This window comes from Triticum dicoccoides, chromosome 4A (assembly GCF_002162155.2).
Source record: "Triticum dicoccoides isolate Atlit2015 ecotype Zavitan chromosome 4A, WEW_v2.0, whole genome shotgun sequence".
NCBI lineage: Eukaryota > Viridiplantae > Streptophyta > Magnoliopsida > Poales > Poaceae > Triticum > Triticum dicoccoides.
In genome coordinates this window covers 538588085-538660173 of record NC_041386.1, presented here as the reverse complement: position 1 = coordinate 538660173, position 72089 = coordinate 538588085, and the positions used below count along the sequence as shown (strand labels likewise).

Sequence of the window (72089 nt, the reverse complement as noted above, 5' to 3'; positions counted from 1 at the left end):
ATTCGTTTTAACGAACAGTTTTTGTCTTTTCGCCGCAGTTAGCGAATGTTCGTTCGTTAGCCTGTTCGTCCGTTTTTCTTTTTCTCGGATTTTCCGCGGTTATTTCTGATCCCGATTTCCGATCTGTTTTTCGTTTTAGTATAACTTTTTGCTCGTTTATCGGAATCAGGCGATTCAAGCGCCTAGAGTTTCGTCTCGAAACCCTCTTTCCGTTTAACCAACTCAAACAAGTTTTTGCTTCTGTAAAATTTGACTTAGGTCCAGATTAGTAAACGAAGCCTGTTTCTTTCAACGTTTGACTTTCCTTGTTTCATTCGATTTGTTTCTTTTTGCAAACCGGAGTTCTTAAGTTGAACTTTATGGTTAAATCTCTTATTTGAGTTTTACCTGTGCATTAGATGAGTGCTTATTGTGTGCTTGTTTGTTTGCGATAGAGTACCCGGAGTGCGCCGCTTGCTACTTCGAATCTCTAGGTTTCACGGATCATCAGCAAGGCAAGTAACACTTTGATCATACCTCTTACTACCCAGTTTTATTGGATTAGATACATCCTCAAACAATTGCATGGTTAGGATCTGCGTTAAATTGTGGGTTTGGGAAGTAGATGAGGTAGTACCTATTCACCTGTTTATTATCAAACCCTGGGAGTTACTTCTACGTTATGCTTATATTGCTATGCTATGGTCGTAGACGTGGTTTGGGTTTGAGTGTATTCATGACAGATGTGAGATTCTTTAATTAATGGTTAACTTAAGGTGGCAACTCTAATACACATCTGGGTGGATTGAGGCACCTGGGTATTCCAGCGATTGCCTGTTTTTCTTTATGGACCGCCACCTAGGCTCAAAGGGATCATGAGATTATTCATACTAGAAACTTCCATGTGCAGCCACAAGCTACTATGGGCTCTAGCATAGTTGATTAAGTCATGCGAACTCTTACAGTGGTAGACTAGCAGATGTAGGGGAAAGTAGGTGTAACGGTCTACCCGATCGTAAGGTGCTAGCGCTTCTAAAAAACTATGTCTCGATCATCCATTTCTCAAACACCATGTAGTGCGAGAATCCCAACAGAGGAGATCGAGTCTTGTGGGGAAAAGTACGCAAACCTCTGCAGAGTGTATAAACTAATCATGGTTAGCCGTGTCCCCGGTTATGGACAACTTGAGTATCTAGTACTTGGATTATCATGTGAATCTCTTCATGTGACTTTAATTTATTTTGTTGGGTTTTAATGATGATGTTTAATTGGGATTGAGAGGGTGTATACGCTCTCAATGTTTAACAACCACCATGATAGTTAAATAAAATTTATTCCTTTGCAGTAGGGAAAAACTGGCTTTACGCAAAACTGTAAGCATAGAGCTTTCCACCAGCCATATATGCATGTAGTATAGCCTATTCTGTTCACTACTCTCTATGTGTTACATTGCCAGCATATTCCATGTGATGACCCGTTTTCGGGCTGCAACGTTCATGTTGCAGGCTTTTCAGACGACGAATAAGGAGCCTTAGGTCGTGGTTCTATACTTAGTGATGTCGTTGGAGTTGATGGGATCACTTATCTTCCAAGCCTTCCGCTGTTATCGTTATTAGATGGCCTTAAGCCATATTATTTGGAATAAGTTCTCTTTTGAGACATTCGATGTAATAAGTGTGTGATTGCTACTCTGTTATAAATCCTTCAAGTACTGTGCGTGTCAACATTACTGATCCAGGGATGACACTAAAGCACAGAGATCAGACTGTTTGAGGTCTGGTCGCTACAAAGATGGTATCAGAGCACACGCTCACTGTAGGACACGACCACTAAGATAAAGGCCTAGATCACTACTCTCTTCTCATTTCTGACTCCTCATCTTTTCTACTCTTTTAGGATGGCAGATGCAAGGAACAAGTTCACGCAACCGGATGAAGATACACCCTTTGTACGCCACCTGAAGGAAGTCACTAAGTACCTGAACATCGGAGTACCAAGCTTCACTGGGACCTACAACGCTACTTTACCCGAGGAGGAGCACTGGATGATTCAAGTTCAAGTTCCCGGAAGGACGTTCATGCTAGTCACCGAGCCCATAGAGTTTTCCTTTGATGCACCAACCTGGAGTCTAAGAAAGAGCACGGCAACCCACATTACCATGGGACGTATTGGAGAAGTTTACCGCAATGATCTCAAGGATACTATCTATTAGATTTGTGGGCGCCGAGATGAGCAATGGGATATGATCAGCATCAGGAAGCATAGATCAATCACAACTTTTATCCAAGAGTTAAATTAGCACATTCGACGTCAGGAGAACCAGATGTGCGCAGGCATGATAGATCTGAAGACGGCAATGACAAGAATCACGGAGCTGGAGGAAGAACTCAAAGCTACACGTGAAGATTATATGGAGGAAATCAAAGTATTAGTGGAGAAGAATGATGACCTGACTAGGAAGCTAGGAGTTTTCATGGGAGATCCCGCGCCAGGAGGAGAAGATGATGATTCCACTTGCCCGAAGAACTACATCATCATCGACGACACCGACTCGGACCCAGATGACAGCGATGATGACTATGTTGATGAAGCTGGAGCGGATATCATGGAGTCTTCATCGGAGCAGTTTTTCTAGTAGACCACCATAACAGTAGTAGTATTCCACCATATATATAGCATAGTCCAAGCACTTTTATAACGATAGTTCTATACCGATTGTATGCACTTGTTTGAATTGAATTAAGTGATTTTGTTTGCATTTGCCTCATGTGCATATGGGTAGTGTTTTCTCTCTAGACCTCAATCTATTCTATATTCTCATCTTTTCTAAACCCTCAGATGCCTCCGAGACGTGACAATGGATTTGTTTTTCCACCGGAGCTCACTCAGTTGATCCAACAGCAGAATGCATTAATGCAGTTGCTAGTCTAGAATCAGAATCAGGGGAACAACAACAACAACAACAACCCACCACCACCTGTTGATCACTTAACCCATTTCCTTAGACCGAATCCGCCGGTGTTCTCCAGTAGCACTGAGCCGATAGTGGCAGATGATTGGCTCCGCAAGAGAAGGAAGGAATTGACCACATCAGGATGCACAGATGCGGAAAAGGTGCGTTTTGCCGCACATCAGCTTGAAGGACCCGCAGCATCATGGTGGGAGAATTTCACAGCCACTTATCCTATCGACACTGTCACATGGGATCAGTTTTAGCAGGCTTTCCGTACTGCCCATGTTTCAGCAGGAGCTATGGCCATGAAGAAGCGTGAGTTTCGCAACTTGCGCCAAGGAGGACGGATAGTTGGCCAATATGTGGATGACTTTAGTAAGTTAGCACGTTATGCCCCGGATGACGTTGCTACGGATGCAGCTAAGCAGGAGAAAATTTCTGGAAGGACTGAATGATGAGTTGAGCATGTAGTTGATGGTAGCAACTTTCAACAACTACCAGGAGTTGGTAGATCGTGCTCTTATGATTGAAGGGGAGCAGCAACAGATTGAGAACCGCAAGAGGAAGTATGGACAAGGGAAATACAATTCATGAGCTCAGCAGAAGCCCCGTTTTACCCCGAAATCGAGAGGACATTTTCAGCATACCCATGGAGGAGGGAGTTCGCATAATCATAATGGCCCCAAGAATGGTAATGGGAATGGGGGAAGCAACGGCTAGAACCGTACCAACCCATCAACCCCAGCCAAGAGAGACCTAAGCCAAGTCACTTGTTATAAGTGTCAGAAGACTAGACATTATGCCAATGAATGTCCTGAAGCCCAGAATGGAAATGGCAATGGAAGCTCAGGGAAGAAACCAAACCCTTTCAATGGGGGACAGGTGAACCACGTTAACGTGGAAGAGGTTGAAGCCCAGCCAGATGCAGTAATAGGTAATTTTTTGGTTAAGTCATTTACTGCAATCGTTCCTTTTGATACTGGGGCATCGCATTCATACATATCAAGGGGATTTGTGGATAAGTATAAACTGCCCACCAAGGTTCTTAGAACACCTATGTTAGTAAGCTCACCAGGAGCGGAGTATATGGCCAGTAGAGGATGTTTTCAAGTGCCATTGAGTATAGGTAGACATGTGTTTCCCTCGGATTTAATCATTTTGGAATCGTAAGGTTTGTATGTAATTCTAGGTATGGATTGGCTATCAATGTATGGAGGAAACATTGATTGCGCCAGTAAGTCAATTTTTCTTACCACCCCAGAGGGAAGAAGGATCAAGTATGTATCATGGCATGTGCCGAATAGGACTCAAGTAAATTCCTTAACAGGAGTTGTGCAGGAGGAAGTACTGGTGGTAAAGGATTTTCCGGATGTATTTCCAGAAGAGTTGCCAGGCATGCCACCGGATAGAGACATTGAGTTTTTGATTGAGCTTTTGCCAGGCACAGGGCCAATATCTAAGAGATCGTACTGAATGCGTGCAAAGGATTTGGAGGAGAATAAGAAGCAGATTAAGGAGTTACTGGATAAGGGTTATATTCGCCCAAGTTAGTCACCTTGGGGATCACCAGTACTTCTAGTGGAAAAGAAGGATGGATCATTAAGGATGGTTGTTGATTATCGAGGATTGAATGAAATAACGATCAATAATAAGTACCCACTGCCAATGATTAATTATTTGTTTGACCAATTACAAGGAGTTAAGGTATTTTCCAAGATTGATCTGCGATCAGGATACCACCAGTTGAAGATTCGAGAGCAGGACATACCTAAGACAGCTTTTACCACAAGGTACGGGCTGTATGAGTATACTGTTATGTCATTTGGTCTGACTAACACACCTGCCTATTTTATGAACATGATGAACAAAGTGTTTATGGAGTTTTTGGATAAGTTCGTCATAGTATTCATTGATGATATTCTGGTTTACTCGAAGAATGAACAAGAACATAAAGAACATTTGCGTTTGGTACTTGCTAAGCTCAGAGAACATCAGTTATACGCCAAATTCAGCAAATGTGAGTTTTGGTTGAAGGAAGTTGGATTCCTCGGACATGTTATATCCGGAGAAGGAATAGCAGTAGATCCCACCAAGGTTGTCACTGTGACAAATTGGGAAGCCCCAACAACAGTCGGAGAGATCCGGAGTTTTCTTGGACTCGCAGGATACTATCGAAGATTCATTGAAAATTTCTCGAAGATTTAAAAACCTATGACGGAGTTGTTGAAGAAGGGTACCAAGTTCAAATTGACTAAGGAATGTGAGGCCAGTTTCCAGGAGTTGAAGAAACGTTTGGTTACCTCGCCAGTGTTGATTCTGCCAGATTAGCGCAAGGATTATGAGGTATATTGCGACGCTTCACGTCGAGGACTTGGAGCAGTGCTTATGCAGGAGGGTAGAGTTGTTTCATATGCCTCACGACAGCTTAAGCCCCATGAGTTGAATTATGCTACTCACGACTTGGAGTTAGCAGCCGTAGTGCACGCCTTGAAGACATGGAGACATTTTCTCATCGGAAACCATTGTGAGGTGTACACGGATCACAAGAGTTTGAAGTACATCTTCATGCAGAAGGAGTTGAATCTCAGGCAAAGGACATGGTTGGAGCTCATCAAGGATTATGATATGAGATTGCATTATCATCCCGGAAAGGCTAACATAGTAGCTGACGCATTGAGCCGCAAGAGCCATGTCAACACACTAATGTCCGGAGAGTTACCAAAAGAATTAGCCAAGGATCTTCGTGAGCAATGTTTGGAGATAGTTCCGAGAGGCTATGTAGCAGCATTGGAGATTCAGTCTACTCTGATGCATAAGATCAGAGAAGCTCAGAAGACCGACAAGGAAATTGCCACCATAAAGGAGAAGGTGAGCAAGGGAAAAGTTAAAGGATTTCATGAGGATGAACACGATACCTTATGGTTTGAGGACCGCGTTTATGTGCCTAATGACCCGGAGATCAGGAAGTTAATTTTGCAAGAGGCCCATGATTCGCCGTACTCGATTCACCCATGAAACACCAAGATGTATTTGGATTTGAAGGACACTTTCTGGTGGACCGGAATGAAGAAGGATATTGCGGCGTATGTACCATTCTGTGATGTATGTCAGAGAGTGAAGGTAGAGCATCAGAAGCCAGCAGGATTGCTACAGCCATTGCCGATACCCGAATGGAAGTGGGATAAGCTAGGTATGGATTTTATCACGAGATTACCCAGGACCCGTTCAGGCTATGACTCAATATGGGTTATAGTCGATCGCTTGACGAAGGTAGCTCATTTCATCCCAGTAAAGACCACTTACACCAGTGCTAAGTTGGCAAAGATATACATGACAAGGATTGTATGTCTGCATGGAGTTCCGAGGAGCATTGTATTAGATAGAGGAACCTAGTTTACCTCAAAGTTCTGGAATCAGTTGCACGAAACTTTGGGTACCAGGCTAGAGTTCAGTATAGCTTTTCATCCGCAGACCGATGGACAGACCGAGAGAGTCAATCAGATTTTAGAGGATATGCTGAGAGCTTGTGCGCTAGATTATGGATCTAGTTGAGATGACAACTTTCCATATGCGGAGTTCTCTTACAACAATAGTTGTCAATCTAGTTTGAAGATGGCCCCTTTTGAAGCCTTGTACGGAAGAAGGTGCAGAACACCATTGTCATGGGATGAAGTTGGAGACTGCCAGTTGTTTGGACCAGATCTGATTAAGGAGTTTGAATAGAAGGTGAAGTTGATTCGTGATAGGCTCAAGGTAGCCCAGTCCAGATAGAAGAGCTATGCAGATTCTAAACGCAAGGAGACAGTTTACGAAGCCAGAGATAGAGTTTATCTTCGTGTATCTCCACTTCGAGGAGTTAAGCGCTTTGGAGTTAAGGGAAAGTTAGCGCCACGTTTTGTGGGACCATACAAAGTTTTGGAACGCATGGGAGAAGTTGCTTATAAATTGGAACTGCCTGAGGGATTGTTGGGAGTTCACGACGTGTTCCACGTTTCCCAGTTGAAGAAGTGCCACGCAGAGATGGCGGATATACCACTGACAGATATAGTGCCGCTGGAAGCGATTCAGTTGGATAGTGATTTGACTTATGAGGAGAAACCAGTCAAGATTCTCGAGTATGCCAGCCGAGTCACCCGCAGCAAGGTTATCAAGTTTTGCAAAGTTCAGTGGAGCCACCATACCGAGGATGAAGCCACCTGGGAACGAGAAGAAGATCTACGGAAGGACCACCCTCACCTATTTGCTAGCCAACCCGAATCTCGAGGGCGAGATTCATCTTAAGAGGGGTAGGTTTGTAACATCCCAAATTTTCAATTTGGAATGTTATACATTAGATCATCATTGCATATTATATTTTATTGCATTTTGGCTAGATCCTAGAAATCCTATGCAACTCAAGGACCCATGGAGAGAGTTGGGGATTTCATTATTTTCATATTTGGGTTTTCTCAAATTTTCAAAATAGGATCATTTGATTTTATTTATTTTATCTTCAATTATTTTAATTATAAAAATAAGAGAGAGGGAATAAAATGACTTCCCAAAATAAAGAAATATTGAGGATTCAATAAAAAAATCAAATAAGATTTTATTTTGGAGTTTTCTTACTATTTTATCTGACTTAGGAAAAAAATACGCGTTTTTTAAAATTGCATTTAGGCCCCAAATAAATGTTCATCTTGTCCGGCTTGATTTTAGAAGTCGGGAAAAATTTATTTCGGGATTTTTGGAGTCCGTTTAGTTTTTCTTTTATTTGTTTTTTGCGCGAATTTATTAAAAGAACAAATGAATCGACCTAACCGGGCCGTGTCCGACTAGGACTCTAGCCCGGCCGGCCCTTATAAGCCAGGGATGCCACCCCGTAGCCCAGCCCGAGCCGCCCCGCCGCCCCAAACCCTAGCACCGCCGCCGACGCCGCTGCCGTCGCCCGACGCCGCCGCCCGTCGTCCCGCGTCGCTCGGAGCCGCTCCGCGCCGACCCCGCCGCCCACCGGAGCCCCCACCCGACACCGGAGCCGCCCCGCCACCGAGGTTGACCACCGCCGCCACCACCAGTTTCCTCGAGAAAACCGCCCGGTTTTCGTTCGTTTAAAAAAAACTAGATCTGTTTTTTATATAGATTAGTTTTTTCGGTTTAGTTTATTTAGCGAACGCCTGTTCGTTCGTTCGTTTTAACGAATGGTCTTCGTCTTTTAGCCGCAGTTAGCAAACATTCGTTCGTTAGCCTGTTCGTCCGGGTTTTTTCTCGGATTTTCCATGATTATTTCTGATCGCGATTTCCGATCTGTTTTTCGTTTTAGTATAACTTTTCGCTCGTTTATCGGAATCAGGCAATTCAAGCGCCTAGAGTTTTGTCTCGAAACCCTCTTTCCGTTTAACCAACTCAAACAAGTTTTTGCTTCTGTAAAATTTGACTTAGGTCCAGATTAGTAAATGAAGCATGTTTCTTTCACCGTTTGACTTTCGTTGTTTCGTTCGATTTGTTTCTTTTTGCAAACCGGAGTTCTTAAGTTGAACTTTCTGGTTAGATCTCTTATTTGAGTTTTTCCTATGCATTAAATGAGTGCTTATTGTGTGCTTGTTTGTTTGCGATAGAGTACCCGGAGTGCGCCGCTTGGTACTTTGAATCTCTAGGTTTCACGGATCATCAGCAAGGCAAGTAACACTTGATCATACCTCTTACTACCCAGTTTTATTGCATTAGATAAATCCTCAAACAATTGCATGGTTAGGATCTGAGTTAAATTGTGGGTTTGGGAAGTAGATGAGGTAGTACCTATTCACCTGTTTATTATCAAACCCTGGGAGTTACTTCTACGTTATGCTTATATTGCTATGCTATGCTCGTAGACGTGGTTTGGGTTTGAGTGTATTCATGACAGATGTGAGATTGTTTAATTAATGGTTAACTTAAGGTGGCAACTCTAATACACATCTGGGTGGATTGAGGCACCTGGGTATTCCAGCGATTGCTTGTTTTTCTTTATGGACTGCCACCCAGGCTCAAAGGGATCATGAGATTATTCATACTAGAAACTTCCGTGTGCAGCCACAAGCTACTATGGGCTCTAGCATAGTTGATTAAGTCGTGCGAACTCTTACAATGGTAGTCTGGTAGACTAGAAGATGTAGGGGAACGTAGGTGTAACGGTCTACCTGATCGTAAGGTGCTAGCACTTCTGAAAAACTATGTCTCGGTCATCCGTTTCTCAAACACCATGTAGTGCGAGAATCCCAACGGAGGAGATCGAGTCTTGTGGGGAAAAGTGCGCAAACCTCTACAGAGTGTATAAACTAATCATGGTTAGCCGTGTCCCCGGTTATGGACAACTTGAGTATCTAGTACTTGGATTATCATGTGAATCTCGTCATGTGACTTTTATTAATTTTGTTGGGTTTTAATGATGATGTTTAATTGATTGAGAGGGTGTCTACGCTCTCAATGTTTAACAACCACCATGATAGTTAAATAAAATTTATTCCTTTGCAGTAGGGAAAAACTGGGCTTTACGCAAAACTGTAACCATAGAGCTTTCCACCAGCCATATATGTATGTAGTATAGCCTACTTTGTTCACTACTCTCTATGTGTTACATTGCCAGCATATTCCATGTGCTGACCCATTTTCGGGCTGCAATGTTCATGTTGCAGGCTTTTCAGACGACGAATAAGGAGCCTTAGGTCGTGGTTCTATACTCAGTGATGCCGTTGGAGTTGATGGGCTCACTTATCTTCCAAGCCTTCCGCTGTTATCGTTATTAGATGGCCTTAAGCCATATTATTTGGAATAAGTTCTCTTTTGAGACATTCAATGTAATAAGTGTGTGATCGCTACTCTGTTATAAATCCTTCAAGTACTGTGCGTGTCAGCATTACTGATCCAGGGATGACACTAAAGCACAAAGATCAGACTGTTTGAGGTCTGGTCGCTACAACAGCATAGCATACTTTATAGAACCTATGTCTGAGGCATAGGGAATGACTTTTCATTCTCTTTCTATTTTCTGCCATGTTCGGGTTTTGAGTCTTTACTCAACTTCACACCTTGCAACACAGGCAAGAACTCCTACTTTGACTGTTCCATTTTGAACTACATCAAAATCTTGTCAATGTATGTACTTATTGAAAAAACTTATCAAGCATCTTGATCTATCTCTATAGATCTTGATGCTCAATGTGTAAGCAGCTTCATCAAGGTCTTTCTTTGAAATACTCTTTTCAAACACTCCTTTATGCTTTCCAGAAAATTCTACATTATTTTTGATCAACAATATGTCATTCACATATACTTATCAGAAATGTTGTAGTGCTCCCACTCACTTTCTTGTAAATACAGGCTTCACCACAAGTCTGTATAAAACCATATGCTTTGATCACTTTATCAAATCATATATTCCAACTCCGAGATGCTTGCACCAGTCCATAGATGGATCACTGGAGCTTGCTCACTTTGTTAGCACCTTCAGGATCGACACATTCTTCTGGTTGCATCATATACAACTCTTCTTTAAGAAATTCATTAAGGAATACTGTTTTGACATCCATTTGCCAGATTTCATAAAATGCGGCAACTGCTAAAATGATTCGGACAAACTTTTAAGCATCGATACGAGTGAGAAAATCTCATCATAGTCAATACCTTGAACTTTTCGAAAACATTTTGCGTCAATTCGAGCTTTGTAGATAGTAACACTACTATCAGCGTCCGTCTTCCTCTTGAAGATCCATTTATTCTTAATGACTCGTCGATCATCGGGCAAGTCAATCAAAGTCCATACTTTGTTCTCATACATGGATCCCATCTCAGATTTCATGGCCACAAGCCATTTTGCGGAATTTGGGCTCATTACCGTACCGCTTTGGTGCGGACCATACTCTAGTTGTCCTATGAGGTTCTGTAGTAACTTGATCTGAAGTTTCATGATCATCATCATTAGCTTCCTCACTAATTGGTGTAGAGATCACTAGAACTGATTTCTGTGATGAACTACTTTCCAATTCGGGAGAAGGTACAATTATCTCATCAAGTTCTACATTCCTCCCACTCACTTCTTTCGAGAGAAACTTCTTCTCTAGAAAGGATCCACTTTTAGCAACAAAGATCTTGCCTTTGGATCTGTGATAGAAGGTGTACCCAACAGTTTCCTTTGGGTATTCTATGAAGACACATTTCTCCGATTTGGGTTCGAGCTTATCAGGTTGAAACTTTTTCACATAAGCATCGCAGCCCCAAACTTTAAAAAACGACAACTTTGGTTTCCTGCCAAACCACAGTTCATATGGCGTCGTCTCAACGGATTTAGATGGTGCCCTATTTAACGTGAATGCAGCTGTCTCTAATGCATAACCCCAAAACGATAGTGGTAAATCGGTAAGAGACATCATAGATTGCACCATATCTAATAAAGTACGGTTACGATGTTCGGACACACCATTACACTCTGGTGTTCCAGGTGGCGTGAGTTGTGAAACTATTTCGCATTGTTTCAAATGAAGACCAAACTCGTAACTCAAATATTCTCCTCCACGATCAGATCGTAGAAACTTTATTTTCTTGTTACGATGATTTTCCACTTCACTCTGAAATTCTTAGAACTTTTCAAATGTTTCAGATTCATGTTTCGTTAGGTAGATATACCCATATCTGCTCAAATCATCTGTGAAGTTCAGAAAATAACGATACCCGCTGAGAGCCTTAACACTCATCGGACTGCATACATCAGTATGTATTATTTCCAATAAGTCAGTTGCTCGCTCCATTGTTTCGGAAAACGGAGTCTTAGTCATCTTGCCCATGTGGCATGGTTCGCAAGCATCAAGTGATTTAAAAAATCCATCAGCATGGAGTTTCTTCATGCGCTTTACACCAATATGACCTAAACGACAGTGCCACAAATAAGTTGCACTATCATTATTAATTTTCCATCTTTTGGCTTCAATATTATGAATATGTGTATCACTATGATCGAGATTCAATAAACCATTTATATTGAGTGTATGACCATAGAAGGTTTTATTCATGTAAATAGAACAACAATCATTCTTTGACTTAAATGAATAACTGTATTGCAATAAACATGATCCAATCATATTCATGCTTAACGCAAACACCAAATAACATTTATTTAGGTTCAACACTAATCCTGAAAGTATAGGGAGTGTGCGATGATGATCATATCAATCTTGTAACAACTTCCAACACACATCGTCACTTCACCCTTAACTAGTCTTTGTTTATTCTGCAACTCCTATTTCGAGTTACTAATCTTTAGCAACTGAACTAGTATCAAATACTGAGGGGTTGCTATAAACACTAGTAAAGTACACATCAATAAAATGTATATCAAATATACCTTTGTTCACTTTGCCATCCTTCTTATCCGCCAAATACTCGGGGCAATTCTGCTTCCAGTGACCAGTCCCTTTGCAGTAGAAGCACTTAGTCTCAGGCTTAGGTCTAGACTTGGGCTTCTTCACTTGAGCAGCAACTTGCTTTCCATTCTTCTTGAAGTTCCCCTTCTTCCCTTTGCCCTTTTTCTTGAAACTAGTGGTCTTGTCAACCATCAACACTTGATGCTTTTCTTGATTTCTACCTTTCGTCGATTTCGGCATCACGAAGAGCTTGGGAATTGTTTCCGTTATCCCTTGCATATTATAGTTCATCACAAAGTTCCAGTAACTTGGTGATAATGCCTAGAGAACTCTGTCAATCACTATCTTATCTGGAAGATTAACTCCCACTTGATTCAAGTGATTATAATACTCAGACATTCTGAGCACATGCTCACTGAGCTATTCTCCTCCATCTTGTAGGCAAAGTGTTTGTCAAAGGTCTCATACCTTTCGACATGGGCATGAGTCTGAAATACTTATTTCAACTCTTGGAACATCTCATATGCTCCGTGGCGTTTCAAAAAACGTCTTTGAAGCCCCGAGTCTAAGCCGTAACATATGGTGCACTAAACTATCAAGTAGTCATCATGTCGAGCTTGCCAAATGTCCATAACGTATGCATTTGCTCCTCAATCGGTCTGTCACCTAGCGGTGCATCAAGGACATAATTCTTCTGTGCAGCAATGAGGTTAATCCTTAGATCAGGGATCCAATCCGCATCATTGCTACTAACATATTTGAACTTAGTTTTCTCTAGGAACATATCAAAAATAAAGCAGGGGAGCTAAACGCGAGCTATTGATTGATAACATAGAAATGCTAATACTACCAGGACTAAGTTCATGATAAATTAAAGTTCAATTAATCATATTACTTAAGAACTCCCACTTAGATAGACATCCCTCTAGTCATCTAAATGATCACCTGATCCAAATCAACTAAACCATGTCCGATCATCACGTGAGATGGAGTAGTTTTCAATGGTGAACATCACTATGTTGACCATATCTACTATACGATTCACGCTCGACCTTTCGGTCTCAGTGTCAAAACCGGCGGATCTCGGGTAGTGGGTCCTGAACTGTGTGTCTAGGCCGGATGGTAACAGGAGGCAGGGAACACGATGTTTTACCCAGGTTCGGGCCCTCTTGATGGAGGTAAAACCCTACATCCTTCTTGATTAATATTGATGATATGGGTAGTACAAGAGTAGATCTACCACGAGATCAAGGAGGATAAACCCTAGAAGCTAGCCTATGGTATGATTGTTGTATATGGAGTTGATTGCCTACGGACTACAACCCTCCAGTTTATATAGACACCGGATAGGGTTAGGGTTACATAGAGTCGGTTACAATGGTAGGAGATCTTGAATATCCGCATCGCCAAGCTTGCCTTCCACGCCAAGGAAAGTCCCATCCGGACACGGGACGAAGTCTTCAATCTTGTATCTTCATAGTCCAGGAGTCCGGCTGAAGGTATAGTCCGGCTACCCGAACACCCCCTAATCCAGGACTCCCTCAGTAGCCCCTGAACCAGGCTTCAATGACGACGAGTCCGGCGCGCAAATTGTCTTCGGCATTGCAAGGCGGGTTCCTCCTCCAAGTTCTTCATAGAAGATTGTAAACACCAAGAGTAGTGTCCGGCTCTGCAAAATAAGCCTCCACATATTGCCATAGAGAGAATGATATTAACACAAATCAAATCTGCTGACGTATTCCGCAGTGCGTCATCACACTACAGCCAAATCCTTTACTCAAATCGTTTTCACTTTTCCACCTCAGCGTGTTTTGCGAGGCAGTTTCCTTGGTGCGTCTTGTCAAAGCAGAGATCGTGTGCCCCCCTTTTACGGGATTCTCATAAATACGGACGTGGGTAACCCAATCGTGCCCGTTAGCATGTTTTCTCGATTAAAGGCGAGTCCCAAACGGTTACGGGGAGGGCTCCTGGTATTCAACCTCTTATAAAGAGACCAGGGCCTTACTCTTTTTCTCCAATCCCAAAACAAGTTCGCCCGTGGCCTCGAGTTCCAACACCCTAGGCTCCAGATTCTGGGCACCTCAGACCTTCGACAATGTCCGGTTCCGACCTTCAAGGTCGATGGATGCCCTCCTCCGTCACGGAGGAGGACGTGCTAACGTTGTGAGAGGCTAAGTTCTTGACCGCCGAAATTTCACACAGGTTGCCTGCTCAAAGGAAGGCTATCCCTAGTCCCCAGCCCGGTGAGAGCGTAGTGTTCGTGTCTCACTTCCTTCGGGGGTTAGGCTTCTCGATGGATACCTTTGTGAGGGGACTGCTGTTTTATTGCAGGCTGGAATTCCACGACTTAGCTCCGGAGTCCATCCTCCATATCTCCTCGTTTATCGTTGTATGCGAAGCGTTCCTCCGTGTTACCCCTCACTTCGGATTATGGCTCCGGACTTTCAAAGTGGAGCCGAAGATGATCAAGGGACGGCACGCAGAGTGTGGAGGCGCTGTTATAAGCAAAAATGTTGATGCTCCATGGCCCGAGGGCTCTTTTCAAGAGGAGCTAGGCTTGTGGCAATGAGAGTGGTTTTATATCACCGCTCCCCGGAGCACCAAGTGGGTGGTGCTTCCTGCCTTTCGCTCGGGTCCCCCACCACGGCTAGCATCATGGGTTAACAGAGGGTTAGATCGGGGTTTTCCCAAAGACGTGCCCTTGTTACAGGGCCGAATTAAGGATCTCTTGGAAGGAGACCTCAGCTTGGTCAAGGTGACGCAGGTCATGCTGATTCGCCGAATATTGCCTGGCAAACGTCGCCCCCTTCGCCTGTGGGAGTTTAATCCAGAGGGACCGCGAGCTCTCTAGAACTTTATGGGCGCAACGCCCGCGGAGATGTATAGACTGTTCTTCGGATCACAAGAGATGTGTCCGGATTTAACCGAGGATGCAGGCCTAAGCTGCAATCGCCCGGATACTCAAGTAAGCAACCTTTTGCCCGGACCTTCTATCCGTATAATTGTCATAAACTTGCCCCTAAAAGAGCCGTCCTTTTAAACAGGAGTGGATAGCGAAGGCAAAGCTGATCAGGTGTCCGGCTCCCCTTCCTGAAACCAGGCCGGATCTCGTGCTGGTCAGGATGCTGGAGATAATGCCTTTGGAGGGGGAGGACAAGGAAGCTATGGCCTCCTCGAAGGAGGCTGCTCCGAAGGGAGGAACCGACAATTCCTCTCCTAAGGGGAAGAAGAGAGCCGCCTCTGACGACCCGGAAACCATGGCCTCGAAGCGGGGGAGAAAATCCTCGTCAGAGGGTCCGACGCCGGGGAGTTCCTCGGCCGGACTACGCCCTCAAGGGGATCAGCCCTCCAGCGAGCCGTAAGTGGAGAAAAGATTTTCCTTTTGAGGGATGAGGGAAATCCTTGATTTATATCTGAGAAGATTAACCAAACCTTTACCTTGTAGCTCGGACCTTAGCCCTTCTCAGCAGAGCTCGTCTTCGGGGGATCTCCTTCCAGAGATGATGGAGAGCGGGACGCCTCCCCCTGCCGTGCCGCCTAGCGAGGCGGGCGACCCAGAGGTGTCATCGCGGAGGGTTTCTACGAATCCGGCAGGGGCGGAAGGTAGCTATGCGGCCCCCCGAGGTTCTCTGCGTCCGGCCTTCGAAAGAGGTCATGGGACGAGCCCGGCACCATCTGGTGCTCGGCCGGAGGAGCTAAAGATTCTGCTGGGGCGAGCTTCTATCTCAAAGGAGCACCGTGCATTGATGGGCACGGTGATTGAAAGGATTTCATCCGCAGAGAGCGGATTGTATGAGGCCGTCAAAAGTTTACTGACGGGTTTCGAGGTACATTAGATGATGTATACTTTTGTCAGTTGCGCATGAATAAGATGCGCCCTGTGTAGATAGTAGCCCCTGAGACTCTGCGCGTCGTCAAGAAATGACGGCACACGGAGGATCATAATCCCAGGTCTAAGATGTCGCCTTTGAATGTAGGCGGCAGGGTGTCCGGAATCGAGCCGAACTGACGATTTTGCCGAACTAAAGCGGCAACTGGACGTGGCAGATGCCGACATCACGCTTGTCAATAAGTGGCTTGATGAGGCTCAAGGTATGTAATTCCTCGGGCGGCATCAGGTAAGAACAGTTTTATGCCTGTGTCTTACGATGTGTGTGCTTGACGCAGATGGTGCGGCCGCCGTGGAGAGTCTTAGGGCAGAACTTGCCCGAGCTAAAGAACAAGCCAGCGAAAGTGATGCGGCCACCAGGAAAGCCCATGAAGAGCTAAGAGCCGAACAGGCTGCTCATTGCCGAAGCAAGGAAGAGATGGCCGAGATGGCCAAAAAGTTAAAAAGCGCTACAGACCGTTGCAGACTTCTTGAAAAAGAAGACCAGGCAAAACAGACGGACTTAGAGAAGGCCGTTGCCAATGCCAAGGACGCGCGCTCTGCGATGAGAGCTGCGAAGGAGGAGCTGCGTCAGGCCGAACAGATTGCGGCTGGAAAGCCCTTTATGCTGCGAAGGAAATTTTGCGATCCGAAGTTTGCTCCGTTGGACCAGATGTGGAGTGTGGAGGATACCTATCTGGACTTGGCAGCGAGTGCTGCTGATGCGACCGAACACTTTCGAGATCAGAAAGATCGCGAAGTGGAAAAGCTTTTCTGGTCGCAGTTTCACAATCCAGAGCGTCCACTGGCAGTGGATGATCGTTTGGCTCAATGGGCCGAACTGAATAGGTTGTCTAGACTCGCCATGAAGTACGTCATGGGTCACCTGTGGCCGGGGAGATCAGAGCCGAAGAGTTATTTCAGCTTAGTGCAGCAATTCCTTGACGCGGTGCCGCATATAAATGAAATGAAGAGGTCAGCATGCATAGAGGGCGCTAGGATGGCTCTTGCCCGTGTTAAGACATACTGGGCAGAGCTGGAGACCACCGTTGTTGCGTACCGAGATTCGGACAAAAGCCGAGTACCCTCCGAGCACTATTTTCAGGAAGTTCTTGAAGGCGCTCGTGTAATAGAGACGCAGTGCCCGAAAGATGCTATGTTATGATAGCATATGTAATTATAAAGTAATATTTTGATAAACTGTAGTGGCCTTTTTTATACTTGTGCCTCCAAGTATTGGGAACACCTCCTGTGCGGCCGTTTTAAGATATATATATATATATATATATATATATATATATATATATATATATATATATATATACAAAATCTGAAAGATGGCAGTCGTTGGCTTCAGCCCCCACGCACATAGTGCGGGGGTGCTCGCAGAAGACGCATTTTCACACTTAACCCAACGTCTTGGTCCTAGAAAGGAGGTGATAGCGCAGCGGGCCAGGCAATCGGACTATAATGCTTTAACACTTTCACTTAGCCATAGGAGTTTGACAGTGAGACTATTTAGGTAGCCCCTTGGTGGCAACTGCGCTCGTCCGAGTTCGGGGCGCGTATGTGCCTGACCGGGAAGCGGCCCTTCGTTAAAGCGGAGGAATCCGATAGATTTCGATAGGTCATCGAGTGGCTGACCAGTCTCACGCTACATCATGACAGTCAGTTTTCGGCTTTCTCTACTGAGGTGCTCGCCCGGCTGAACCGGGGCACAATCGCAGTAGTTCTCCTGGTGCTACCTTAGCCGATAGAGTGGAACGTAAGGTAGCCGAACTTGGGAGCCGGGCAACCCAACATTTGACCAAAGACATGATTTGGAGTTGATGCATATAATGCCAAAACTCGCGACGCCGAACACTCCCTAAGGTGTTCGGTCTTTATGAGTGCGGGCGAAACAACACTCTTTATTAAAAAAGCCCCTAGTGTCCAGGTACGTGCAAAAATTCTGACGTGGCAACATGCCAAGACGCCAGCCTCCTCCTTGGTTATATCAGAAAAAACCAGGGGATGTGTAGCAACAAGAGACAGTAAAAAAGGTTTATGCAGGGTCTTGATCTAAAAAGAATCCTTTAGGACGGGTCCCTACTGCACGTCTGCGCCTGTGTCTCCGTTGTGCCGTATCCTGGACGGGCGCCGCACGACGTTCCGACGTTCATCTGTAAAAGAGAGGAATTGAGTTGAAAACGGGTCGTGCCGAAAAAGTTTAAAATAAACAAATTATAAAGTAAAATATATAAGATTGAGCTTTATTGTCTCTTATTGTATATGCGTGGAGCCCCTAGTGCAGGGGTATGTGGCCTCTAGGCCTGCATCAATGATGATTTTGCACCGAACTCGTCTATCTGCGTTCGTGGTCTTGAATGACCTATTTCGAAGTTTTTTGGTCGGTGAGGCCATTTTGCTGTGGGGCTGTCAAAGCGGCCGCACAGTCCTCCGCTTGGGGAGGCGCACTTTAGTGCTTCCCCTTCAAAGAGATGATGCCTCGTGGACCGGGCATCTTAAGCGTAAGAGATGCATAATGCGGTATTGCGTTAAAGCGAGCAAAAGCTTCGCGTCCAAGTAGTGCTTGATAGCGACTTGAGAACGGGACGATATGGAAGGTCAGCTTTTCGCGGCGGAAGTTATCGGCAGAGCCGAATATGACTTCGAGCCGGAGAAAACCCATACAATGGGTGTCCGGACCAGGTATTACCGCTTGAAAGGAGGTTTTGCTGCGGCGGATTCTTGCTGGGTTTATCCCCATGTGCTGGATTGTATCCTGATATATCAGGTTTAGTCCACTGCCGCCGTCCATAAGGACATTTGAAAACTAGAGTCCGCCAATTATTGGGTCAAGTATCAAGGCAGTCCAGCTTACATTCTTGATATTTCTAGAATAATCTAGCTGATCGAAGATGATTGGTTTTGACAACCAGTGGCAGGACCCTTTGGGGATGGGCCGTGTGGTGCGTACCTTTACAGGCGCCGCACGTTTTGTTATGTGAAGTGAGTTCACTTTTTTTACTTCTTGTGGGAAGTTCTTTTGTTTCCTGGTGCTCTGCTTTTGGGGTTCGTCCTCGTCTTCGCTTGGTGTGTTGAGCCCCTTGTGTTCGGCATTGAGTCCGCCGGATTGTTTGAAAACCCAACAGTCTCTGTGGGTATGGTTAGCAGGCTTCCCGGGAGTACTGTGTATCTGACATATCCTGTCCAGGATTTTATTTAGGTTGGATGGATCGTCCCTGTTATCCTGTGGGGGCGATTTTGCCTGATTTTGTCGTGAGCCTTTGAATCCAGCATTGACTGCCGTGCTCTTCGGACTTTTGTCCTTAGTCCAGCGACGGTCCTTGTTGCGTCGCGGTTTTCCGTTTCCATCCCTAATTTCGGATGTACTTGGGTCGCTGGGGCTGCACCTTGCCAACCAGCTGTCCTCCCCTGCACAAAAGCGGGTCATGAGGCTTGTTAGTGCGGCCATTGTTCTTGGCTTTTCTTGGCCGAGGTGTCTGGCGAGCCATTCGTCTCGGACGTTATGCCTGAAAGCTGCTAAGGCTTCAGCGTCCGGACAGTCGACTATCTGATTCTTTTTAGTGAGGAATCTATTCCAGAACTGCCGAGCTGATTCTCCGGGTTGCTGAGTTATGTGACTAAGATCGTCTGCATCCGGAGGGCGGACATAGGTCCCTTGAAAGTTTGCTCGAAAAGCATCCTCGAGCTCTTCCCAGCTTCCAATTGTGTTTTCGGGAAGGCTTTTAAGCCAATGCCGGGCTGGCCCTTTAAGCTTAAGGGGTAAATATTTTATGGCGTGGAGATCATCTCCTCTAGCCACGTGTATGTGGAGGATATAATCCTCGATCCAAACTCCAGGGTTTGTTGTTCCATCATATGCCTCTATGTTTACGGGTTTGAATCCCTCTGGAAATTCATAGTCCAGGACCTCATCGGTGAAACATAGGGTGTGTGCGGCGCCCCTGTATTTGGGTGTGCCGGATTCTGATGATGGCTTCATAGCGTTGCTTACGAGAGCTTGATTTCTTGGCCCATAAATGGACCTGACTGGGCCATGATGCGAATCCTTAAGTGGGTCGCATGCCGATTTAGGTGCGGCGCCGCTTGCCGCTTTATGGGGTCGTCTATCCGACCGTGTGGCTTTCTCATTTTTTGAATGCGAGGGCTCTAGGGCCTCTTTGTCGAATTCAGGCAGTAGCTTTCTTTTCGGATAGCTTTAGTGCGGCGACTGTCGCCGTATTTATCTACGGTATTGATTACTTTGCTCCATCTAATCCAGAGTGCATCTTCTGTTGTTTTTAGCTTCTGCTTCTGCTTTTTTAGGCTGCGTGCAGTTGCAACGAGCCTCTCGTGGAGATTCTTCTGCTCCATAGGTTTATCCGGTGTGAGGTCATCCGGAATGCCGTTTTCGCCAGAGGAGGGATATTCGGTTTCTCTATCCGTGTTGCCCTGTTCGGACGGTTGCTCTAAGGCCTGCTCGTTGTCTACCGGCTCGTCCTGCTCTATGGCTGGGTTTTTGTCAAGGCGGGGCTTGGGTCGGCATTTACGCCGATGCTTTGATTGCTTTTCGGGGGGTCGAACTCCCGTCCCATCCCCTTTTTCCTCGTTGTCGCTTCCTTTAGGGGTATCCACCATGTACACATCGTGAGATGAGGTGGCTGTCCAATGCCCTATGGGCGTTGGTTCGTCAGTATCTCCTGCATCGTCATCCATGTTGTCGATATCTCCGGAGTCGAAGTTGAGCACGTCGTTTAAATTGTCGACAGTGGCTACCAAGTGGGTGGTGGGTGGGCTTTGAATTTCCTCATCGTCCGCATCCCACCCTCGCTGACCGTACTCCGGCCATGGCTCTCCTGATAAACAAAGAGACATAAGAGAATTCAGGATGTCGCCAAAAGGCGAATGTTGAAAGATGTCTGCGGTGGTGAACTCCATTATCGGCGCCCAATCGGATTCGATCGGCCGGGGTGCGGGGGGTTCGGAGTTCGGAAAGGAGTCCAGATCCTCGGAGTCACAGATCATGCAGAGTGGGGGGCTAGCGTTCGGCTCGATCGCCTTTGAGATCGAAGCCCTCGAGCTGACGTCCAACCGCTCATAATCGATTGGCGCAATAGGCTCCGAGTTAGGGGTTGGAACCAATGTGTGTGCGGCCTCCAAGACACTGTCCAGAGGCAGAGCTAGATCATTCCCCTCGAGATAGTGCGGCGCGCTTGGCCGTGGCTCGAACCCGTCGAAGATCAAGTCTCCGCGGATGTCAGCCGTGTAGTTTAAGCTTCCAAACCTGACTTGATGGCCAGGGGCGTAGCTTTCGATCTGCTCCAGGTGGCCGAGCGAAGCCGCCGAAGACGAAGATCTGTCCGGGGAGAAAAGTCTCACCCTGGACCGTATCGTTGTTGATGATTAGAGGAGCCATCGGGCCTAAAGGTGACGACACAGAGGAGCTCTCAATGAAAAGCACCAATGTCGGTGTCAAAACCGATGGATCTCGGGTAGTGGGTCCCGAATGCGTCTAGGCCAGATGGTAACAGGAGGCAGGGAACACAATGTTTTACCCAGGTTCGGGCCCTCTTGATGGAGGTAAAACCCTATGTCCTGCTTGATTAATATTGATGATATGGGTAGTACAAGAGTAGATCTACCACGAGATCAAGGAGGCTAAACCCTAGAAGCTAACCTATGGTATGATTGTTGTATATAGAGTTGATTGCCTACGGACTACAACCCTCCGGTTTATATAGACACCGGATAGGGTTAGGGTTACATAGAGTCGGTTACAATGGTAGGAGATCTTGAATATCCGCATCGCCAAGCTTGCCTTCCACGCCAAGGAAAGTCCCATCCGGACACGGGACGAAGTCTTCAATCTTGTATCTTCATAGTCCAGGAGTCCGGCTACCCGAACACCCCCTAATCCAGGACTCCCTCAACTATGTTGACCATATCTACTATACGATTCACGCTCGACCTTTCGGTCTCAATGTTCCGAGGCCATATCTGCATATGCTAGGCTCGTCAAGTTTAACCCGAGTATTTTGTGTGTGCAAAACTGTCTTACACCCGTTGTAGATGAACATTGAGCTTATCATACCCGATCATCACGTGGTGTCTCGGCACGACGAACTTTGGCAACGGTGCATACTCAGTGAGAACACTTTTACCTTGAAATTTAGTGAGAGATCATCTTATAATGCTACCGTCAAACATAGCAAAATAAGATGCATAAAGGATAAACATCACATGCAATCAATATAAGTGATATGATATGGTCATCATCATCTTGTGCCTTTGATCTCCATCTCCAAAGCACCGTCATGATCACCATCGTCACCGGCGCGACACCTTGATCTCCATTGTAGCATCGTTGTCGTCTCGCCAACTATTGCTTCTACGACTATCGCTACCGCTTAGTGATAAAGTAAAGCAATTATAGGGCGATTGCATTGCATACAATAAAGAGATAACCATATGGCTCCTGCCAGTTGCCGATAACTCCGTTACAAAACATGATCATCTCATACAATAAATATAGCATCATGTCTTGACCATATCACATCACAACATGCCCTGCAAAAACAAGTTAGATGTCCTCTACTTTGTTGTTGCAAGTTTTACGTGGCTTCTATGGGCTGAGCAAGAACCGTTCTTACCTACGCATTAAAACCACAACGATAGTTCGTCAAGTTAGTGTTGTTTTAACCTTTGCAAGGACCGGGCGTAGCCACACTCGGTTCAACTAAAGTTGGAGAAACTGACACCCGCCAGCCACCTGTGTGCAAAGCACGTCGGTAGAACCAGTCTCGCGTAATCGTACGCGTAATGTCGGTCCGGGCCGCTTCATCCAACAATACCGCCGAACCAAAGTATGACATGCTGGTAAGCAGTATGACTTGTATCGCCCACAACTCACTTGTGTTCTACTCGTGCATATAACATCTACGCATAAACCTGGCTCGGATGCCACTGTTGGGGAACGTAGTAATTTCAAAAAAATCCTACGCACACGCAATATCATGGTGATGCATAGCAACGAGAGGGGAGAGTATGTATATGTACCCTCGTAGACCAAAAGCGGAAGCGTTTATCAATGCGGTTGATGTAGTCGTACACCTTCACGATCCGTCCCGATCAAGTACCGAACGTACGGTACCTCCTCCTTCAACACACGTTCAGCTCAATGACATCCTTGCCTTCTCGATCCAGCAAGAGGGGCGAAGTAGTAGATGAGTTTCGGCAACACGATGGCGTGGTGACGGTGTTGGTGAAGAACAATCTTCGCAGGGCTTCGCCTAAGCACTACGAAAACTATGACGGAGGATAAACTAGAGGGGACGAGGTTGCCGGCACACGGCTTGGTGTTTCTTGATGTGTCTTGGGTGCTAGCCCTACCCCTCTATTTATATGTTGAGCCTTGGGGTTGAAACATGAAGTAAAAGTCTCCACAAAGTCGGTTTCACTGGAAAGGCAAGAGTCCTTCTCGGACTCTAGGGCCAGACGCTAGGGTTCCCGGCGTCTGGACCCAAACGCCAGGTACCCTGGCGTCTGGCCCCTGGACTCCGCTAAACTTCCTTTTGTGCTTTCCAAAAACCTTGTGGGCTTTCCCCTTTGGCCCAAATAAAGTGTTCCCATACCCAAACATTTTGGGAGACATCCGGAACCCCTTCCGGTGAATTCCGGAACCCTTCTGGAGACTAAACACTATTATCCCATACATCAAACTTTATCTCTGGACCATTCTGGAGTTCCTCGTCATGTCCGTAATCTTATCCGGAACTCCGAAAAACATTCGGTTACCAACATACATAACTCATAAATACTATATCGTCAATGAACGTTAAGCGTGTGGACCCTATGGGTTCGAGAACTATGTAGACATGACCGAGACACTTCTCTGGTCAATAACCAATAGCGGAACCTGGATGCCCACATTGGCTCCTACATATTCTACGAAGATCTTTATCAGTGGAACCGCATAACAACATACGTATCTCAATACATATTCTACGAAGATCTTTATCATCGGTATGTTACTTTCCCGAGATTCGACCGTTGGTATCTCAATACCTAGTTCAATCTCGTTACCGGCAAGTCTCTTTAATCGTTCCGTAATGCATCATCCCGCAACTAACTCATTAGTTACATATAGTGGTGTGCATTACGGAGAGGGCCCAGAGATACCTCTCCGACAATCGGAGTGACAAATCCTAATCTCGATCTATGCCAACTCAACAAGTACCATTAGAGACACCTGTAGAGCACCTTTATAATCACGCAGTTACGTTGTGACGTTTGATAGCACACAAAGTGTTCCTCCAGTAATAGGGAGTTGCATAATCTCATAGTCATAGGAACATGTATAAGTCATGAAGAAAGCAATAGCAGTAAACTAAAACGATCAAGTGCTAAGCTAACGGAATGGGTCAAGTCAATCACATCATTCTCCTAATGATGTGATCCCGTTTATCAAATGACAACTCATGTCTATGGTTAGGAAATATAACCACCTCTGATCAACGAGCTAGTAAAGTAGAGGCATACTAGTGACACTCTTTTTGTCTATGTATTCACACATGTATTATGTTTCCGGTTAATACAATTCTAGCATGAATAATAAACATTTATCATGATATAAGGAAATATAAATAACAACTTTATTATTGCCTCTAGGGCATATTTCCTTCCCATGCTACGGGAATCACAAGCTTTAATGCAAGTATCTCTCAAATTCACAACTACTCAACTAGCATGACTCTAATATCACCATCTTCATATCTCAAAACAATCATAAAGAATCGAACTTCTCATAGTATTCAATGCACTTTATATGAAAGTTTTTATTATATCCCTCTTGGATGCCTATCATATTAGGACTAAATTTATAACCAAAGCAAATTACCATGCTGTGTAAGACTCTCAAAATAATATAAGTGAAGCATGAGAATTCATCAATTTCTTTAAAATATAATCATCGCCGTGCTCTGAAAAGATATAAGTGAGGCACTAGATCAAATGACAAACTACTTCGAAAGATATAAGTGAAGATCAACGAGTAGCTGAATAATTATGCAACTATGTGAAGACTCTCTAACATTTAATAATTTCAGATCTTGGAATATTATTCAAACATCAAGCAAAACAAAATAAAATAAAATGACGCTCCAAGCAAAACACATATCATGTGGTGAATAAAAATATAGCTCCAAGTAAAGTTACCGATGAACGAAGACGAAAGAGGGGATGCCATCCGGGGCATCCCCAAGCTTAGGCTCTTGGTTGTCCTTGAATATTACCTTGGGGTGCCTTGGCCATCCCCAAGCTTAGGCTCTTGCCACTCCTTATTCCATAGTCCATCGAATCTTTACCCAATAACTTGAAAACTTCACAACACAAAACTCAACAGAAAACTCGTAAGCTCTGTTAGTATAAGAAAGCAAATGACCACTTAGGTACTGTCAAGACAAGATTCATAATTTCTCTCACATGATGCCTACTGTACCATATCATTTGTACAATTTATATTAAGCAATATAAGCCATAGAAACTAGAAAACAAGCAAACTATGCATCGAAAACATAATCTGGCAAAAACAGAACAGTCTGTAGTAATCTGTAACTCTCGAATACTTCTGTAACTCCAAAAATCCCTAGAAGTTAGGAAGTACTAGACAATTTGTATATTGATCTACTTCAGTTGGATTGGTATTTTATCACTCTCTGGTAAAAAAATGAAAATTATTTTCGTGGGCGCATACTTTCTGTTTTTATTAGCAAGATCAAACAATAATCACCCAAGAAGATCCTAAAGGATTTACTTGCACAAACACTAATTAAAACATAAAAAACACAATCTTAACAGAATCTTGATGAATTATTTATTACTAAACAGGAGCAACAAACAAAGAACAAAAATAAAATTGGGTTGCCTCCCAACAAGCGCTATCGTTTAACTCCCCTAGCTAGGCATGATGATTTCAATGATGCTCACATAAACGATAAGAATTGAAACATAAAGAGAGCATCATGAAGAATATGACTAACACATTTAAGCCTAACCCACTTCCTATTCATAGGGATTTTGTGAGCAAACAACTTGTGGGAACAAGAATCAACTTGCATAGGAAGGTAAAACAAGCAAATCTTCAAGATTTTCAACATATAGAGAGGAAACTTGATATTATTGCAATTCCTACAAGCATATGTTCCTCCCTCATAATAATTACATGTAGGATCATAAGAAATTCAACAATATAGCTATCACAAAACATATTCTTAACACAATCCACATATATGCAAAGTTGACACTCTTCCAAAATAGTGGGATTAATATTAACTAAAGTCTTGACCTCTCCAAACCCAATTTCATAATTATCACAATAAGATTCAACACCCTCCGAAATAGTGGGATCGTTACTTACTAAAGTTGACACTCTTCCAAACCCACTTTCATTAATATAATCATCATAAATAGGAGGCATGCTATCATCAAAATAAATTTGCTCATCAAAACTTCGGGGACAAAAAATATCATCTTCATCAAACATAGCATCCCCAAGCTTGTGGCTTTGCATATCATTATTATCATGGATATTCAAAGAATTCATACTAACAACATTGCAATCATGCTCATCATCCAAAGATTTAGTGCCAAACATTTTAATACATTGTTCTTCTAACACTTTGGCACAATTACCGGAATCTTTTTTTTCACGAAAGACATTAAAAAGATGAAGCATATGAGGCAACCTTAATTCCATTTTTTGTAGTTTTCTTTTATAGACTAAACTAGTGATAAAACAAGAAACTAAAAGATTCGATTGCAAGATCTAAAGATATACCTTCAAGTGCTAACCTCCCCGGCAACGGCGCCATAAAAGAGCTTGATGTATACTACACAACCTTCTTCTTGTAGACGTTGTTGGGCCTCCAAGTGCAGAAGTTTGTAGGACAGTAGCAAATTTCCCTCAAGTGGATGGCCTAAGGTTTATAAATCTGTGGGAGGCATAGGATGAAGATGTCTCCCTCAAACAACCCTGCAACCAAATAACAAAGAGTCTCTTGTGTCCCCAACACACCCAATACAATGGTAAATTGTATAGGTGCACTAGTTCGGCGAAGAAATGGTGATACAAGTGCAATATGGATGGTAGATATAGGTTTTTGTAATCTGAAAATAGAAAAACAGCAAGGTAACCAATGATAAAAGTGAGCGTAAACGGTATTGCAATGCTAGGAAACAAGGCCTAGGGTTCATACTTTCACTAGTGCAAGTTCTCTCAACAATAATAACATAATTGGATCATATAACTATCCCTCAACATGCAACAAAGAGTCACTCCAAAGTCACTAATAGCGGAGAACAAACGAAGAAATTATGGTAGGGTACGAAACCACCTCAAAGTTATCCTTTCTGGTCGATCTATTCAAGAGTCCGTAGTAAAATAACACGAAGCTATTCTTTCCGTTCAATGTATCATAGAGTTCATACTAGAATAACACCTTAAGACACAAATCAACCAAAACCCTAATGTCACCTAGATACTCCAATGTCACCTCGAGTATCCGTGGGTATGATTATACGATATGCATCACACAATCTCAGATTCATCTATTCAACCAACACAAAGAACTTCAAAGAGTGCCCCAAAGTTTATACCGGAGAGTCAAGACGAAAACGTGTGCCAACCCCTATGCATAAGTTCACGAGGTCACGGAACTCACAAGTTGATCACCAAAAGATACATCAAGTGGATCACATGAATATCCCATTGCCACCACAGATCAGCACATGCAAGACATACATCAAGTGTTCTCAAATCCTTAAAGACACAATCCGATAAGATAACTACAAAGGGAAAACCCAATGCATTACAAGAGAGTGGAGGGGGAGAAACACCATAAGATCCAACTATAATAGCAAATCTCGCGATACATCAAGATCGTGCGAGTCAAGAACACGAGAGAGAGAGAGAGAGAGAGAGAGAGATCAAACACATAGCTACTGGTACATACCCTTAGCTCCGAGGGTGAACTACTCCCTCCTCGTCATGGAGAGCGTCAGGATGATGAACAAGGCCACCGGAGAGGGATCCCCCCTCTGGCAGGGTGCCGGAATGGGCCTAGATTAGTTTTTTGTGGCTACAGAGGCTTGCGGCGGCGGAACTCCCGATCTAGGTTATTTTCTGGAGGTTTCTGTATTTATAGCAATTTTTGGCGCCGGGAACAAGTCAGGGGGGTCCCCGAGTCGTCCACGAGATAGGGCGGCGTGCCCGGGTGGGTAGGGCGCGCCCCCACCCTCGTGGACGGCCTGGGACTCTTCTGGCCCAACTCTTTTACTCTGGGGGCTTCTCTTGGTCCATAAAAAATCATCAAAAATTGGCACGTCAATTGGACTCCGTTTGATATTCCTTTTCTATAAAACTCAAAAACAAGGAAAAAACAGAAACTGACACTAGGCTCTAGGTTAATAGGCTAGTCCCAAAAATCATGTAAAATACCATATAAATGCATATAAAACATCCTAGATGGATAATATAATAGCATGGAACAATACAAAATTATAGATACGTTGGAGACGTATTAGAGGCAAGGGCCTGCTGCAGATGAGCTTCGTCTAGAGGAGGCAAACAGGGTCACGGCGACGGGAGGCTGCAGGAGACAGTGAGGATGGTGAGGTGGCTCGGGGCAGCGAAGGCAGAGGCGTGCGAGGTGGCGGCTGGTCTCGGGAGGAGGTCGCCTCCTTCGGTCGACGAGGAGAGCGAGGAGGCTCATGCGCGAGGCTGCAGGCATGGTGGTTGGTAGGCATGGAAGGCAAGGAAGATCAGGGGCGGCTGGCCGATGGATGGATGCATCAGGAGTGGAGGGGAGATCCTGAGGGGGATTCAGTGGAGTGGTGGCGGCGACGAGTGGATGTGACAATGTCCCTAGATTTTAGGGTTTGTGCAAAAAATAGGCTAGTGGTTGATCTATATATAGTGATACGTCTCCAACGTATCTATAATTTTTGATTGTTCATGCTATTATATTATTTGTTTTGGATGTTTAGTGGGCTTTTATATGCTCTTTTATATTATTTTTGGGACTAACATATTAACCGGAGGCCCAGTGCCAGTTTATTTTTTTTTGCCTATTTCAGTGTTTCGTAGAAAAGGAATATCAAACGGAATCCAAACGGAACGAAACCTTCGCGAGATCTTTCTTGGAACAAACGCAAACAGGAGACTTGGAGTAGAAGTCTGGAACTCCGTGAAGCTTCCACGAGGCAGGGGGCGCGCCCCCACCCTCGTGGGCCCCACGGAGCTCCACCGACGTACTTCTTTCACCTATATATACTCTTATGCCCTAAAAACATAAGGGGGAGTCACGAAACCACTTTTTCACCGCCGCAACCTTCTGTACCCGTGAGATCCCATCTGGGGCCTTTTCCGGCGATCTGCCGGAGGGGGATTCGATCACGGATGGCTACTACATCAACACCATAGCCTCTCCGATGATGTGTGAGTAGTTTACCACAGACCTTCGGGTCCATAGTTATTAGCTAGATGGCTTCTTCTCTCTCTGTTGTTCTCAATACAAAGTTCTCCTTGATGTTCTTGGAGATCTATTCGATGTAATACTTTTTACGGTGTGTTTGTCGAGATCCGATGAATTGTGGATTTATGATCAAGTTTATCTATGAACAATATTTGGTTCTTCTCTGAATTCTTATATGCATGATTTGTTATCTTTGCAAGTCTCTTCGATTATTGGTTTAGTTTGGCCTTCTAGATTGATCTTTCTTGCAATGGGAGAAGTGCTTAGCTTTGGGTTCAATCTTGTGGTGTCCTTTCCCGATGACAGTAGGGGCAGCAAGGCACATATTGTATCGTTGCCATCAAGGATAAAAAGATGCGGTTTATATCATATTGCTTGAGTTTATCCCTCTACATCATGTCATCTTGCCTAAAGCATTACTCTGTTCTTAAGAACTTCATACTCTAGATGAATGCTGGATAGCGGTTGATGTGTGGAGTAATAGTAGTAGATGCAGAATCATTTCGGTCTTCTTAACACGGACGTGATGCCTATGTTCATAATCATTGCCTAGCTATTCTCATAATTATTCGCTCTTCTATCAATTGCTCGGCAGTAATTTGTTCACCCACCATCATACTTCTATCATATTGCCACTAGTGAAACCTATGGCCCCCGGGTCTCTTTCTTATTATATTGCATATCTTTTTATTATCGCATCTCGTTTACTATTTTGCAATCTTTACTTTCCAATCTATACCAAAAAAATATGAAAAATATTTATCTTACTATCTTTATCAGATCTCACTTTCGCAAGTGACCGTGAAGGGATTGACAACCCCTTTACCGCGTTGGTTGCAAGGTTCTTGATTGTTTGTGTAGGTACTAGGTGACTTGCGTGTTATCTCCTACTGGATTGATACCTTGGTTCTCAAAAACTAAGGGAAATACTTACGCTACTTTGCTGCATCACCCTTTCCTGTTCAAGGGAAAACCAACACATGCTCAAGAGGTAGCAAGAAGGATTTCTGGCACCGTTGCCGGGGAGATCTACGCTCAAGTCAAGACATATGAAGTACCCATCATAAACTCTTCTCCCTCGCATTACATTATTTGCCATTTGCCTCTCGTTTTCCTCTCCCCCACTTCACCTTTGCCGTTTTATTCACCCCTTTTCCATTCGTCTCTTTTTGCTTAATTCTTGTGTGATTGTGTGTTGGATTGACTGTTTGTCACGATGGCTCAAGATAATTCTAAATTATGTGACTTTTCCAATACCAACAACAATGATTTTATTAGCACTCCGATTGCTCCTATGACTGATGATGAATCTTGTGAAATTAATGCTGCTTTATTGAATCTTGTCATGAAAGATCAATTTTCTAGCCTTCCTAGTGAAGATGCCACTACGCATCTAAAAAACTTTGTTGATTTATGTGATATGCAAAAGAAGAAAGATGTGGATAATGATATTGTTAAATTGAAGCTGTTTCCGTTTTCTCTTAGAGATTGTGCTAAAACTTGGTTCTCTTCTTTGCCTAAAAATAGTATTGATTCATGGAATAAGTGCAAAGATGCTTTTCTCTCTAAGTATTTTCCTCCCGCTAAGATCATCTCTCTTACAAACGATATTATGAATTTTAAGCAACTTGATCATGAGCATGTTGCACAAGCTTGGGAGAGGATGAAATTAATGATACGTAATTGCCCTACTCATGGTTTGAATTGTGGATGATTATACAAATTTTTTATGCCGGATTGAATTTTGCTTCTAGAAATCTTTTAGATTCGGCCGCAGGAGGCACTTTTATGGAAATCACTTTAGGAGAAGGCACTAAACTCGTAGATAATATTATGGTTAATTATTCTCAATGGCACACCGAAAGATCCACTAGTAAAAAAGTTCATGCGATTGAAGAGATCAATGTTTTGAGTGGAAAGATGGATGAATTTATGAAATTGTTTGCTAATAAGAGTGTTTTTTCTAATCCTAATGATATGCCTTTGTCCACTTTGATTGAGAATAATAATGAATTTATGGATGTGAATTTTGTTGGTAGGAACAATTTTGGTAACAACGTGTATAAAGGAAATTTTAATTCTAGGCCGTTTCCTAATAATTCCTCTAATAATTATGTTAATTACTACAACAACTCTTATGGAAATTTTAATAAGATGCCCTCTGATTTTGAGACTAGTGTTAAAGAATTTATGAGTTTGCAAAAGAATTTCAATGCTTTGATTGAAGAAAAATTGTAAGATTGATGAGTTGGCTAGGAACGTGGATATAATTTCTCTTGATGTTCATTCTTTGAAACTTAGATCTATTCCACCTAAGCATGACATCAATGAGTCTCTCAAATCCATGAGAATTTCCATTGATGAGTGCAAGGAAAGAACCGCTAGGATGCGTGCTAAAAAAGATTGCTTTGTGAAAGCATGTTCTTCTAGTTTTCATGATAATAATGATGAAGAACTAAAAGTGATTGATGTGTCTCCTATTAAATCTTTGTTTTCCAATATGAATTTTGATAAAGATGGGACTGGAGATGAGTCAACTTTAGTTAAAAGGCGTCCCAATGATTCAGAGTTTTTAGATCTTGATGCTAAAATTAATAAAAGTGGGATTGAAGAGGTCAAAACTTTACATAGCAATGAACCCACTATTTTGGATTTCAAGGAATTTAATTATGATAATTTCTCTTTGATAGATTGTATTTCCTTGTTGCAATCCGTGTTACATTCTCCTCATGCTTATGATCAAAATAAAGCTTTTAATAAACATATCGTTGATGCTTTAATGCAATCTCATGAAGACAAGCTTGAACTAGAAGTTTCTATTCCTAGAAAACTTTATGATGAGTGGGTACCTACTATCAAGATTAAGATTAAAGATTGTGAATGCTATGCTTTGTGTGATTTGTGTGCTAGTGTTTCCATGATTCCAAAACTTTGTGTGATGTGTTAGGTTTCCGTGAATTTGATGATTGTTCTTTAAATTTGCACCTTGCGGATTCCACCATTAAGAAACATATGGGAAGGATTAATGATGTTCTTATTGTTGCAAATAGGAATTATGTTCCCGTAGATTTCATCGTTCTTGATATAGATTGCAATCCTACATGTCCTATTATTCTTGGTAGACCTTTCCTTAGAATGATTGGTGCAATTATTGACATAAAAGAAGGAAATATTAGATTTCAATTTCCGTTAAGGAAAGGCATGGAACACTTTCCTAGAAATAAAATTAAATTTCCTTATTAATCAATTATGACATCCACTTATGGATTGCATACCAAAGATGACAATACCTAGATCTATTCTTACTTTTATGCCTAGTTAGGGGCGTTAAACGACAACGCTTGTTGGGAGGCAACCCAATTTTATTTTTGTTCTTTACTTTTTGTTCCTGTTTAGTAATAAATATTTTATATAGGCTCTATTATGCTTGTGTATTTTATGTTTTAATTAGTGTTTGTGCCAAGTAAAGCCTTTAGGATCTTCTTGGGTGATTGTTGTTTGATCTTGCTGAAAAAATAGAAAGTATGCGCTCGCGAGAATAATTTTCATTTTTTACCAAAGAGCGATAAAATACCAATTCCAACGGCAGTAGATCAATATACAAATTATTTAGATCTTCCTAATATTTCAGAATTTTTGGAGTTACAGAAGTATTTGAAACCTCCAGATTGCTACAGACAGTTTTGTTTTGACAGATTCTGTTTTCGTGTGTTGTTTGCTTATTTTGATGAATCTATGGCTAGTATCGGGGGTATGAACCATAGTGAAGTTGGAATACAGTAGGTTTAATACCAATAAAAATAAAGAATGAGTTAATTACAGTATATTAAAGTGGTGGTTTGTTTTCTTATACTAATGGAGCTCATGAAATTTTCTGTTGAGTTTTGTGTCGTGAAGTTTTCAAGTTTTTGGGTAAAGATTTGATGGATTTTGGAACAAGGAGTGGCAAGAGCCTAAGCTTGGGAATGCCCATGTCACCCCAAGGTAAAATTCAAGGACAACCAAAAGCTTAAGCTTCCGGGGCATCCCCTCTTTCGTCTTCGTCTATCGGTAACTTTACTTGAGGCTATATTTTTATTCACCACATGATATGTATTTTGCTTGGAGCGTCTTGTATGATTTGAGTCTTTGATTTTTAGTTTACCACATTCATCCTTGCTGTACACACCTTTTGGGAGAGACACACATGAATCGGAATTTATTAGAATACTCTATGTGCTTCACTTATATCTTTTGAGCTAGATAATTTTGCTCTAGTGCTTCACTTATATCTTTTTAGAGCACGGTGGTGGTTTTATTTTATAGAAATGATTGATCTCTCATGATTCACTTATATTATTTTGAGAGTCTTTTAGAACATCATGGTAATCTGCTTTGGTTATGAAATTAGTCCTAATATGATGGGCATTCAAGATGGGTATAATAAAAAAATTCATATAGAGTGCATTGAATAGTTTGATACTTGATAATTGTTTTGAGATATAAAGATGGTAATATTAGAGTTGTGCTAGTTGAGTAATTGTAAAATTGAGAAATACTTGTGTTGAGGTTTGCAAGTCCCGTAGCATGCACGTATGGTAACCATTGTGTGACAAATTTGAAGCATGAGGTGTTGTTTGAGTGCCTTCCTTATGAGTGGCGTTCGGGGACGAGCGATGGTCTTTTCCTACCAATCTATCCCTCTAGGAGCATGCGCATAGTGCTTAGTTTTGATGAATTGTAGATTTTTGCAATAAGTATGTGAGTTCTTTATGACTATTGTTGAGTTCATGGATTATACGCACTCTCACCCCTCTACCATTGCTAGTCTCTCTTGTACCGTGCAACTTTCGCCGGTACCATAAACCCATCATTTAACTTCCTCAAAACAGCCACCATACCCACCTATTATGGCATTTCCATAGCCATTCCGAGATATATTGCCATGCAACTTTCCATCGTTCCATTTATTATGACATGCTTCATCATAGTCATATTGCTTTGCATGATCATGTAGTTGACATCGTATTTGTGGCATGGACACCATTCATAATTTTTTATACATGTCACTATTGATTCATTGCACATCCCGGTACACCGCCGGAGGCCCAGTGCTAGTTTCCTTTTTTTTCCTATTTCAGTGTTTCGTAGAAAAGGAATATCAAACAGAACAAAACCTTCACGAGGATCTTTCTTGGAACAAACGCAAACAGGAGACTTGGAGTAGAAGTCTGGAACTCCGTGAAGCTTCCACGAGGCAGGGGGCGCGCCCCCACCCTCGTGGGCCCCACGGAGCTACACCGACGTACTTCTTTCGCCTATATATACTCTTATACCCTAAAAACATAAGGAGGATCCAAGAAACACTTTTCCACTGCCGCAACCTTCTGTACCCGTGAGATCCCATCTGGGGCCTTTTCCAGCGATTTGCCGGAGGGGGATTCGATCACGGATGGCTTCTAGACCAACACCATAGCCTCTCCGATGATGTGTGAGTAGTTTACCACAGACCTTCGGGTCCATAGTTATTAGCTTCTTCTCTCTCTTTGGTTCTCAATACAAAGTTCTCCTCGATGTTCTTGGAGATCTATTTGATGTAATACTTTTTGCGGTGTGTTTGCGGAGATCCGATGAATTTGTGGATTTATGATCAAGTTTATCTATGAACGTTATTTGGTTCTTCTCTGAATTCTTATATGCATGATTTGATATCTTTGCAAGTCTCTTCGAATTATTGGTTTAGTTTGGCCTACTAGATTGATCTTTCTTACAATGGGAGAAGTGCTTAGCTTTGGGTTCAATCTTGTGGTGTCCTTTCCCAGTGATAGTAGGGGTAGCAAGGCATGTATTGTATTGTTGCCATCAAGGATAAAAAGATGCGGTTTATATCATATTGCTTGAGTTTATCCCTCTACATCATGTCATCTTTCCTAAAGCATTACTCTATTCTTATGAACTTCATACTCTAGATGCATGCTGGATAGCGATCGATGTGTGGAGTAATAGTAGTAGATGCAGAATCGTTTTGGTATACTTAACACGGACGTGATGCCTATGTTCATAATCATTGCCTAGATATTCTCATAATTATGCGCTCTTCTATCAATTGCTCGACAGTAATTTGTTCACCCATCGTAATACTTGCTATCATGAGAGAGGCCACTAGTGAAACCTATGGCCCCCGGGTCTCTTACTTATTATATTGCATCTCTTTTTATTATCGCATCTCGTTTACTATTTTGCAATCTTTACTTTCCAATCTATACCACAAAAATACCAAAAATATTTATCTTACTATCTTTATCAGATCTCACTTTCGCAAGTGACCGTGAAGGGATTGACAATCCCTTTATCGCGTTGGTTGCGAGGTTCTTGATTGTTTGTGCAGGTACTATGTGACTTGCGTGTTATTTCCTACTGGATTGATACCTTGGTTCTCAAAAACTGAGGGAAATACTTACGCTACTTTGCTGCATCACCCTTTCCTCTTCAAGGGAAAACCAACGCATGCTTAAGAGGTAGCATATAGCAAGTGGGCTAAGTTTGGGGGCATTTGGTCCCTTCGATTTTTAATCGGACAGTCGAGAATAAATAGCTTAGGAGTGTCCAACGAGAAACCAATGATGATTTAGGGATGTTCGGGGATGATCCGGATCCAACGGTCATGACTGCCGGAGTTGGGTCCGGGAAGTTTCGGACACGCACGCAAAGGGGGTTAGGCGGTCATGGTCAAGAGGGAAGTGAAAACCCGATTGGTCTGGAATGGTCAACGAAGGCAAAGCGGTCCGAGGGAAGGTGATGAAGGCAAAGGGAGAAATGGCATTACGAGTGAATGCAAGTTTTTGAAAAATGACGGCAACAAAGTGCCGATGGGAATGATGCGACGATGAATGCAACAAACAAATAAATAATAGAGCTGACATGCAAAACATGGAATGCATCTGGAGCGCCAGTCTTGGGGCGTCACAACTCTCCTCCACTTACAAGAGATCTCGCCCCGTGATCTAAGGTTGGCACCGGAGAGAAGCGGAAGAGGAAGAGTTTAAACAAGTTGCTTCTTGTACAAATGAGTGAAACTAGTGAACCTTGAGAGGTTAAACAATTTTGAGAAAAGAATACAACCGAGATGAATGAAGTCGAAAACACTCCGTTAGAAAAGAGGAACAAGGAACATTGCGAAAACCTTGGGGTTGCCAAAGACATGAATGAAGAGCTCCAGCGACAAGGAAGGACATGTAACCACTCCGGTTGAAATGGAATAAGCAAGGAATGAGAACGAAAGAATGCAGGCAGCACTCCGGTAGAAAAGAGAAGCAAAACTTGACAAAATGAGAAGAACTTGAAAAGAGGACATGACACTCGGTTAAATGGATAAGCACGAAAAGAACACGATCCTCACAATTCGAGATGATGAGTGAAGAGAGCAACATCACAATGCCTCCAGAAGAAAGAATAGAAGATAGATCATCAGAATAAAAGAACGGAGAAGAAAAAGCCAACTTCTGCCACAAATGAGCTTGGAAAGCACCCTTCCAAGAAGGTTAGAACGGAGTTGTTGAAAATCCAACAACGAAACGAATAAGCTTGTAGTGGGCTTATGGAAAACTTCTTAAAATTGAGGCGAAATTCTGCCACTACAGAAACAAATAATATAATTGATAACACCAACGAGATGAAAACTTCTTCCACGAAGATGACAGGGAGAAAACTTGGATCATTGATAAGCACCACAATAGCAACATTCCTTAGGGAAGGCTTTAGGTGAAATATGACACAAGATAACTCCAACGAAGCGATTGATGGATTTAAAATACCTCATTCCTGACAACATGTGAATCGCGAAACATGCATGGAAATTGTCAAGAATGATATAACACCACCTCAAAATATATGAAGAACAATTGCAATTCGCAATGCAAGATGAAGAATGCTTGAGCTCCTCCAATAAGAATCTTGGCGAACACCTCGAGAAGGAATAAAATCCTTGATGAACCACCATGAAGAAACTCTCGAAGAACTCCGGATAGATAAAAAGATGGTCACAAAAGAAAGGAGCTTTGTGATGAAATAACCGAGGAAAGCTTGGAACTCCAGAAAAGAAAAGATGAATCACTTAGAGCCAAGGAATTGATATCATGAACAAACTCCGGAAGAAGAAATTAATCACTTGGATGGAACAAGAATAAGAATTATATCAAGCTTACCCTTCATCAACTTGAATTGATGAGAAGCAACAGATTTGGCATGGCACTTATTCTTCTTGCAAGGATTGAGGAGAGATATAGCGCAAACTCAATGGACCACCGGTAGGATTTTGGAAAGAAATGAATGAATTAATATGATAACAAGGAAAAGGAATCTTGAACGAACCATCGTAAGAATTGAAAACGATTGAAGAAAAGTGAACGAATCACCAGGAAGAATTTAGAAAACGAACGAATATACTTGAGGGAGTTCAGATGCAAAAGAACAAAGAGATCATGAACTAATTACAGGATATTTGAACGATGCACCAGCCGGTAGAATTGGGGGAAGAGAGCTGAATGTTGAGAACGAATAAATCTTCTGAAATGATGGCCTTTGGATGATCAAGAAATGAAAACAACTCATGAAATGATCCGGATGGGTATGAAAAGAATTTCTCACGATCGGAACAATTATGAGGATGGCATGAAGCTAGAACCATGAACCTTCAAGAGAATGGACAAGATTTAAGAGAAACTCTTCTTCAGTTTTCAAATCCGAGAATGATGACAAGAGACACCACCATGAATTGTTGAGATACTCCAGGAGAATGAAAACAAAGAGGTTGAGCAAACAATGAAAAATAATCGATCTTGGAAAACGTCTGACTGATGAAATTCATTCTTACGTCAAACTTCAAAAAGAATTTGGGAATAGCTCCGGGAAAATTAGAAGAGTCAGGTAAGATCCTAGGAAAAGACATGTGGGTTAGGGCCCACTCAAAAGATACATTGTTGAACGATTTAAAAGAGAGATTGCGCCGGTTGAATTAAATGGCTTGAAAGAGATAACAACCTCGAGATAGCTTGAACGGATTAGGAATGGAAACGCGAATCTTCCTAGATATCTTCAACACTCCAGATATGAACTGGGAGAGGTGAATAAATAAGAGAGGCTTGGATAAGAAATTCACATGGGAAAATATGTGAAACAAAAGGAAGAGATATGATCAACACCAAATCTTGAAATTAATCCACCGGAGAAGAAAACGAGTGAAGAATGACTAACTTGAAGCTCCCTTAGCATCTTCATAAGAAACACCGGGTAAAACATTAAGGGAGAAGAATGAAGAGACTTCACTCAATAAAATGGATACTTAATTAAGAAATCTGAGTCATTGAAGAAACAAGGGGTGGGAGGGCGGGAAAAACAAAGACAACTTGGGACGGGTGAAACAAACACCATTGAGAAAACTTAGAATTGATCACGCGAATGTTGAAATGATTTAATTCATAACTAATTAACCGTAGCTCGGATTTAAATAAACTTTATATGCAAATGGGGTAGAAAAATGCCTAGTTTAAAATGGTGCACTCATCTTGCATGTTTAACAACTCTAAAATATGGTTTAGGGCAGAACAGTACCAAATTCGTAATATGCATATGGGGATTTTTCGGAATTGTTGTTTGTTATTTCCGGCCTCATTTAAACTTGCCTAAATAGTTAGTTTACTTATGCCTCACCTCTTGCCATGTTAACCAACATTTAATATTATTGAGTACCTAACTGGGACTGAACTAAATAATCGAATGTGGTGTTTTGTCAACATGCATCTTGTTACATGTTGAGCTCCACTTAACTTGCAGTTTTGTTTGTGCACTTTGCCATGACATGCATATTTAAACCGGACATGCATCATCCTTGGTTGTGCATCATGCCATGTTTATGCTTGTGTGTTTACCATGTTGCTTGCTTCTTTCCGGTTTGCTTCTCTCGTTAGCTTCAGTTTCGTTCCGGAGTTGAGAGGTTTCGTTCGACTACGTCCGTTTGTCTTCTTCATGGACTCGTTCTTCTTCCTTGCGGGATCTCATGCAAGATGATCATTACCCTCTATATCACTTCTATATTTTCTTGCTAGTTGTTCATTCTACCGCTATGTCGCGTTACCTACCATTTGTTTATCATGCCTCCCATATTTGCCATGTCAAACCTCTAACCCACCTTCCTAGCAAACCATTGTTTGGCTATAAGTTACCGCTTTTGCTCAGCCCCTCTTATAGTGATGCTAGTTGCAGGTGCCTTGCAGGTTGTTCCATGTTAGAACATGGATATGTTGGGATATCTCATTATCTCTTATTTAATTAATGCATCTATATACTTGGCAAAGGGTGGAAGGCTTGGCCTTTTGTGAAGGAAATATGCCCTAGAGGCAATAATAAAGTTATTATTTATTTCCTTATATCATGATAAATGTTTATTATTCATGCTAGAGTTGTAACCGGAAACATAATACTTGTGTGAATACATAGACAAACTAAACGTCACTAGTATGCCTCTACTTGACTAGCTCGTTAATCGAAGATGGTTATGTTTCCTAACCATAGACATGTGTTGTCATTTGATTAATGGGATCACATCATTAGGAGAATGATGTTATTGACATGACCCATTCCATTAGCTTAGCACCCGATCGTTTAGTATGTTGCCATTGCTTTCTTCATAACTTATACATGTTCCTGTGACTATGAGATTATGCAACTCCCGTTTACCGGAGGAACACTTTGTGTGCTACCAAACGTCACATTGTAACTGGGTGATTATAAAGGTACTCTACAGGTGTCTCCAAAGGTACATGTTGGGTTGGCGTATTTCGAGATTAGGATTTGTCACTCCGATTGTCGGAGAGGTATCTCTGGGCCCTCTCGGTAATGCACATCACTTAAGCCTTGCAAGCAATGCAACTAATGAGTTAGCTGCGAGATGATGTATTATGGAACGAGTAAAGAGACTTGCCGGTAATGAGATTGAACTAGGTATTGAGATACTGACGATCGAATCTCGGGCAAGTAACATACCGATGACAAAGGGAACAACGTATGTTGTTATGCGATCTGACCGATAAAGATCTTCGTAGAATATGTAGGATCCAATATGAGAATCCAGGTTCCGCTATTGGTTATTGACCGGAGACATGTCTCGGTCATGTCTACATTGTTCTCGAACCCGTAGGGTCCGCACGCTTAACGTTACGATGACAGTTTCATTATGAGTTTATATATTTTGATGTACCGAAGGTTGTTCGGAGTCCCGGATGTGATCACGGACATGACGAGGAGTCTCGAAATGGTCGAAACATAAAGATCGATATATTGGACGGCTATATTCGGAGACCGGAAGTGTTTCGGGTGATTTCAGAGAAAACCGGAGTGCCGGAAGGGTTACCGGAACCCCCCGGGGAAGTATTGGGCCTTAGTGGGCCTGAGGGGAGAGAGAGGGCAGCAGCCCAGGAGGTGGCGCGCCCCCTCCCATGAGGAGTCCGAATTGGACTTGGGGAGGGGGGCGCGGCCCCTCTTTCCCTCTCCCTCTCCCTCTCTTTCCTTCCCCCTTCTCTCTTCCTAGTTGGACTAAGAAAGGGGAGTCCTACTCCTACTAGGAGGAGGACTCCCCCCTCCTTGGCGCGCCCCAAGGGCCGGCCGGCCTCCCCCTTGCTCCTTTATATACGGGGGCAGGGGGCACCTCTAGACACACAAGTTGATCTTCGTGATTGTTCTCTTAGCCATGTGCGGTGCCCCCCTCCACCATAATCCTCGATAATATTGTAGCGGTGCTTAGGCGAAGCCCTGCGACGGTAGAACATCAAGATCGTCACCATGCTGTCGTGCTGACGGAACTCTTCCCCGACACTGGAGTCCAGGGATTGTCATCGAGCTGAACGTGTGCTAGAACTCGGAGGTGCCGTAGTTTCGGTGCTTGATCGGTCGGGCCGTGAAGACGTACGACTACATCAACCGCATTGTCATAACGCTTCCGCTTTCGGTCTACGAGGGTACGTGGACAACACTCTCCCCTCTCGTTGCTATGCATCACCATGATCTTGCGTGTGCGTAGGAATTTTTTTGAAATTACAACGTTCCCCAACAGTGGCATCCGAGCCTAGGTTTTATGTGTTGATGTTATATGCACGAGTAGAACACAAGTGAGTTGTGGGCGATATAAGTCATACTGCTTACCAGCATGTCATACTTTGGTTCGGCGGTATTGTTGGATGAAGCGGCCCGGACCGACATTACGCGTACGCTTACGCGAGACTGGTTCTACCAACGTGCTTTGCACACAGGTGGCTGGCGGGTGTCAGTTTCTCCAACTTTAGTTGAACCGAGTGTGGCTACGCTCGGTCCTTGCGAAGGTTAAAACAACACCAACTTGACAAACTATCGTTGTGGTTTTGATGCGTAGGTAAGAACGGTTCTTTCTAAGCCTGTAGCAGCCACGTAAAACTTGCAACAACAAAGTAGAGGACGTCTAACTTGTTTTTGCAGGGCATGTTGTGATGTGATATGGTCAAGATGTGATGAGATATAAGTTGTTGTAAAGATGATCATGTTTTGTTGAAGTTATCGGCAATGGGCAGAAGCCTTATGGTTGTCTCTTTATTGCATAAGATGCAAGCGCCAAATAATTGCTTTACTTTATCGCTATGCGATAGCAATAGTTGCAAGAGCAATAGTTGGCGAGACGACCATGTGACGACACATTGATATAGATCAAGATGATGGAGATCATGGTGTCATGCCGGTAACGATGGAAATCATGACGATGTTTTGGAGATGGAGATCAAAGGCACAAGATGATGATGGCCATATCATATCACATATTTTGATTGCATGTGATGTTTATCTTTTATGCATCTTATCTTGCTTTAATTGATGGTAGCATTATAAGATGATCTCTCACTAAATTTCAAGATAAAAGTCTTCTCCCTGAGTATGCACTATTGCCAAAGTTCATCGTGCCCAGACACCACGTGATGATCGGGTGTGATAAGCTCTACGTCCATATACTACGGGTGCAAGCCAGTTTTGCACACGCAGAATACTCAGGTTAAACTTGACGAGCCCAGCATATGCAGATATGGCCTCAGAACACTGAGACCGAAAGGTCGAGTGTGAATCATATAGTAGATATGATCAACATAGTGATGTTCACCATTGAAAACTACTCCATTTCACGTGATGATCGGTTATGGTTTAGTTGATTTGGATCACGTGATCACTTAGATGATTAGAGAGATGTCTATCTAAGTGGGAGTTCTTAAGTAATATGATTAATTGAACTTTAATTTATCATGAACTTAGTCCTGGTAGTATTAGCATATCTATGTTGTAGATCAATAGCTCGCGATGTTGCTCCCCATTTAATTTTTATATGTTCCTAGATAAAACTAAGTTGAAAATGATTAGTAGCAATGATGCGGATTGGATCCGTGATCTGAGGATTATCCTCATTGCTGCACAGAAGAATTATGTCCTTGATGCACCGCTAGGTGACAAACCTATTGCAGGAGCAGATGCAGACGTTATGAACGTTTGTCTAGCTCAATATGATGACTACTTGATAGTTTAGTGCACCATGCTTAACAGCTTAGAATCGGGATTTCAAAAATGTTTTGAACGTCATGGACCATATGAGATGTTCCAGGAGTTGAAATTAATATTTCAAGCAAATACCCGAGTTGAGAGATATGAAGTCTCCAACAAGTTCTATAGCTAAAAGGTGGAGGACAATAGCTCAAGAAGTGAGCATGTGCTCAGATTGTCTAGATACTACAATCGCTTGAATCAAGTGGGAGTTAATCTTCCAGATAAAATAGTGATTGACAAAATTCTCTAGTCACCATCACCAAGTTAGTAGAACTTCGTGATGAACTATAATATGCAAGGGATAAGAGAAACGATTCCCAAGCTCTTCGTGATGATGAAATCGACGAAGGTAGAAATCAAGAAAAGCATCAAGTGTTGATGGTAAACAAAACCACTAGTTTCAAGTAAAGGGACAAAGGGCAGAAAGGGGAACTTCAAGAAGAACGGCAAGCAAGTTGCTGCTCAAGTGAAAAACCCAAGTCTGGACCTAAGCCTGAAACTGAGTGCTTCTACTGCAAACGGATTGGTCACTGGAAGCGGAACTACCCCAAGTAATTGGCGGATAAGAACGATGGCAAAGTGAACATAGGTATATTTGATATACATGTTATTTATGTGTACTTTAGTAGTGTTTATAGGAACCCCTTAGTATTTGATACTAGTTCAGTTGCTAAGAGTAGTAACTCGAAACGGGAGTTGCAGAATGAACAAAGACTAGTTAAGGGTGAAGTGACAATGTGTGTTGGAAGTGGTTCCAAGATTGATATGATCATCATCGCACACTCCCTATACTTTCGGGATTAGTGTTGAACCTAAATAAGTGTTATTTGGTGTTTGCGTTGAGCATGAATATGATTTGATCATGTTTATTGCAATACGGTTATTCATTTAAGTAAGAGAATAAATTGTTGTTCTGTTTACATATATGGTTACACACCCAATGAAAATGGTTCGTTAGATCTCGATCGTAGTGATACACATATTCATAATATTAAAACCAAAATTTGCAAAGTTAATAATGATAGTGCAACTTATTTGTGGCACTGCCGTTTAGGTCATATTGGTGTAAAGCGCATGAAGAAACTCCATGCTGATGGACTTTTGGAATCACTTGATTATGAATCAGTTGATGCTTGCGAACCATGCCTCATGGGCAAGATGACTAAGACTCCATTCTCCGGAATAATGCAGCAAGCAACAGATTTGTTGGAAATCATGCATACTGATGTATATGGTCCGATGAATATTGAAGCTCGCGGCAGGTATCATTATTTTCTGATCTTCACAGATGATTTGAGCAGATATGAGTATATCTACTTGATGAAACACAAGTCTGAAATATTTGAAAAGTTCAAAGAATTTCAGAGTGAAGTGGAGAATCATCGTAACAAAAATAAAAGTTTCTACGATATGATCGCAGAAGTAAAATATTTGAGTTACGAGTTTGGCCTTCAGTTAAAACAATGTGAAATAGTTTCACTACTCACGCCACCTGGAACACCACAGTGTAATGGTGTGTCTGAACGTCGTAATCGTACTTTACTTGATATGGTGCGATCTATGATGTCTCTTACAGTTTTACCGCTATCATTTTGGGGTTATGCATTAGAGACAGCTACATTCACGTTAAAAAGGGCACCATCTAAATCCGTTGAGGCGACACCGTATGAACTGTGGTTTGGCGAGAAACCTAAGCTGCCGTTTCTTAAAGTTTGGGACTGCGATGCTTATGTGAAAAAGTTTCAACTTGATAAGCTCGAACCAAAATTGGAGAAGTAAATCTTCATAGGATACCCAAAAGAAAATGTTGGGTACACCTTCTATCACAGATCTGAAGGCAAGATATTCATTGCTGAGAATGGATCCTTTCTAGAGAAGGAGTTTCTCTCGAAAGAAGTGAGTGGGAGGAAAGTAGAACTTGATGAGGTAACTGTACCTGCTCCCTTATTGGAAAGTAGTTCATCACAGAAATCTGTTTCTGTGACTACTACACCAATTAGTGAGGAAGCTAATGATGATGATCATGTAACTTCAGATCAAGTTACTACCGAACCTCGTAGGTAAACCAGAGTGAGATCCTCACCAGAGTGGTACAGTAATCCTATTCTGGAAGTCATGTTACTATACCATGACGAACTTGCGAACTATGAGGAAGCGATGATGAGCCCAGATTCCGCGAAATGGTTTGAGGCCGTGAAATCTGAGATGAGATCCATGTATGAGAACAAAGTATGGACTTTGATTGACTTGCCCAATGATCGGCGAGTCATTGAGATTAAATGGATCTTCAAGAGGAAGACGGACGCTGAGAGTAGTGTTACTATCTACAAAGCTAGAATTGTCGCAAAAGGTTTTTGACAAGTTCAAGGTGTTGACTACAATGAGAGTTTCTCACTTGTATCTATGCTTAAGTCTGTCCGAATCATGTTAGCAATTGCCGCATTTTATGAAATCTAGCAAATGGATAAACAAAACTGCATTCCTTAATGGATTTATTAAGGAAGAGTTGTATATGATGCAACCAGAAGGTTTTGTCAATCCTAAAGGTACTAACAAAATACGCAAGCTCCAGCGATCCATCTATGGACTGGTGCAAGCATCTCAGAGTTGGAATATACGCTTTGATAAGTTAATCAAAGCATATAGTTTTATACAGACTTGCGGTGAAGCCTGTATTTACAAGAAAGTGAGTGGGAGCACTACATCATTTCTGATAAGTATATGTGTATGACATATTGTTGATCGGAAATAATGTAGAATTATTCTGCAAAGCATAAAGGAGTGTTTGAAAGGATTTTTTCAAAGAAAGACCTCGGTGAAGCTGCTTACATATTGAGCATCAAGATCTATAGAGATAGATCAAGACGCTTGATAAGTTTTCAATGAGTACATACCTTGACAAGTTTTTGAAGTAGTTCAAAACGGAACAGTCAAAGAAAGAGTTCTTGCCTGTGTTACAAGGTGTGAAATTGAGTAAGACTCAAAGCCTGACCATGGCAGAAGATAGAGAGAGAATGAAAGTCATTCCCTATGCCTCAGCCATAGGTTCTATAAAGTATGCCATGCTGTGTACCAGACCTATTGTATACCCTGCCCTGAGTTTGGCACGGGAGTACAATAGTGATCTAGGAGTAGATCACTGGATATTGGTCAAAATTATCCTTAGTGGAATAAGGATATGTTTCTCGATTATGGAGGTGACAAAAGGTTCGTCATAAAGGGTTACATCGATGCAAGTTTTGACACTAATCCAGATGACTCTAAATCTCTATCTGGATACATATTTAAAGTGGGAGCAATTAGCTAGAGTAGCTCCGTACAAAGCATTGTTGACATAGAAATTTGCAAAATACGTACGGATCTGAATATGGCAGACCTATTGACTAAACTTCTCTCACAAGCAAAACATGATCACACCTTAGTACTCTTTGGGTGTTAATCACATAGCGATGTGAACTAGATTATTGACTCTAGTAAACCCTTTGGGTGTTGGTCACATGTCGATGTGAACTATGGGTGTTAATCACATGGTGATGTGAACTATTAGAATCATTACTGTGTAATCTAGATTATTGACTCTAGTGCAAGTGGGAGACTGAAGGAAATATGCCCTAGAGGCAATAATAAAGTTATTATTTATTTCCTTATATCATGATAAATGTTTATTATTCATGCTAGAATTGTATTAACCGGAAACATAATACTTGTGTGAATGCATAGACAAACTAAACGTCACTAGTATGCCTCTACTTGACTAGCTCGTTAATCGAAGATGGTTATGTTTCCTAACCATAGACATGTGTTTTCATTTGATTAACGGGATCACATCATTAGGAGAATGATGTGATTGACATGACCCATTCCATTAGCTTAGCACCCGATCGTTTAGTATGTTGCTATTGCTTTCTTCATAACTTATACATGTTCCTGTGACTATGAGATTATGCAACTCCCGTTTACCGGAGGAACACTTTGTGTGCAACCAAACGTCACAACGTAACTGGGTGATTATAAAGGTACTCTACAGGTGTCTCCAAAGGTACATGTTGGGTTGGCGTATTTCAAGATTAGGATTTGTCACTCCGATTGTCGGAGAGGTATCTCTGGGCCCTCTCGATAATGCACATCACTTAAGCCTTGCAAGCAATGCAACTAATGAGTTAGTTGCGAGACGATGTATTACAGAATGAGTAAAGAGACTTGCCGGTAATGAGATTGAACTAGGTCTTGAGATACCGACGATCGAATCTCGGGCAAGTAACATACCAATGACAAAGGGAACAACGTATGTTGTTATGCGGTCTGACCGATAAAGATCTTCGTAGAATATGTAGGAGCTAATATGAGCATCCAGGTTCCGCTATTGGTTATTGACCGGAGACGTGTCTCGGTCATGTCTACATTGTTCTCGAACCCGTAGGGTCCGCACGCTTAACGTTACGATGACAGTTTCATTGTGAGTTTATATATTTTGATGTACCGAAGGTTGTTCGGAGTCCCGGATGTGATCATGGACATGACGAGGAGTCTCGAAATGGTCGAGACATAAAGATCGATATATTGGATGGCTATATTCAGAGACCAGAAGTGTTTCGGGTGATTTCGGAGAAAACCGGAGTGCCGGAAGGGTTACCGGAACCCCACGGGGAAGTATTGGGCCTTAGTGGGCCTGAGGGGAGAGAGAGGGCAGCAGCCCAGGAGGTGGCGCGCCCCCTCCCATGAGGAGTCCGAATTGGACTAGGGGACGGGGGTGCGGCCCCTCTTTCCCTCTCCCTCTCCCTCTCTTTCCTTCCCCCTTCTCTCTTCCTAGTTGGACTAAGAAAGGTGAGTCCTACTCCTACTAGGAGGAGGACTCCCCCCTCCTTGGCGCGCCCCAAGGGCCGGCTGGCCTCCCCCCTTGCTCCTTTATATACGGGGGCAGGGGGGCACCTCTAGACACACAAGTTGATCTTCGTGATTGTTCTCTTAGCCGTGTGCGGTGCCCCCCTCCACCATAATCCTCGATAATATTGTAGTGGTGCTTAGGCGAAGCCCTGCGACGGTAGAACATCAAGATCGTCACCACGCCGTCGTGCTAACGGAACTCTTCCCCGACACTTTGTTGGATCGAAGTCCGGGGATTGTCATCGAGCTGAACATGTGCTAGAACTTGGAGGTGCCGTAGTTTCGGTGCTTGATCGGTCGGGCCGTGAAAACGTACGACTACATCAACCGCGTTGTCATAACGCTTCCGCTTTCGGTCTACGAGGGTAGGTGGACAACACTCTCCCCTCTCGTTGTTATGCATCACCATGATCTTGCGTGTGCGTAGGAATTTTTTTGAAATTACTACGTTCCCCAACATTTTGCTCGGTGTTTTGTTCCACTCTTGTCGCCCTAGTTTCTGTCATACCGGTGTTATGTTCCTTGATTTTGCATTCCTGACGCGGTTGGGGTTATGGGACCCCCTTGATAGTTCGCTTTGAATAGAACTCCTCCAGCAAGGCCCAACCTTGGTTTTAACATTTGCCTAATAACAACCTAGACTTTTTCCTAGGGAGTTATAAACCCGAGGATCATCTTTATTTAACCCCCCTGGGCCAGTGTTCCTCTGAGTGCTGGTCCAACCTAGGCAATGTCCGGCGCCCCTGGGCAACCAGGGTCTCAACCAACTTGATGTCTTGCCCATCCGGTGTGCCCTGAGAACGAGATACGTGCGACTCCTATCGGGATTTGTTGGCACATCCGGCGGTCTTGCTGGTCTTGTTTTACCATTATCGAAATGTCTTGTAACCGGGATTCCGAGACTGATCGGGCCTTTCCGGGAGAAGGAATATCCTTCATTGATCGTGAGAGCTTGTGATGGGCTAAGTTGGGACACCCTTGCAGGGTTTAAACTTTCGAGAGTCGTGCCCGCAGTTATGTGGCACATGGGAATTTGTTAATATCTGGTTGTAGAAGACTTGAAGTAAACTCTTTTAAAATACACCAACCGTGTTGCGTAACCATGATGGTCTCTTTTCGGGGAAGTTCAAGAAGACAACACGATTGGGTTATGTTTGACCGTAAGTAGCTCAGGATCACTTATTGATCATTACTAGTTTGCGACCGTTTGCGTAGTTTCTCATCTTACTCTTGTATTCGTAAGTTAGCCACCATACATTGCTTAGTCGCTGCTGCAACCTAACCACTTTACCCCTTCCATACCCTTTAAGCTTTGCTAGTCTTGATACCCATTGTAATGGGATTGCTGAGTGATACGTCTCCGTCTTATCTACTTTTCCAAACACTTTTGTCCTTGTTTTGGACTCTAACTTGCATGATTTGAATAGAACTAACCCGGACTGACGCTGTTTTCAACAGAATTGCCATGGTGTTATTTTTGTGCATAAATAAAAGTTCTCGGAATGACCTAAAAATCAACGGAGAATTATTTTGGAATATATAAAAAATGCTGGAAGGAAGATCCACGTCAGGGGGGGCTCCACCTGTCCACGAGGGTGGGGGCGCAACCTACCCCCTGGGCGCGCCCCCCTGCCTCGTTAGCCCCCTGACGCTCCATCGACCTCAACCATGACTCCATATATTCACTTCCGGGGAGAAAAAACCAGGGAGAAGGATTCATCGCGTTTTACGATATGGAGCCGCCGCCAAGCCCTAAACTCTCTCGGGAGGGCTGATCTGGAGTCCGTTCGGGGCTCCGGAGAGGGGAATCCGTCGCCAGCGTCATCATCAACCTTCATCCATCACCAATTTCATGATGCTCACCACCGTGCGTGAGTAATTCCATCATAGGCTTGCTGGACGGTGATGGGTTGGATGAGATTTATCATGTAATCGAGTTAGTTTTGTTAGGGTTTGATCCCTAGTATCCACTATGTTCTGAGATTGATGTTGCTATGACTTTGCTATGCTTAATGCTTGTCACTAGGGCCCGAGTGCCATGATTTCAGATCTGAACCTATTATGTTTTCATCCATATATGAGAGTTCTTGATCCTATCTTGCAAGTCTATAGTCACCTATTATGTGTTATGATCCGTTAACCCCGAAGTGACAATAATCAGGATACTTACCGGTGATGACCGTAGTTTGAGGAGTTCATGTATTCACTATGTGTTAATGCTTTGTTCCGGTACTCTATTAAAAGGAGGCCTTAATATCCCTTAGTTTCCAATAGGACCCCGCTGCCACGGGAGGGTAGGACAAAAGATGTCATGCAAGTTCTTTTCCATAAGCACATATGACTATATTCGGAATACATGCCTACATTACATTGATGAATTGGAGCTAGTTCTATGTCACCCTAGGTTATGACTGTTACATGATGAACATGATGAACCGCATCCGGCATAATTCTCCATCATTGATCCATTGCCTACGAGCTTTCCATATATTGTTCTTCACTTATTTACACTATAAAACACCAAAACCACTACTATCATATTACTTTGCTACTAAACACTTTGCTGCAGATATTAAGTTTCCAGGTGTGGTTGAATTGACAACTCAGCTGCTAATACTTGAGAATATTATTTGGCTCCCCTTGTGTCGAATCAATAAATTTGGGTTGAATACTCTACCCTCGAAAACGGTTGCGATCCCCTATACATGTGGGTTATCACTGAGTCCTCGTGGCTCACAGATTACTACACCAACAGTTGCAGGTACAGGTAATGCGATGATCATGACGCGAGATCGATGTTTATTGTTTTGGAGTTCTTGTTCCGCTTCTTCCTCGTTCGAGGGATAGGTTCCTGGTCGGCAGCCTGGGCTAGCAGGGTGGATGTCGTTCGAGCTTCTGTTTGTGTTTCATCCATAGTCGGATGTTGATCTTATGTATTGATGTATTCTTGAGGCATTTGTATGCCTTGTATGTATCCCCATCTATTATGTAATGTTGATGTAATGATATCCACCTTGCAAAAGCGTGTCAATATGCAGTTCTATCCTTGGTGGGACCTCTGCGTCTCTTTAGGATAGTGTCGCATATTGGGAGTGACAACTTATACCTTGAATTTTTTAGTGGGGGATCATCTTATAATGCTACCGCCGTACTAAGCAAAATAAGATGCATAAAAGATAAACATCACATGTAATCAAAATATGTGACATGATATGGCCATCATCATCTTGTGCCTTTGATATTCATCTCCAAAGCACCGTCATGATCTCCATCGTCACTGGCTTGACACCTTGATCTTCATCATAGCGTCGTGGTCGTCTCGCCAACTATTGCTTCTACAACTATCGCTAACACATAGTGATAAAGTAAAACAATTACATGGCGTTTACATTTCATACAATAAAGAGACAACCATAAGGCTTCTGCCGGTTGCCAGTAACTTTTACAAAACATGATCATCTCATACAATAACGTATATCACATCATGTCTTGACCATATCACATCACAACATGCCCAGCAAAAACAAGTTAGACGTCCTCTACTTTGTTGTTGCAAGTTTTACGTGGCTGTTACGGTCTTCTAGCAAGAACCGTTCTTACCTACGCATCAAAAACCACAAGGGTGATTTATCAAGTTTGCTATTTTAACCTTCAACAAGGACCGGCCGCAGTCAAATTCGATTCAACTAAAATTGGAGAAACAGACACCCGCCAACCACCTTTATGCAAAACTAGTTGCATGCCTGTCGGTGGAACCGGTCTCATGAACGTGGTTATGTAAGGTTGGTTCGGGCCGCTTCATCCAACAATACCGCTGAATCAAAATAAGACATTGGTGGTAAGCAATATGACGATCACTACCCACAAATCTTTGTGTTCTACTCGTGCATATCATGTACACATAGACCTGGCTCGGATGCCACTGTTGTGGCACATAGCATGCAATTTAAAAAAATCCTATGCTCAAGCAAGATCTATCTAGGATATGCATAGCAACAAGAGGGGGAGAGTGTGTCCATGTACCCTCGTAGACCGAAAGCAGAAGCGTTTGATAACGCGGTTGATGTAGTTGAACTTATTCTCGTTCCGACCGATCAAGCACCGAACGTACGACACCTCCGAGTTCTGCACACGTTCAGCTCGATGACGTCCCTCGAACTCTTGATCCAGCAAAGTGTCGAGGGAGAGTTCCATTAGCACGACGGCGTGGTGACGGTGATGTTGAAGTGATCTGCGCAGGGCTTCGCCTAAGCACTACGAAGATATGACCGAAGGTGTAATCTGTGGAGGGAGGCGCCGCACACGGCTAACAGATGTTGTAGTGTGTTCTAGGCACCTCCCCCTCATATATATAGGTGGGGAGAGAGGGAGAAGCCAAGGGGGGCACCCCAAGTAGGCCGAATACTACTTGGGGTTCCTCCCCAATTCGGCCCCCCCTTTCCTTATTCTTCGGAGGGGAAAGGAAAGAGAGGGGGGAGGGAAGGAAGGGGGAAGCCGAATCCTCCCCTTTCCTTCTCCCTTCCCCTTTTTCATTCTCCTCCTAGGCCTACATGGGGGGCATGCTAGCCCCTTAGGGCCTGGTATGTCCCCCTCTTGGCCCATTAGGCCCATATAGTTGCTCGGGGGGGGGGGGTGCCCGAAACCCCTTCCGGTGGCCCGATATGTACCCGGTACCCCTGGAACACTTCCGGTGTCCGAATACCATCATCCTATATATCAATCTTGACCTCTCGACCATTTAGAGACTCCTCGTCATGTCCGTGGTCTCATTCGGGACTCCGAACAACATTCGGTCACCAAATCACATAACTCATATAATACAAGATCATCATCGAACGTTAAGCGTGCGAACCCTACGGGTTTGAGAACTATGTAGACATGGCCGAGACACCTCTCCGGTCAATAACCAACAACGGAAACTGGATGCTCATATTGGTTCCTACATATTCTACGAAGATCTTTATCGGTCGTACCATAATGACAACATACGTTATTCCCTTTGTCATCGATATGTTACTTGCCCGAGATTTGATCGTCGGTATCTACATACCTAGTTCAATCTCTTTACCGGCAAGTCTCTTTACTCGTTCTGTAATACATCATCCCGCAACTAACTCATTAGTCACATTGCTTGCAAGGCTTATTATGATGTGCATTACCGATAGGGCCCAGAGATACCTCTCCGATACTCGGAGTGACAAATCCCAATCTCGATCTATGCCAACCCAACAAACACCTTCGGAGATACCTGTAGAGCATCTTTGTAATCACCCAGTTACGTTGTGACGTTTGATAGCACACAAGGCATTCCTCCGGTATCTGGGAGTTGCGTAATCTCATAGTCAAAGGAATATGTATATGACATAAAGAAAGCGATAGCAATAAAACTAAACGATCAATATGCTAAGCTAATATATGGGTCTTGTCCATCACATCATTCTCCTAATTATGTGATCCCGTTCATCAAATGACAACACATGTCTATGGTTAGGAAACTTAACCATCTTTGATTAACGAGCTAGTCTAGTAGAGGCTTACTAGGGAGATGGTGTTTTGTCTATGTATCCACACATGTATCAAGTTTCTGGTTAATACAATTCTAGCATGAATAATAAACATTTATCATGATATAAGGAAATATAAAATAACAACTTTATTATTGCCTCTAGGGCATATTTCCTTCAGGGCGGAATGGAGGCTGCCCCTCCTTGCGTGCTAGGTGACTTACGTGCAGCTCCCTCAAGATGGAAGCATATATAGCTCATGCCAAGACCTCTCCCTCATTGATCACCCACTTCCATCCAAGGGCTAGAAGGTGGATCATATTCTCTGAATAACTTCCTTATCTTCTCCTGAAAGAAGGAAACAAACCATGGATGAATCAAAGTTAAAACGAGAAATTTATAGCACTTTCCGTGACCCAATCGCACAAGCACCGGTACAATGACACGTGATCGTACCGATGGTCGGCTATCCTTCTAGTCTCGCGCAATGTTTCATATTTTGACCGCCCATTCTTCACTCCGACTTTGATTGAGGTGATCTTGAGCTCATTGGATTCATATCGACGGGACACACAATATCTAAGTATTAGATCTTCAATTTGTGCATATTGTGGGGAATTCATGTGTCAAAATCTCCATTGGCCTTGCATCTAGTGTTAGTAACTTCTTTAGATGAATCCCAACATGGCTCTATCCATTAGGTCCATGGGAGATCCAAAGTACCTTTGCATAAAGTAGAACGACGAAAAACTAAGAAAACCTAAAAAAAACCATAACCACTATGTAGTGCTCATGATTAAAAGGTACGAAATCAGGTAACTCTACAAAACAAACATAAAAAGGGCTCAATAGAACATGATATGAGGAATTTTAGTGTCAGGATATGCAACAAATGAGCCACAAAACATGATGCACTCTGGACACATCAAGCGACCAACAGATATTTCGAAGCTGTTTTTTGGAGCACTTGAAGGCCAAGCTACTCCACTCTTGGAACCTTTTCTTAGTATACTCCATCTATCTTTGCTCCATCCTCCAATTTTTAGTAAGAGGGAGATTATACATTTTCTTGAAGAGTTGATTAAAGATCTATTAGGGACTTCATTCAAGTGACTTTACTCTTCTTATTACTCTTGGAGGGTGTGCGCCTCTCCTAGGGAGTTTGGAGGTCATTAAGATCCTTCAAGGTGTGAAGGAATCAAGAGTATGTACAAGGCCCTAGTGATCACCTTCTTCATAAAGATCATCCCCGACTGAGGCTTAGACCTCCACGGTATCAATCCGTGGTGAGATAGGTGGACAAATGCTTAGTGAGCTCTTTGTGGGTGACCTTACCTCGGCCTTGGTGACCTTAGGACTTTCCCAAGCCTTCACCAACAAGTAGGACTGCGTCGACAATCCGAACCTTGGGAAGACGCCATCGTGTTTGTTGTGTTTGAAATCTCTTTTCTTACTCCTACTTCATTGCAAGTTTTGCTTCCGCACTTTATTTTGTTGTAAACGTGCATGTGTAGGCTCCCCCTGGACAACCTGGTAGAGAACACCCCTCTTCACCATAACTCGACCATACGCCCGTGTTTGTGATTCTGTGGCACAAGATTGGGACCTTTTGTTGCATAGGTTGAATTTTGATTCAAGTTCATATTGTCTAGCATCAGTATAAAAACATCTTCAACTAATCTTGACTTGCTTCTTGAATTAGGTCGAAGCATGCGTTATAGACATTTTAATTTATTACGGTTGCATGCATGTAATATTTTGTGTTAGAGAAATGTTAGTTTATTATTGTTGCACATATGTAATATTTCTGTTGCATATATTTGGGTTTTGCATAGTTTTCCATTTGATCTTTTGTGTTTAGTTTGTGCGCGGCCTCTGATTTCGTGTTGAATTTTGTCGGAGCCGCCAAGTGATCGCCAACTTTGAATAACTTTGGTTTATGATGACCATACATGTCTACAGTTTCTTGAAGAGTTAGTGTGAGAGAGATCTTAAAGTTTTTTGAAGAATTAATGAAATATCTATTGGGGAGTTCATTCAAGTGACGTTACTCTTCTTGTTACTCGTGGAGGGTGTCTGCCTCTCCTAGATAGTTAGGAGTCATTGAGAGCCTTCAAGGTGTGAAGGAATCAAGAGTCCATACAAGGCCCTAGTGTTCACCTTTTTCGGGAAGAGCATTCTTGGGTGAGGCTTTGACCTCTGAGGTATTAAGCCATGGTGAGTGGGTGACCTTACCTAGGCCTTGGTGGACTTAGGACTTGTCCGAACCTTCATTGATAAGTAGAATTGCGCCAATAATCTGAACCTCGCAAAGACATCATCGCGTTTGCTATGTTTGCCTTACTCCTACTTTCTTGCAAGCTTCAGTTCCGCACTTTATTTTGGTGTAAACATGTATGTGTAGGCTCCCGTGGACAACCTGGTAGAGAACACTCCTCTTTTTTTTTTGAGGCACTAGAAGAACACCCCTCTTCACCATAACCTCGACCCTACACCCATGTTTGTGATTTTGTTGCGCAAGTTTGGTATTTTTTGTTGGATAGGTTGACTTTTGATGGAAGTTCTTACTGTGTAGCACCAATATAATTTCAGCTAATCTTGATTCATTGTTGAATCTTGTCGACACATGTATTGTAGACATTTTAATTTCTTACTGTTGCATGCATGTAATCTTTCATGTTAAGAGAAATGTTACTCCCTCGGTCCCATAATATAAGAGCGTTTTTTTACACTAGTATAGTGTCAAAACGCTCTTATATTTTGGGACAGAGGGAGTAGATTGTTAGTGTTGCATATATGTTATATTTCTATTGCATATATTTGGGTTTCATTGCATAGTTTTTTATTCGATCTTTTGTGTTTAGCTTGTGCGCGGCCTCTGATTTCTTGTTGAATTTTGCAGGAGCCGCCAAGTGATCGCCGGCTTCGAATAACTTTGATTAATGTAACCATACCTGTCACTCTGTCAGTTGCTGATAACGCTAGCTAGCCCACTTGCTAGACAAACATCGCTACAAATACTGCCGGCAGGTCACTAGCTCCGGCCGGCGACCACCGAGGTCTACTCAAGTTACCAAGCTACCCATCATCTACCTCGAAGAAATGAGAGCCACCGTACGCAGCAAATTTCCATGGAGAAACCCAAGAGATCAAACCAGCCATCACACAGACGATTGGAGTCGCTGGACGTCAAGAGGTCGTCTTCCTCGCTCAACATGTCCACGTCTTCCCTCAGGAGCATCAACGAGGAGGACAGGGGGCCTGCCGCCGCCCATTCCGGCAGGAGGCCCACCGTCGTGAGGTTTGCTCCCACCCCTACACCTCCGCGGCCGTCGTCGTCGTCGGGGACGAGGAGGGGTTCGCATTTGGCGCCAGCGCCACAGCAGGCGCCCAAGGGGAGGCCGGCAACTGCTGCAACTGCACGCCCGGCTTCGCCTTCCGGACCGAAGCCGGTCAGGTCGTCGCCTGCGGAGTCTGCACCGAAGGCGACGAGGAGGAGCTGGGGGTGCACGGGGAGCCCCCGCGATCAGAAGGAGAGGAAGACCGGTGATGTGATCGGCCGGGAAAGGAGCAAGGGGACGGCGGCGACGCTGGTGCGGAGTTCCTCGGTGAGTTCGTCGGTGTCAATGGCAGGCACCCCCGTTAAATCTTTTGTCATTGTTTAACTTATATTTTTACAAAAATCTATTCCACCATGTCAGGGAGAAAATCTTGTCCACCTCTGTCCTCTTTCTTCCAGAGAAAGGAAAATTTCTGTTAGTGTCACAACATGAGAGTTTTGAGAATATTCTAAGAACTTAGAAGGCACTACTGTCTATTGTCCTGTAAAATCTCCCGTTTTGTACAAACACAATACTATCATTTTCCCTGATGCATTGCGCCAGAAATCTGAGAGTGTGCAAGTTTTCTCCACTTCTCCATCTCTGTGCAATTCCACTGAAAATGCAGAGAGTTGAGTCACATAATTGCAGTTTCATGGAGCAAACACAACACTCGTCACAGTCATCAGCTATCAGTTCACTTATGACAAGTTATACTCATTTGCACCTTTAGTACCTACATACAGTACTTTCCTTGTTGCCAGAGTTGTAAAAATGATGTCCTAGGTGAGATTGTCTGTACTACATCTGTTCCAAAACAGAAGACATTCCAAAAAGTGCGCAGTTTAAAAAAATTGAGTTGGAGCTTTTTTTTCATTTGATGAGGTGAAAATAACATCATCATAACTGCTCTAACGTCTTTTCCATAATATCGTAGTTTTATTACATTTTGTCGATTTTGTGCAAAATGTAGTAGAACCAAACTTGTATATTTGAGATTGTGCAAACTTCAAAACACCGTCTATTTAGAAATGGAGGGGTTGCACTTCGATAATTTTCTTTCATCAGTGATAACTTCTGAAATACTCCAATAATATTATTGGTAATTTCACATCAACTACTCCCTTTCTCCATGACAAGGTGGCACTGGTTGGTCTGCGGTGAGTGGTGACGCATGTAACTTTTCTTGAGATGGACATCGCAACTATTTTTCCTAACCACGGCGGTCACTACTCTTCTAATGGCAAGTTGTTATGATTACTATAATCGAGTAATTCACCTTTTGTTGATTGAGAGCTCGTCTTTGAGTGAAACTTAAACTGAATTAGGTGCACCTAATAAGATTCATGGTCGTGTGCCAAATCTCTGCCTTTTCATATGGTCGTTTGGCTACAACCGCCAATTTGTCTCTTATTTGCTTCACTCGTGAGTGAAACATCTTTTGCAATTTGCATGCAGCTGTCAGAAAACAGAGCGAATCAAGTTGAGGAAAAAGTTCAAAAAAAGAAAACAGAGTGAATATGAGGGTAGTAACTCTTCTGTGTAAAATGCCGGAAAACATTGCAATATTCTTCTAAACTTGCATAGATTTTTTGAATTGAATAGCTCTTTGTTCTACTAGTGAGACATGATCATGTTAAAAACCGACGATTGCTAAGTACATTGTTGATCACAGTGACAGCTGAAATAGCATTTTGATGTACACTCAGGTTCCAAGAAGCAGAAAACCGGTAGAGGAGAAACCACTGCAGAAAAGGGAGAGCAAGACCAATATCATCTCCAGGACTAAGCAAAGACCCACTCCATCTCCGAAACCGGATATTCTCCACAAGCCCGGCGCGCAGAGAAGCCCCAGCATTGCAGCCAAGACGAGCGAGAAGCGACCACCCACTCCCGGCGGTGCATCGCCGGACGACATGGTCAAGGTTTCTCCTCCCCGCTCGACATCGGCGACGACGATGGGCGCCTCTTGGGAGTCGCTTCCACCGGCCCTCCAGACTCTCGGATCGGTACATTTCGTTCAGAAACATATGTCTGGATGCGTCAGGATTGTGCTGTTTTAAGTTGCAAAGTTTTGATTTTTTTTTCAAAAATGATATTTGTACATGATGTGTAGGGAGTCATGAGTTATAGGGATGCTGCAGAGATGGCTGCTGTGGAGGCCATGCAGGAAGCTTCTGCTGCAGAGATTGTGCTCAGATGTCTCAGGTGAGCTCCTCTTCATTCTTCAGGACATGTACTAGATTTCAAAATATTTCAGTATGCACCAAAATTAATGATTTTTTCAAAAATTCGGTGAAATTGCACTGGAAGTGAAAACCATAATATGACAACGAACTGACCAGGTTTGCTTTACACAGTGCCTTCGCGGATTTGGCCGCCACCGCCGGCAAGCAGTCGCCGCAGCAGACCGTCGACGAGTTCCTGGCGCTCCAAGCCGCGATCGCCCGCTCCACCGCCGCCCTCGGCAACCAGCAACGGAGTGGCCACGCCGGCGAGTGGATGCACGCGGCGGTCACCGCCGACCTGGCGCCTTTCTCCCTCTACACCGCCCCCTCGTCGTCCAGGAAGCGCGGCACCGAGTCGCCTGCCGTCTCCGCCTCGCCGAGGACGGTGGCCGCCGCGGAGGAGGCCGCCACCTGGCTGGAGACCGCGGCGAGGGAGCTCGGGGAGGAGATGTGCGCGTGGTTCGTCGGGCACGTGGACCGGCTGCTCGAAGCCGACGTGGCCGGGACGCTGGGGCAGCTCAAGAGGGTCAACGACTGGCTGGACGACGTCGGGCCGCGGACGGACGCCGTCGAGCGGCTGAAGCAGAAGATCTTCGGGTACCTGCTGGATCACGTCGAGTCGGCGGTGGTCGCGTTAAACGGCGGCGTTGCTACCAACCGAAGAAAATAGACGTGTGTATATGCTGTGCCGGAGCAAAGCTAAAATGTACGCAAATGATAATGCCACACATATGGTATTAAGTAACACGGCCCTAACGTTTTTAGGCCCTCAACTATGTTATCGGTGCCATATTTTTGTAAAGCAAGGCACGTACATGCAGATTGCAATTGAACTTTTTTTAGCACCGGGCACACAACATAGAAGATCTGGCATCATCCAGGCCAGACTCACATACATATAAACCAGTAATATAGGAGCCGAGCTTACCTAACCACCAACATTTCGGGTTGTGTCTTTGCGTGAGAAAGGACAACAACTAGCTTAGTTTATTGGCCCCAGAAATATGGCATCAGAGCAAGTTGATGCATCGATGTCCAGAGTTTTTAGTTCGGCACTGGCTGGGCAACATAGGGCCAGGGCCGGCCTAACATCATGGAGGCCCTAGTGCGATTGAGGCACAATGAACATTAGCATATTAGCATATATACTTTCAATAATATATATCATACTCCCTCCGTCCAGAAATACTTGTCATCAAAATGAATCAAAGGGGATGTATCTAGATGTATTTTAGTTCTAGATACACCCTTTTCTGTCCATTTTGATGACAAGTTTTTTCGGACGGAGGAAGTACATCATGAAAAATATAAAGGCATTAACATAAAAACATAATTTTAGCTAGCAAATAAACATAATTTTCAAATGAACATTACTACTATGGATGATCTATTGTTATGGTGATTAGTGTCGTGGTCTCTAAAGATAATTTTTGGTTATGGATGGTCTCTTGTTATGATGCATAATTTCAGATTTTTTTATTCTGTTCCAATTTTAAGTTGGATAAATAATTGGATAGACAAAAGATGAAAATTACTCTTGCCATGGATTGGATAGACAAAAGATGAAAATTACTCTTGACATGGATTGGAAAGACAAAAGATCAATTCCTTGTCCCTATAGCTACTTCGATTGATGATGAAAATTACATTCTTTATTTGACATGAAAATTACTCTGGCCATGGATACTAGATGACGGATAATTTACATTCTTCATTTTATGATTTAGATGATGCATGGCCAGAGTAATGCTGGAAGTGGCATGAAAATTACTCGATGCTAAATGATGCATATTTTTAGATTTTCAAGGTGTTTCCAATTTTAAGTTGGATAAATAATTGGATAAACAAATGATGAACTCAATAGTAGTTGGATAAACAATTTCGACCCAATGTCCAGCATTACAAAAGTTGCCGCATCTAATATTACAACTTCTAGTTGGCTAAGGCCTGCATGACGCAATCATATAGTTTACGATCACAGTCTAAAACATTAGGAAGATTTCCTGCCCGTTCTAGGCCATCCTTGTACATGTGAGGGATCTTGTAGTCGTTGCCTCCACCTCTCTTCATGACCTCAATTAAGCAGCCTTGTAGTGTTAGGAAAATTATGTTTATCTTATTAGCATCATAGGCATCATATTCATGCTGCACATTGTTGATTAGCTCATCTAAATTGTTAGACACCAGCGTATCCGACATGGACTGTAGTGAAGAAAATAGGCCAATGTCTAGGCAACTCATATCGGGTGAGTTCAAGGGCTGTTGCATGAGGCGAATATCAAGCCCGATTTGGGCAACATCATTAAGGAAACCTGGGTCATTACTTGGGACATGTGAGGGCGCATTGTCTAATTGGATCCATATGGTCTCACCTGCGAGCTCTTGAGGCCAAACTGCTTGAATAGCTGGTAGTACCTTTTCAATCAAAAATTGCCTTGACGTTTATCTCTTTACTAAGATTGTTTTAGTGATTAGTGTCCCTCTTGGACGATAATCACTTTTCCTTGGCACTGGCTCCTACAAACAACAACCCAAATCAAGTTAGATTAAGTACTGATGTGCATAATGAATAAAAGAATTAAAGGTTGAAATTCACCTTTTTGATAAAGGGCCAAATGCCTATCTTCCCATCAAAAATGCAAATACCTTCTGCATTGTATCTAGGCCTGGCGATAGCAACCAAAAACATGATTTTGCCAATGGAGTTCTTATTTTGCACAGTCCTATGTGGGTCTTCTTCTGATGGAAGCTTGTAGAATTTCATGGTCTTCTGAGTAGTGTTAAACCACTTTTCATCTATATGCATTATGTTTCGCATATCCCTGAACGTGGGTCTATTTTGCAAACTTTGCTGGTCAAACATAAAGAGACAAAACTGCAGCCTGGCCTTTTTGTTTGCTTCCTTCAAATATGGTTTGAGTGAGCTTGAATGCATGTCGAGCAAGCCATCCGTAAACACCCTATGTAGTGTGCTTTTCTTCACACCCAAAGCTCTTGCGAGGCTGCGTATAGTTCTCCTTTGACTCCAAGGAATCTCAGCAACCATATTGAGGTCAACTACAATCCTTTTATGCCCACTGTTTTTCGGCTTCCTCGATCTTACATCAACGGGTATGCCTTGTCGAAGACACTCCTTCGATCTCCTCCAAACACGCCTAACCTTGTGCACTGAAACATGGAACATGTTTGCAACTTCTCTAGTTGTGGTCTTCTTTAATTTCTGATTGCCACTTCTTGCTAGCAATTCTTCATAAATACCAGCCCTTTGCAAATCTGTTAAATTCTTGTATTTGTCTTCATCATAAACTTGCTCATTATCTTGTTCCTCTTGCTCGACATGCATGTCTTCTTCTGGTGTTGAATCATACATGGCTTCATCTAGTTCTGAATCATCAAGCTCTTCTTCCTCAAACCGAATTTCTATGTCGCTTGCATACACACCGTAGTCCTCCTGGTCAACTTCAAGGTTATGTAGAGCTTCAATCATTGCTTGCACTTCCTCTTCTATGCTCTGGAAAACACCACCTCGTTCTTCAAGTTCATCGTCTACAAGATCAGGATTAGCTATTGTATGCAAAATAATTGAACAAGAAGAGTTGAATAGATCAGCAAAGAGTACCTGGGTAAAAGTGCAATTATCCCTAGGTGGTTTTGGTAATTCCTAACAACATATAGCTCATTGAGCTAATACTATTTCAAAATAAATATTTCAGGAAAGCTCAATGATTGGCGTGGCATGGATTAGAAATGTGGACCCCTCAAAATGCTAAGGACAAAATATTGGCTCAAGCTTTAAAGCTCAAGACTCTACATTTTACCTTTTAGTGATCCAAGATCACATTGAGTCCATAGAAAAAGCCAATACTATTAAAAGGGGATGAGGTGTTGCTTAATGAGTTACTTGCTCAAAATGCTTAGTGATATGCTCCAAAACCCTCAACCACTTTCTCATATCCACATATGTCCCAAACCAAAAGTCAAACTCGGCCCCACCGAAACTTTCTATCCGGCGCCACCGAGTTCAGTTGACATAGCCACTGCCACAAAACCCTAGTCTTTTCGGTCTCACCGAGATGGGATTGCAAACTCTTTGTTTCCCTTCGTAACGTTTTGGTCCAACCGAAATGAGCGATCGGTCCCACCGAGTTCGCAATGAAAACTTTCTGTTTCCCCTTCGTAATGTTTCGGTCCAACCGAGATGAGTGAATCGGTCCCACCGAGTTTGCCTGGCCAACTCTCTGGTTAGCTTATTACCAAAATCGGTCCCACCGAGTTTGTGTAATAGGTCTCACCGAGATTACGTTATGCCCTAACCCTAATGATATTGATCTCACCGAGTTGACATGTCGGTCTCACCGAAAATCCTAATGTTCACATTTTGAACTAGATCAGTCCAACCAAGTTTCATTATTTGGTCCCACCGAGTTTTATTATTCGGTCCCACCGAGTTTGGTGATTTGTGTGTAACGGTTAGATTTTCTGTGGAGGCTATATGTACCCCTCCACCCACTCTTCATTCATGGAGATAGCCATCAGAACATGCCTACACTTCCATCATACATTTTGTGAGAGAGAACCACCTACTCATGTGTTGAGGTCAAGATATTCCATTCCAACCATATGAATCTTGATCTCTAGCCTTCTCCAAGTTACTTTCCACTCAAATCATCTTTCCACCAAATCCAAATAAGTGAGAGAGAGTTGAGTGTTGGGGAGACTATCATTTGAAGCACAAGAGCAAGGAGTTCATCATCAACACACCGTCTATTACCTTTAGGAGAGTGGTGTCTCTTAGATTGGTTAGGTGTCACTTGGGAGCCTCCGTCAAGATTGTGGAGTTGAACCAAGGAGTTTGTACGGGCAAGGAGATCTCCTACTTCGTGAAGATCTACCCTAGTGAGGCAAGTGCTTCGTGGGCGATGGCCATGGTGGGATAGACAAGGTTGCTTCTTCGTGGACCCTTCGTGGGTGGAGCCCTCCGTGGACTCACGCAACCGTTACCCTTCGTGGGTTGAAGTCTCCATCAACGTGGATGTACGATAGCACCACCTATCGGAACCACGCCAAAAATCTCCGTGTCTAGATTGCGTTTGCTCCCTCCAAACTCCTCCCTTTACCTTCATGTGCAATGTTTTACATTTCGTTGCTATACTCTTAGACTTGCATGTGTAGGTTGTTTACTTGACTAGTGCTAAGTTGCTAAAATCTGCCAAGACTTAAAATTGGGAAAAGGCTAGATTTTTATTTGGTCAAGCAGTCTAATCACCCCCCTCTAGACATACTTTTGATCCTACAAGTGGTATCAGAGCTTTGGTCTCCATTTGCCTTGATTTCCATAGCTTTTGGTGATCATAGCCTTGGTTTCACAACCTAGGAGAGTATGGCATCTAGCGAGGGAAATTACCACCTTAGAGGTCCTTACTTTGATGGTACTAATTTTGCTAGTTGGAAGCATAAGATGAAAATGCATATTCTTGGACATAACCCTACCATTTGGGCTATTGTGTGTATTGGCTTGCAAGGTGAATTCTTTGATGGGAGAGAACTGAACCGTGAAGCTACCGTGGAAGAGTTGAAGATGCTGCAATACAATGCTCAAGTTTGTGATATTCTCTTCAACGGATTGTGCCCCGAAGAATTCAACAAAGCCAACCATCTTGAGAATGCAAAGGAAATTTGGGATACTTTGATTAATATGCACAAAGTGTTGGGGAACGTAGCAATAATTCAAAAATTTCCTACGTGTCACCAAGATCAATCTAGGAGATACTAGATACGGAGAGAGGGAGTGCATCTTCATACCCTTGAAGATCGCTAAGCGGAAGCGTTACTAGAACACAGTTGGTGGAGTCGTACATGCAACGATTCATATTGCGGTCGATTCCGATCTAAGCACCGAACAACAGCGCCTCCGCGTTCAACACACGTACAGCCTGGGGACGTCTCCTCCTTCTTGATCCAGCAAGGGGAGAGGAGAAGTTGAGGGAGAACTCCGACAGCACGACGGCATGGTGGTGATGGAGCTCGTGGTTCTCCGGCAGGGCTTCGCCAAGCGCTACGGAGGAGGAGGAGGTGTAGGAGAGGGGAGGGGATGCTCCAGGGGAAGGGTCTCGGTCTTCTGGCAGCCCTCCCACCCCCACTATGTATAGGAGAAGGGGAGAGGGGGCCGGCCCCTTCAGATCCCATCTAGGGGAGGGGCGGCGGCCAGGGAGGGGACCCTAGATGGGTTTTGGGCGCCCCCACCCCTAGGAGACTTGCCCCCCAAGCCAGGAGGGGAGGCTGCCCTTGGGGAGGCGCCCCCACCTCTCCTGGTTACGTGAGATGGGGTGGGAGGGGCGCACAGCCCCTTAGTGGGCTGGTGTGCCCCTTCCCTTTGGCCCATAAGGCCCCCCCCCAACACTTGCCGGGGCCTCTGAAACCACTTTCGGACATGCTGGTCGTCACCCAATACCCCGGGAACAATTCCGGACTCCAATACCCTTCGTCCAATATATCGATCTTCACCTCTGAACCATTCCGGAACTCCTCGTCACATCCAGGATCTCATCCGGGACTCCGAACAACCTTCGGTAACCACATACTATTTCCCATAACAACTCTAGCGTCACCGAACCTTAAGTGTGTAGACCCTACGGGTTCGCGAACCATGTAGACATGACCGAGACATCTCTCCAGCCAATAACCAATAGCGGGATCTAGATACCCATATTGGCTCCCACATGTTCCATGATGATCTCATCGGATGAACCACGATGTCGGGGATTCAATCAATCCCACATACAATTCCCTTTGTCTATCGGTATGTTACTTGCCCGAGATTCGATCGTCGGTATCCCTATACCTTGTTCAATCTCGTTACCGGCAAGTCTCTTTACTCGTTCCGTAACGCATGATCCCGTGGCTAACTCATTAGTCACACTGAGCTCATTATGATGATGCATTACCGAGTGGGCCCAGAGATACCTCTCCGTCACACGGAGTGACAAATCCCAGTCTCGATTCGTGCCAACTCAACAGACACTTTCAGAGATACCGTAGTGTGCCTTTATAGCCACCCAGTTACATGGTGACGTTTGGCACACCCAAAGCATTCCTACGGTATCCGGGAGTTGCACAATCTCATGGTCTAAGGAAATGATACTTGGCATTAGAAAAGCTTTAGCAGACGAACTATACGATCTTGTGCTATGCTTAGGATTGGGTCTTGTCCATCACATCATTCTCCTAATGATGTGATCCCGTTATTAATGACATCCAATGTCCATGGTCAGGAAACCATAACCATCTATTGATCAACGAGCTAGTCAACTAGAGGCTTACTCGGGACATGTTGTGGTCTATGTATTCACACATGTATTACGGTTTCCAGCTAATACAATTATAGCATGAACAATGGACAATTATCATGAACAAGGAAATACAATAATAACCATTTTATTATTGCCTCTAGGGCATATTTCCAACAGTCTCCCACTTGCACTAGAGTCAATAATCTAGTTCACATCACTATGTGATTGTAATGAATCCAACACCCATGGGGTTTGTTCATATCTCACTTGTGAGAGAGGTTTGTTAGTCAATGGGTCTGAACCTTTCAGATCCATGTGTGCCTTACAAATCTCTATGTCATCTTGTAGATGCAGCTACCACGCGCTACTTGGAGCTATTCCAAATAACTGCTCTACTATACGAATCCGATTTACTACTCAGAGTCATCCGGATTAGTGTCAAAGTTTGCATCGACGTAACCCTTTACGATGAACTCTTTTACCACCTCCATAATCAAGAAAACTCCTTAGTCCACTAGTTACTAAGGATAAGTTCGACCGCTGTCATGTGATCCATTCCTGGATCACTCTTGTACCCCTTGACTGACTCATGGCAAGGCACACTTTAGGTGCGGTACACATCATAGCATACTGTAGAGCCTACGTCTAAAGCATAGGGGACGACCTTCGTCCTTTCTCTCTCTTCTGTCGTGGTCAGGTCTTGAGTCTTACTCAATACTCACACCTTGTAACACAACCAAGAACTCCTTCTTTGCTGATCTATTTTGAACTCCTTCACAATCTTGTCACAGTATGTATTCATTTGAAAGTACTATTAAGCGTTTTTTGATCTATCCTTATAGATCTTGATGCTCAATTTTCAAGTAGCTTAATCCATGTTTTCCATTGAAAAACACTTTTCAAATAACCCTGTATGCTTTCCAGAAATTCTACATCATTTCTGATCAACAATATGTTAACAACATATACTCATCAAAAATTCTATAGTGCTCCCACTCACTTCTTTGGAAATACAAGTTTCTCATAAACTTTGTATAAACCCAAAATTCTCATCAAAGCGTACATTCCAACTCCGAGATGCTTACTACAGTCCTTAGAAGGATTGCTGAAGCTTTGCATACTTGTTAGCATCTTTCAGGATTGACAAAACCTTCTGGTTGTATCACATACAACCTTTCCTCAAGAAAAACGTTGAGGAAACAATGGTTTGTCATCCTATCTGCAAGATTCCATAAATAATGCCGTAACTGCTAACATAAGTCCAATAGACTCTTAGCATCGCTACGAGTGATAAAGTCTCATCGTAGTCAACTCCTTGAACTTGTCGGAAAACATCTTAACGACAAGTCGAGCTTTCTTAATGGTGACACTTACCATCATTGTCCGTCTTCCTTTTAAAATCCATCTGCACCCAACAGCCTTACTACCATCAAGTAGTTCTTCCAAAGTCTATACTTTGTTTTTTATACATGGATCCTCTCTCGGATTTTATGGCCTCGAGCCATTCATCGGAATCTGGGCCCACCATCGCTTCTCCATAGCTTGTAGGTTCATTGTTGTCTAGCAACATGACTTCCAAGACAGGATTACGTACCACTCTGAAGTAGTACGCATCCTTGTCGACCTATGAGGTTTGGTAGTGACTTGATCCGAAGTTTCATGATCACTATCATAAGCTTCCACTTCAATTGGTGTATGTGCCACAGGAACAACTTCCTGTGCCCTGCTACACACTAGTTGAAGTGACGGTTCAATAACCTCATCAAGTCTCCATCATCATCCCACTCAATTCTTCCGAGAGAAACTTTTCCTCGAGAAAGGACCCGTTTCTAGAAACAATCACTTTTGCTTTCGGATCTGAAATAGGAGGTATACCCAACTATTTTGGGTATTCTATGAAGATGCATTTATCCGCTTTGGGTTCGAGCTTATCACCCTAAAACTTTTTCACATAAGCGTCGCAGCCCCAAACTTTTAAGAAATGACAGCTTAGGTTTTTCTAAACCATAGTTCACACGGTGTCGTCTCAACGGAATTGCGTGGTGCCCTATTTAAAGTGAATGCGGTTGTCTCTAATGCCTAACCCATAAACGATAGTGGTAATTCGATAAGAGACATCATGGTATGCACCATATCCAATAGGGTGCAGTTATGATGTTCGGACACACCATCACACTATGGTGTTCCAGGCGGTATTAGTTGTGAAACAATTTCCACAATGTCTTAATTGTGTGCCAAACTCATAACTTAGATATTCATCTCTATGATCATATCATAGAAATTTTATCCTCTTGTCACGATGATCTTCAACTTCACTCTAAAATTACTTAAACCTTTCAATAATTCAGACTTGTGTTTCATCAAGTAAATATACTCAGCATCTACTCAAATCATCTGTGAAGTAAGAACATAATGATATCCACTGCGTGCCTCAGCACTCATTGGACTGCACACATCAAAATGTATTACTTCCAACAAGCTGCTTTCTGTTCCATCTTACTGAAAACGAGGCCTTTCAGTCATCTTGCCCATGTGGTATGATTTGCATGTCTCAAGTGATTCAAAATCAAGTGAGTCCAAACGATCCATCTGTATGGAGTTTCTTCATGCATATCTACCAATAGACATGGTTCGCATGTCTCAATCTTTTCAAAAACGATTGAGTCCAAAGATCCATCAACATGGAGCTTCTTCATGTGTTTTATACCAACATGACTCAAATGGCAGTGCCACAAGTATGTGGTACTATCATTACTATCTTATATCTTTTGGCATGAACATGTGTATCACTATGATCGAGATTCAATAAACCGTTCATTTTGGGTGCAAGACCATTGAAGGTATTATTCAAATAAATAGAGTAACCATTATTCTCCTTAAATGAATAACCATATTGCGATAAACATAATCCAATCATGTCTATGCTCAATGCAAACACCAAATAACAATTATTTAGGTTTAACACCAATCCCGATGGTAGAGGGAGCGTGCGATGTTTGATCACATCAACCTTGGAAACACTTCCAACACATATCGTCATCTCACCTTTAGCTAGTCTCCGCAACCTTTTATTTCGAGTTACTAACACTTAGCAACCGAACCGGTATTTTTTACCCTGGTGCTACTAGGAGTACTAGTAAAGTACACAATAATATAACGTATATTCAAAATACCTCTGTAGACCTTGCCAGCCTTCTCATCTACCAAGTATCTAGGGTAGTTCTGCTTCAGTGACCGTTCCCCTCATTACAGAAGCACTTAGTCTCGGGTTTGGGTTCAACCTTGGGTTTCTTCACTAGAGTAGCAACTGATTTGCCGTTTCCTAAAGTATCCCTTCTTTCGCTTGCCCTTCTTGAAACTAGTGGTTTAACCATCAACAATTGATGCTCCTACTTGATTTCTACTTTCGCGGTGTCAAAAATCGTGAGTTGCTCAAGGATCATCATGTCTATCCCTGATATGTTATAGTTCATCACGAAGCTCTAATAGCTTGGTGGCAGTGACTATGGAGAACCATCACTATCTCATCTGGAAGATTAACTCCCACTCGATTCAAGCGATTGTAGTACTCAAACAATCTGAGCACATGCTCAAGGATTGAGCTTTTCTCCCTTAGTTTGCAGGCTTAAGAAACTTGTCAGAGGTCTCATACCTCTTGACGTGGGCACTAGTCTGAAATCCCAATTTCAGTCTTTGGAACATCTCATATGTTCTGCGACGTTTCAAAAACGTCTTTGGTGCCACCATTCTAAACCGTTAGCATTACGCACTGAACTATCACGTAGTCATCAAAACGCGTATGTCAGATGTTTCCCAACATCTACAGACGACGCTCGAGGTTTAGCACACCGATCGGTGCATTAAGGACATAAGCCTTTTGTGCAGCAATGAGGATAATCCTCAGTTGACGGACCGAGTCCGCATAATTTCTACTATCAACTTTCAACTAAATTTTCTCTAGGAACATATCTTAAACAGTAGAACTGAAGTGTAAGCTACGACATATTTTGCAAAGACCTTTTGACTATGTTCATGATAATTAAGTTCATCTGATTATTTAATGAACTCCCACTTAGATAGACATCCCTCTAGTCATCTAAGTGATACATGATCCGAGTCAACTAGGTCGTGTCCGATCATCATGTGAGACGGACTAGTCATCACTGGTGAACATCTTCATGTTGATCATATCTACTATAAGACTCATGTTCGACCTTTCGGTCTCTTGTGTTCCGAGGCCATGTCTGTACATGCTAGGCTTGTCAAGTCAACCTAAGTGTTTCGCATGTGTAAATCTGGCTTACACCCGTTGTATGCGAACGTTAGAATCTATCACACCCGATCATCACGTGGTGCTTTGAAACAACGAACCTTCGCAACGGTGCATAGTTAGGGGGAACACTTTCTTGAAATTTTAGTGAGGGATCATCTTATTTATGCTACCGTCGTTCTAAGCAAATAAGATGTAAACATGACAAACATCACATGCAAATCATAAAGTGACATGATATGGCCAATATCATCTTGCGCCTTTGATCTCCATCTTCGAGGCGCGGCATGAACACCATCGTCACCGGCATGACACCATGATCTCCATCATCATGATCTCCATCATCGTGTCTTCATGAAGTTGCCTCGCCAACTACTACTTCTACTACTATGGCTAATGGTTAGCAATAAAGTAAAATAATTGCATGGCATTTTCATTGACATGTGGGTCATAAATAAATTAAGACAACTCCTATGGCTCCTGCCGGCTGTTATACTCATCGACATGCAAGTCGTGATTCCTATTACAAGAACATGATCAATCTCATACATCACATATATCATTCATCACATCCTATTGGCCATATCACATCACATAGCATACCCTGCGAAAACAAGTTAGACGTCCTCTAATTGTTGTTGCATGTTTTACGTTGCTGCTATGGGTTTCTAGCAAGAACGTTTCTTACCTACGCAAAACCACAATGGTGATATGCCAATTGCTATTTACCCTTCATAAGGACCCTTTTCATCGAATCCAATTCGACTAAAGTGGGAGAGACAGACACCCGCCAGCCACCTTATGCATCAAGTGCATGTCAGTCGGTGGAACCAGTCTCACGTAAGCGTACGTGTAAAGTCGGTCCGGGCTGCTTCATCCCACAATGCCGCCGGATCAAGATAAGACTAGTAATGCTAAGAAAATTGAACAAATCATCGCCCATAACTGCTTTGTGTTCTACTCATGCATAGAATTTACACATAGACCTAGCTCATGATGCCACTGTTGGGGAACGTAGCAATAATTCAAAATTTTCCTACGTGTCACCAAGATCAATCTAGGAGATACTAGCAACGAGAGAGAGGGAGTGCATCTTCATACCCTTGAAGATCGCTAAGCGGAAGCGTTACAAGAACGCGGTTGGTGGAGTCGTACACGCAGCGATTCAGATCGGGGTCGATTCCGATCTAAGCGCCGAACAACGGCGCCTCCGCGTTCAACACACATACAGCCCGGGGACGTCTCCTCCTTCTTGATCTAGCAAGGGGAGAGGAGAAGTTCAAGGAGAACTCTGACAGCATGACGGCGTGGTGGTGATGGAGCTC

The 72089-nt window shown here is 43.2% G+C and overlaps 1 protein-coding gene across 1 annotated transcript; it reads left to right on the top strand.

Annotated features, from left to right (window-relative positions):
* The first annotated feature begins 56717 nt into the window (after positions 1-56717).
* On the top strand, positions 56718-60046 carry LOC119289083 (nucleolar protein dao-5-like). The gene is made up of 4 exons (XM_037568507.1): positions 56718-57265; positions 58687-58986; positions 59094-59185; positions 59338-60046. Exons 1-4 carry the CDS (start codon positions 56789-56791, stop codon positions 59873-59875), a joined length of 1407 nt encoding a protein of 468 aa, XP_037424404.1. The 5' UTR covers positions 56718-56788; the 3' UTR covers positions 59876-60046.
* Positions 60047-72089: the final 12043 nt, after the last annotated feature.

What these genes read in the sequence shown, in the direction of transcription:
- LOC119289083 (XM_037568507.1), top strand. Translation starts at nt 56,789, where the DNA reads ATGGAGAAACCCAAGAGATCAAACCAGCCATCACACAGACGATTGGAG. An exon ending in CGCTGGTGCGGAGTTCCTCG is followed by an intron (nt 57,266 to 58,686) that starts GTGAGTTCGTCG and finishes ATGTACACTCAG; the next exon opens with GTTCCAAGAAGCAGAAAACC. An exon ending in CCCTCCAGACTCTCGGATCG is followed by an intron (nt 58,987 to 59,093) that starts GTACATTTCGTT and finishes CATGATGTGTAG; the next exon opens with GGAGTCATGAGTTATAGGGA.